This window comes from Camellia sinensis, chromosome 7 (assembly GCF_055761805.1).
Source record: "Camellia sinensis isolate YWXY chromosome 7, ASM5576180v1, whole genome shotgun sequence".
NCBI lineage: Eukaryota > Viridiplantae > Streptophyta > Magnoliopsida > Ericales > Theaceae > Camellia > Camellia sinensis.
This window is the reverse complement of record NC_138967.1, coordinates 110,857,450-110,929,538: the sequence shown is the minus strand read 5'-3', so window position 1 is coordinate 110,929,538 and position 72,089 is coordinate 110,857,450. Positions and strand designations below refer to the sequence as shown.

General features: G+C 39.3%; 1 protein-coding gene, 1 long non-coding RNA gene and 1 pseudogene across 2 annotated transcripts; 2 read left to right on the top strand and 1 right to left on the bottom strand.

The window, feature by feature from the left end:
- The first annotated feature begins 29,358 nt into the window (after window positions 1–29,358).
- On the top strand, window positions 29,359–30,282 carry LOC145788664 (syntaxin-124 pseudogene; annotated as a pseudogene).
- Window positions 30,283–32,404: 2,122 nt separating this feature from the next.
- On the top strand, window positions 32,405–33,347 carry LOC114303972 (uncharacterized). The gene is made up of 3 exons (XM_082881005.1): window positions 32,405–32,506; window positions 32,592–32,653; window positions 32,735–33,347. The coding sequence occupies exons 1-3, from the start codon at window positions 32,405–32,407 to the stop codon at window positions 33,345–33,347; spliced, it is 777 nt and encodes a 258-aa protein (XP_082737131.1).
- An 11,926-nt stretch (window positions 33,348–45,273) lies between these two features.
- LOC145795254 (uncharacterized) lies at window positions 45,274–53,220 on the bottom strand. The gene is made up of 2 exons (XR_014335861.1): window positions 53,029–53,220; window positions 45,274–45,516 (listed from the first exon to the last, which is right to left on the bottom strand). It is a non-coding gene; the product is annotated as an uncharacterized LOC145795254 (long non-coding RNA).
- Between the last annotated feature and the right edge of the window lie 18,869 nt (window positions 53,221–72,089).

Below are 72,089 nucleotides of genomic sequence, written 5' to 3'. Positions count from 1 at the left end.
ACTTTTACTGGTGGCTTACTGGTAATTTAACTTCAGAAAATTTGAACATAAGAACAGTTAACTAAACTGGAGTATTTCATTAGTATGAAAAAACTTATAATGATCTCAGTTCCGTAGAGAATTACAGCGGCAATATACTCGACAACTACTCCTACAAATGAAGTGCAGTGCAGAAACTTAAAATACAGGAATATAAAGGACAGGAAATAACACTGGAATATATAAAGTGATTCTTTAGATTTTTCTTCGTGCCTTCTCTGAGGTCCTTCCTGCTATTTATACTTTCCGAAGATAACCATCGAATCGTACTTCAAACCATCGAACTGCTCCTCCATAATTGCTGATCATGCTACCTTATAAGTAGCTCCACTACGCCTTCACTTGCAGTTAGGCTTCCCCCTTATATTCGAATTTGAATGTGAACAACCGTTGAAGCCACGTCACTGTACGTCTCTTTATTGATCCGCTACTACTCAGATCTTATCACAATCAATATTAATTGCCACGTGTATGATCAGGATCGAAGACCTACCTAGTCTCCCCATATTACCCTCACTTTGTCACGTGTCGAATTGTCACTGGCTTAGTACAAAATGTATAGCCAACATTACCCCCGCACTAATATACCCAAGACTTGGTGATATTAGTGGGTCAGAGTCCCTTTTCCCACGTCTTAGAACGTGCATGGGTTTTGCATCTTCCCAGAAATGCAACTGTCTCACACCATCTGTATTAATACTCTCGTCTTGATCCTTTAAGTACTTTCACTGTCTTATTATTCGAACAGACTGATACATTTTATGGCCAAATTAACTCTTTCCTCCAATGATGAAGCATACGAAGAGTCATATGTCAATGCCATTCCTCGTCGAAAGCATGCATTTATTAGCCACCTTTACCCACCTTTCTATATTCTGGTCATGGACGCCTTTGCAAATTACCGACCTTTGGATTACGAACACATTGTTCTTAATCCTTCGATTCAGAAGGCTACAAACAAAGACATAAGAATTTTCCCTTCTGACCTACCTTTACAGTTCGAACAATCTGCTCTCAAACCTCTGATTCGTAAAATTGCAAACATGGATTTGAGCAACTCTTCTTCGCAAATTTCTGTATGGGATAAAGCTGCAGCTGCTTCCTCTTCTGGCTCTTCTGGAGGTTCTGATTGGACAAACTGGTCAGTACCTGAGACTTCTGATTTAAAGGAGTGAATCAACCACCATTTTGTTGAGTTCACTAACCGTTTAGAGTTTCCCTCCTATGCTCGAAGTTCAGTTGTTTATCCTTATGTGCCCATTGACCATCGGCGTAGTCTGGAGGAGAATCTTCTTGTAGCATGGTACACATCTTCCATGCCTACAAAGATAGTGCACTCTGCTCCTCGCCCAGAAGAAACACAAGGGTATAACCCATCATTCTTAGCCCAGAAGGCGAAGATCTGTTCTTCTGACTGGCTTGATTATATTAATGCCTTTGTTCCTTCTGCTCCCGTATCATCCTTGAAAACAGAAGCGTCCACACCTTCTTCTTCGTCTCCCGAATTGATTCTCCCCCACCAATTCTTTCCTGGACAGAAAAATTGAAGATTGCCCTATCCACGGAGAATGCCTTTCCACCTTATAAACCTCTGCCTTCGCCTACCTCAGCTGAGCGGAAACAGGCTCAACTTCTGCTTGCAGCCTTCTCTCACTTGCCCTTTAATGTTCTTGAGGACGAAGTCCCTCTCAAGAACCTTCGATGGGCTTGTGACATCATGACCAGGGGCCATGTCCTTAATCCCCTTACTCAGGCAAAACTTCATATGTTTCTGGACCAACTTCCATTGCTTCTTCACTGGCATCGCAATTCTATGGCTACTACACAATCGTTAGACCAGCTTTCGTCTCTTCGAATTCATGCTCAATACGAAGCAGAGAACTTTATTGAAGAATTCAATGATTTCAAGAATAAAGATTCTGCCTATTGGGATGATTTAGACATTGATGAATTGGAACAAGGGTTAAGAGAAGTGGCCTTCGAAATAAAGGTTGAAGAGCTCTACTATGAAGTGAGAGCACATCAACTTATGCAGCCGATGGTAGAAAATTTAGAAGATAGAATAAGGAAAGAACAAAAGTTCATTGATCATTGTTGGACCAAATTTCATGATCTTGTTATTTATTCCATTCCTTATTTTTATGAACTCGAGTTCATACCGAGATAGGGTCAGCTGATGTAATCACTCTGATCTTAATATAAACAAAATTTGTCTTTGTTTGACTCTGTCTTCACTTGTATTTTTACTTGTGTTTTAAAAGTCAACTCAGAGCTTTGAACTTCGAACAATTTCATCCTTTAAATTTGGACTTAATTGTTTTAAATAAAACACTAAATGAGCCAATTGTAACTTTTCCAATTTGTGGAGTTGAGTTTTGGCTGATTTTCAATTGGAAACAGTGCTTCGAATCTAACAATCTTACATTCAAAACCTATTTTGACCACAGTCAACATCTAGTCATTGTCATCATTGCTTTTGATGTTTCGAACACCAAATCCCATCCTTAAAGAAACTCAAGTTTTGCTTCGAAGGACATTACCTTTGTTAAAGAAACTCAAGTTTTTGCTTTGAAGGACATTACCTTTGTTAAAGAAACTCAAGTTTTGCTTCGAAGGACATTATCTTTGTTAAGAAACTCTAAAAACAGGTCTTTAAGCCTTTTTTAAAATAAATACTCGAGTATTTTTATTTCTTGGGTAGGGCAACCCATTTCGAAGCTGGCTTCTCTGTTTTCGAAGCCGTTTGACTCGGCTTCGAAGCAAAATATCTTACTTCGAAGCTAGCCTTAACAACCGGGCTTTGTTTTTTCCCTCCAAAAGCGTCAATGTTGAAGGAAGCTTTTGTACTTGTACTTTTAATACTTAACAGCTCATGTAATATATTTTCAAATACGAGGGCTTTAAAAACCCTTTTGTTTTGTGTTCTGAAATCACCTGCTCTTCTAATCGCACAAACCCCTTTTATTACCAATTGTCGGCTTCTCTCTACTTCCTTTCCCGAAGAAAAACATACCGTCAATGGCTTCTCCTTCAGTATCAGTCGTAGAGCGTATGAGCCCATCTGTGGCCCTGAAGAGAATTATTGACGCGGAATGCGAAAAGTTCAAAGCTGGGGAGAAGAGCGCTATTGATGGACGCATCTTTGTCCCTCGTCGCCATGTGCAGTCAGACTATGTGCTCAGGCCCATATTCAAAGAAGTCCTCACTGAACTCCCAGCCTTGTACCCCCGACTGGAAAACCAATGTCTTCTCTATGAAGGTGGTCTTGACTGGAGGAACTGGAGGATGAATCGCCCCTACCGATGCTAGCCCACGGTGAGACCAGAGTGGCAAGAGTGGTATGATCGGGTTATTCCTGCGAGGACCCTGGACCTTCAAGAACTCTGCCTTCTCGATGCTCTCAAACTGTCTAGGGTAACTATTTCAGAAGACCCTTTCCTTGTTCCCGTTGCTCTATGTTTTTGGAATCCTGTCTTTAACTTTTTCCAATTTAGATGTGGGATGATGGCCCCTACTGTTCTTGATATTTGCCATTTATTGGGACTATCTCCTATTGGTACTCCTTTTGGACCAGATTATCCTGATTTAGCAGTCCCTTTCTCTCTCCCCTCCCTTAACTCATCTTATAGTGATTTCGCTAGGGCTGAGAATAAAAGACAGGACCCTGTGACTGATAGGGAATTTTTTCTTTCTTATTGTATTGGCTTTGTAAATTCCTTTTTTGCACTTCCTCTCAGAGAATTATGCCTGAATTTGCCCCTCTTGCCAAAGCCTTTGTTTTACAGAAAAAGGTGGCCTTAGCCCCACATGTTCTAGGGCAAGTATATAGAGTCTGCTCCCTTTTTTGTGAGAAACCCTTAGATGCTAATCAAGGGGGGCCATTCTGGATCCTTTAGTTTTGACTTTTCGCCTATTTTACCGAATTACAATCCAAATGCCTTAAATTTTCCGAGCCAAACCCTCATACTCATGGCATAAGGATAGCCAATGCTTCACTTTACCCTTCTACCTTTGCTTTTTACTTCTCTTTCTTTCATCACCTTCCAGCCTCCCTTCCTACTTACCGCTTTCGTCCCTTCGAACCTTCCATTGGTCCATCTTGGCTGAGGAATTTTCTAAGTGACCAATCCTGTACTTCACTTACTCACCAGGATATATGGGCTTCCATTCTGATTCCCAGAGAGCTATTTATCGGGACTTTAAACCCAAAGGCATATAAATGTATTGTTGAACCTTACTGTCCAGCTCAGTTTGCTAGACAATTTGGCCTTTCACAAGGGGTCCCAATACCCCTCTGTAGCAACACAAATCTCAGCCTCACCAGAAGGGACTTGAAAGTCCGGAAATCCAGGCTAGAAGAGGTAACTTTGAAATTTGTAGATGACTTGGCCAACTTTGAATACATCCCTTTCATTCCTCAAGGTACCGTGTTGAAGAGGTACCAAAACTGGTGGGTGACTAACATGGAGATTTATCTGGCCATTCCACCTTTAAGCCTACTAACAGTGTTAGATGTGACCAAGCCCAAAAAAACCGGGGAGGTCACTTCTTCCATTGTTCAGAATTGGCACATGCTGCTCCTGCTGCTTCAATTCCTCCTAGAGTCACTCGGGCTGCCTCGAAGAAAGGTATACCCTTGTCTCTTCTCCTTTTGTCTTTCATAATGCATTTTGCCTTATCTTTAATTCTTCTTTTGTGGAGGTGGCCAATCACAAAAGAAAAGGAGCCTCTTTGAACTCGAGAAGGGAACATCCAATATTCAAGGGGAAGAAAAGGAAGAATCAGATGAAGAGGAAGAGTTGTTTTTAAAAAGAAAGAAGAAGGCGATCGTTTTTCCATCCGACTCGGTAACTGCCAGAGAGTCAGAAGATGAATTCATTTCTCTGGAATCTAGATCGCAGCTTGAAGAACTTGAGGGAAAAATTGAGAAAGAAATTGAGAAAAAGCAGACCCTGCCAATACAGAGGAAAAGGAAAAGGAAAATGACTGTTTCTCCTTCCAATATGGTCGAAGACTCTGATTCTGAGACAATCGCCAAAGCCATAGAGAAGAGAAAAAAGGTGTCTGCTTCCGCTCCTATCTCAGTCGAAGATACCATCCATAAAGCAGCCGTCAGGACAATGGAGCAAGAACATCCTAAAGCCATGATTGTCTTTGAAAGAGCTGAGAAGAGACGGCAGCAACAGTTTCTGAGAGATGAACTTGCTGCTGCTGACATACTGCAAAGGGAAACTGTAAGAAGACAACAGACTGCCAGAGATTACACCCTTCGCAGTTCCCCCATTATCGCCGATACTTCTGGAGCAGGTAATTTTATGCTTTTGCGATTTTTCCTCTGTTAGCCTTTGGTATCAAGGTTTGACATTGCCTTACATTTCTTCCTCATGCAGCAGCAACTTCTGAACTTATCTTTCCGATGGAACCTCTCTCAGTTTCATTCGAGGCAGATCAGACGCAGGATATAGGGACTACTCAGACCATACTTCCATTTTTGGGCTTTAGATTTTCTACACTTTTCCTGAGGCCAAGCATTCCTGTACCTTTTCCTCTTGGTTTAGCTCCCTATCTTTCTTACTTGACTCTTGACTTTCCCCAATCTACTTCTTTACTGAGTCTTGCTCCTCTCTCCCCTTTCAAGGAGGCTCCAAGTGCTACCTTGTCTTTGATGAGTGCTGATAGCTCTCCAATTCGTGACTCACCATCTTTACCTAGCTCCAGCCCTCCTTCTCTTGATTCATTGGTGACCAGGACCATGGAGACCATCAAAGATGCTCCACCCATTTCTCCTGTTGCCCATCTTTACCTAGCTCCAGCCCTCCTTCTCTTGATTCATTGGTGACCAGGACCATGGAGACCATCAAAGATGCTCTACCCATTTCTCCTGTTGCTATGCAATCTTCTGTGTCTCCCAAGGCAACTCTTTCTGCTCCTCTCATGTCTACTGATGAGATTGATATTTTTGAAGCAAGATTAGCTAGTCTTTTTGACATCACTTCTACTTCTCCGACATTCGATGAGGAGACTGAGCCATTAGTTTTAGCTGATTCTTTGCTGGAAATCTTTGAGAGTTCTCCTTCCTCCAGCAGCCAACCTTCTGTGCCTTCGATAGACTTGGACACCTGTCTAGACCTGCTAATTTCTTTTTCGAGGATTCCCTTCGAGGCTCTACAAAGGCCTATAATAAAAAACGGGTTTCTTCAATGCTGCAAACTTGCTGAGCAGTCTGGTATGGATGTCTCTAACCACCTATCCCAGGCAGCAGCTACCATTGATTTTTACATCAGCATCTGTCATGCTGCCAAGGCCGCAGATGAGAAATTGGTCAGAGATCAAAGTTTTGTTTCTCAAGTGCATACTGAAGTATCAACGCTTAAGGAACAACACTCCTCTGCCTCTCACTTCCGAACTCAATTGCTGGAGAGGAAGGCTCAACTCGAAGAGGAGCTTTCTGCAGTGAATCAAGCCTTACTTCGAACTGACCTCAAACTGCAAATCACCAATCAAGGACTGGCTAATCAAAAGAAAAATATGACTGCAGCTATTCAACTGTTTGCATCATTTACCAATAGGAAATCTGTTGTACAAAAACAGCTAAAACATTGTAATGATTTTTGGGCCAACTTGTGGCACAATGTACTTGACTCTTTATAAAGTATTTCCTTGTTTATGTTCTTGTACTCACTGTTTATTTTGTCCCCTGTGTTTCCCAAATAGTTGGAAAATAATGTTTTAAATATCTGCCATTAATCTTTTTGGGATGCACATAACCACTCAGATCTTTCAAATGGTATGCCCCAAAAGGCAAAACTCTATGAATTTGATATGGTCCTTCCCAGTTAGGTGACCATTTGCCAAATCTATGACTTCTAATCCCTATTGGGAGTATTGTTTTCCACACCAAATCACCTTCATCAAAGCCAATGTGTTTGACTTTCTTGTTATAATTTTTGGCTGCTTTCTTCTTCTGAAAGAGAATGCTATTTAATGCCAAAATTCTAGCTTCATCTATATCTTCTAATTCCAAGCACATACTTTGATAGTACTGCTCAGGATCCAACTGGTCTTGGCATCTTACCCTTAAGGATTTAACATTGATCTCCACTGGTAATACTGCATCATGCCCATAAACTAAGGCATAAGGAGTGACTCCTGTGCTTGACCTTGGGGAAGTTCTATAAGCCCACAATACATCTAACAATAAGTTGTGCCAATCTCTCGGATTATCTTCCACAACTTTTTGTATTCCCTTTTTTAAGGACTTGTTAGATGACTCAGCTTGACCATTGGCGTGTGCGTAGTATGGAGTGGAATTCACAAGGCTAATCCCGAACTCAGCCACAAAAGCCTTTACCATTTTCCCATAAAAAACAGTCCCATTATCGACCGTTATCGTTTGTGGGATGCCAAATCTATGAATCAAATCTTTAATGAACCCAATAACCTCCGTCTGATCTACAGCTTTATATGGTTTGGCTTCGACCCATTTGGTGAAATAATCAGTAGCCACCAAAATAAAACAATGATGCCTCGAAGAGGGAGGGTGTATTTTCCCCATCATATCCATGGCCCATCCTCTAAATGGCCAAGGCTTTACTACTGCATGTAGATCAGTTATGGGCACATGCCTTATTGTACCATGCTTTTGACATGCCTGGCAGCCCTTTGCATATTCTATGCAATCTTTAAGGATAGTCGGCCAATAATAGGAATGTCTTCGAAGCAGCCATCTCATTTTTACACCAGGCTGATGTGCACCACAGATACCTTCGTGAACTTCAGCCATAGCTATTAATGCTTCTTTTGGCCCTAAACATTCTAACAATAGACCATCTCCCCCTCTTTTGTAGAGATCATTGTTGTATATGATATATTGCATAGATTGCAATTTAACTCTTCTGCTGGCTTTCGAGGATGGGCCAGCCAAGTATTGTATTATTGGATGTCTCCAATCCTGTTCCTACAGATCATTATAGTTGATTTCCAGGACCATGTTCCTCTTACTCAAAGGAAGTATAGGTTTTTGGTATGTCGTTTGGCTTACATCCCAATGGGTACCATCTTTACTCTTGAAATTCGAAGCTTTCTGCGCCACATCGTTAGCTCTATTATTCAAGAATCTCGGGACATAAGTTACATTTACTATTTCAAATTGAGAGAGCAAATGTAATGCGACGACATAATAAGGCAGCATACTTATACTTTGACACTTGAAAATCCCTTTTACTTGGTTAACGACCAATTGGGAATCTCCAAATATGTCAACTGCATGTACTTGTAATCCAATAAGAATTTCCAATCCTACTATCAAAGCTTCATATTCAGCTTGATTATTAGAACAAGCAGTTTCATCTATTCTGAAACCATGTGTGGTTTCAATTCCTTGTGGTGACTTGATTACTATACCAATTCCAATTAGGCCATTGGCTTTCGATCCATCGAACCACATTTGTCATGGTTCGACACTAGCCATACTGAGTTCCATTATTTCTTGACTCTCTGTTTGAGATGGATGGTCTGCCAAAAAATTGGCTAAAACTTGTCCTTTCACTGCCCTTTGGGGCACATATTCTAAGTGAAATTCTGACAAGGCTAATACCCATTTGCCAATTCTTCCCCTCAACATAGGTCTAGATAACATGTATTTAACCAAATCTGTGGTTGCAATTACCAAGACAGTTGTAGGCAAAAGGTAATATCTTAATTTCATTACAGCAAAATACAATGCAAGGCAAAGCTTTTCTACAGCTGAATATTTACATTCGCAAGAATTTAAAAACCTACTATGGTAATACACAGCTTGCTCCTTGCCTTCCTCATTGTCTTGGGCCAAAAAAGCTCCCAATGAATCTTCTGCTGCGGCTATGTACAACTTCAAAGGCTTAACGCCATTTGGTGGCATCAGTACCGGAGGGTTGGCCAAGTAGGCTTTGATTCCATCGAAAGCACTTTGATGCTCCATTGTCCACACAAATTCCTCTTCATCTTTCAGCCTTAATAAAGAAGAAAAAATTTTAGTTTTCCCTGCAGTGTTAGAAATGAATCTTCGAAGAAAATTAACCTGACCAAGGAACTTTTGTAATTCTTTCTTACTTGATGGAGGTCTGGCTTCAATGATGGCTTTGGCTTTATTCTGGTCGATCTGTATTCCTTTCTTGTGTACTACATAGCCCAAGAAGTTTCCAAAAGATACGCCAAAAGCACACTTAAGAGGATTAAGCTTCAATTTGAACCTTCTCATTCTTTCAAAGGCTGCCTCTAAGTGAAACAAATGTTCCTCCATGGATTGGGATTTAACCACAATGTCATCAATATAACATTCCAAATACCCACCAATAAGGTCATGAAAGATAGTGTTCATAGCCCTCTGATATGTGGCCCCAGCATTCTTCAGGCCAAACGGCATTTTAACCCATTCGAAGGTCCCAATATTCCCAGGGCACCTAAATGCTATCTTGTGAACATCTTCCTCCGCAATGCAGATTTGGTTATAGCCTGAGTGTCCATCCATCATTGATAAAATGTGATGTCCTGCTGAGCTATCTACCAACAAATCTACTATAGGCATAGGATATTCATCTTTTGGAGTTGCCAGATTTAAGTTTCTAAAATCAATGCATACTCTCATTTTGCCATTTTTCTTGACTACAGGTACAATATTAGATAGCCACTCAACATACCTGGCTGTTCTGATAAAGCCTGCCTTGAGTAGTCTAAGAATTTCTTCCTTGACTTTCTAGATCACCTCTGAACCCATTCTTCTTGGTTTTTGTTTGTATGGCTTGAAGTTAGGCTTCATGGGAAGCCTATGTTCCACTAATGACCTATCCAATCCTGGTAGTTCATTGTATGACCATGCAAAACAATCTTTATATCTTCTTAGAATAACCAACAACTGGTCCTTATCGGGAGAACTCAACCAAGCACTTATATAAATGGGTTGTTGTACAGAATCTTCTCCCAAATTTATTTCTTCTAAAGGGTCTCGTATCTGAGTACCTACTGGAACCCCTTCTTTGATCTTCTCTGACTCTGCAGGAATCTCCTTGCTGTGTTTTGCTTCCAGGCTCTTTGATTCCTCCTCTTTATTTTCCTCCTCATGGACAGAATCTGTCCAAAAGGATTCTTCTTCTTGTATTTCTTGGACTTTTGTTTCTATGTCCAATGCACAGTATTTATCAAGAGTTAAAATTCTGGCTTGTTGCTGCTCCCGCTTGCAGCCAATCATCATGACTTCTTCCTCCTGCTCTCGAACTTTCTAGACTATTGACTTTATATCCAATATTGAAAATTTGATTAAAGCCAAAGGCCTGGCTTCTGGTGCTTCATCTTGCTGCCTATAACCAGGCATCATTGTCATCTTTAACCTCTAATTCTTCACCAGCACTCTCCTGGACTAAATGCTTCAGGTGTGCTACTTCCTTATCAGCCGTTTCTTCGGCTGAACCATCGAATTCCATCAGTATACTGAGCGGTGCCACGCCGTCAATATACAACTTGGCTTCTGCGAAATCAGCACAGGCTACGAAAGGTTGAGGATCTGCATTAATTTCCTCCGTCCTCCCATTACCTAGAGCTATTATCATTTTTTGATGCAAAGAGGAAGGCACGCATTTATTAGTGTGGATCCAATCTCTACCAAGTAAGGCATTGTACTTCGCATTGCTATCGATGACGAAAAACGCCGTCATGCAGTCCTTGGTTCCCACACTGAGGTTGATGGGTAAAATTCCCTGGGCCATCTACTTGTCTCCGGCAAAACCAGCAATGGTTGTACTGGTTGGGATCAACCTGGGATTCCTCTTTCCTAATTTCTTCAGGGAGGATTTCGGTAATAAGTTCACCGCCGCTCCATTATCCACCAAGACTTGGTTTAGCTGAACCCCATCGAATAAGGCCTTAATGTACAAAGGCTTAACATGCTGCGTCATGGAATTCGAGGGATATTCGAATGGATACGAGAGGTTAATGCTTACCACTTCCTCGCTCTCATATTCAGCTTCCATTGGGGTAACCATTTCGAAATTATCTTGCACCATACTCGCTTGTGAATCTTCACTAGAGATCGGAATTGGATTAGCCTCCTGCCCCTCTTGATTCTCATCTCCAGCTTGGAATTCCTGTGGTAGTATGTGTACCATGTTTACTGATACCGGGGGAAATGAGCCAAACTGGATGGCTGGCTGTACCTGTTTTCCCTCTTGGTCACCTTGGTCAATTTCTTCAGAAACATCCTGCATGATGCATTCTGGTATTTCATTGCTAACGGGTCCTTTCGAATGATTTTCCTCAGCTGGCTTTCCAACAAGAAATGTTTGCTCAGCCATGAAGGCTTCGAACATTTCTTCTTCCACCATTTCTTTCTTTTGGCTTACGCCACTATCTTCTTCCGTTTCGCTGCCACTCTCCATCAGAGCTTTCTCCATCCCTGCTAGACTTTCCTTCTCTCTGGCCTTTAGTTCAGAATGAACGTTGGCCAACTGTTCTCTGCTGCAGTCCACCTCGTTTTGTATAACTGGCTTTGAATTATGGTCTGACTTTCGATTCTTCTTTTCTCCTATATGGATCATCGAAGAACTCTCTCCACTTTCTTTCAGGTCTCTCTGGTATTGGGTGTACCTACGCTGAATTTTTCTCCTTTGTGATCTGGAAATAACGGGGACCATATCTGGTTCCCTCGTTCTTGGGTGTTTCAGCAATACCCAGTTATTGGGGGCCACCAAAGGAGGCTTAACCATTCTACTTTGATTTCCAAAATTCCTTTGGAAAGGCAGTTCCCTAGGTTTGTTTTGCATCACAAACCAGTCTGGGACTCCAGGTACCCACGAACTTACTGACCCAGACGTTGAACCGCCTCTTTCTTCTTTCGAGGTCACCTTCGAGGCTGGCTGTGAAGACAATTGTTTGGCCCTGTCTCCAAGCTTTGAGCCTGATTCAGGTTCTCGGTGATGGTGATCATTTTCTGTCTTTCGTGAAGCTGGCCCAAGGGGCCAATTCCTGGCTTTGATACCAAAACCTGAACTCTTCTCCAGCCTTCTTTCATAATGACTACTCTCCAACCTGTAATAGTTAGGTGATCTGGACTCATAGAAGGGCCTCTTGCCTTTAGCATATATTCTGTTAACTGCAGGTTCAACCACTAACGGTTGCTGCCTAACATTAGCCGGATACGGCCTTTTGTTATAAGCATTGGTTGGTTTGGGACGCCTCTGCACATCCCTGTAATACTGCTTCCCATCGAGTGGAAGGCCTTTCAACCACTTATAACTCAGTCTGCACCTGGGACACATTCGTTGCATTACGGCTGCCTCTAGGGAGTCATCATCCAGTGCTTCTTCATCATAGTCTTCCCTCTGATGTGGGAAATCTCGTCCCATGGCTGGTGGACTTCTAAGGTCTTTTTTGGTTGCTGTCTGGTTGGCCACATGCATCTGTACATTGACTTCCTCCAATTCTTTCAGAGACAAGTTCTGAAAGTCTGACATAATGACATTGGCTGCCACCTTTCCAATTTCTGGAAATGGATTGCTATCGATCCCCATGGCTTTTTCAGCTTTGGCTGGGAACTTCAAACTCCCATTCCGAATTTGTTCTTGGATCCTGTCTCGAAAAACAACACAGTTTTTAGTCGAGTGAGACCAAGAATTATGCCATTTGCAATATATTTTTCCTTTAAGTTCATCAAGAGATGGAATTTTAACACCCTTTGGTAACTTAAGGAAGTTGGCCGCAAGCGAATGATCAAAAATGTCATCTGCCTTAGTTAAATCGAAAGAATATTTCCTGTGGAGATCTTTCTTTTTAAACTGCTGGTCAATTGTTGTATCTTTATGGATTAATGCTTCACAGATCATAGGCTCTTTTCCCACAATCTCTGCTGCATCAATCTCATAATTAGGATCTTTGTAATATGTCCTATATGATGCATTATTTCGATCCTGTTCCTCTTCCAGTAATGCTTCATATCTAGATACTTTATAAGTTAGTTCCACTAAATCTCTAAACTCTGTTGAATCAAACTTCTTTCGAAGCCCGAACTCTAGGCCATTTTGGGCCAATCTTACAAATTTAGTTTCTGGCAAGATTACCCTACATTTATTTCGAGCCCTCTTAAATCTGGAAATAAACTGAGTAGCCTTCTCTTCAGGCCTTTGACTCAATCTGGCCAAGTCTGCCATGGAAACTTCTGGCTCTGATTGGAAGAACTGGGCATGAAATGCCTCTTCCATTTGCTGCCAAGTCTGGATGGAGCCAGGTGGAAGGTTAATATACCATACAAATGCTCCTCCAGTTAGAGAATTTGGGAATAGTCTCAACTTTATATAGTCATGATTGGTAAATTCACCACATTGAGCGGCAAACCTAGCAATATGTTCTACTGTGGATTGGTTTCCGTTCCCATGAAAGAGGGCAAAATCTGGTATCCTGTAACCTCTTGGAAATTCATGTACCCTATCGACCCATTCTGGGTATGGTTTTCTATACACAGGGGTCTGGACCCCCCGAGCCATTGGTCCACACAACTCCCTAACTATCTCAGTGATCTGGTCCCTAGGGACCATATTTTGTGCCTGCTGAATCACCACTGGGGGAACAAACACAGGATTTAGTGGACAAACTTGTGCTTGTGGTCCTCTTGGTCCATAAGGTGGTACATTTGGGACTGGCTGTCCCTGTGGTAGAGGGTGTTGTTGGGGGTGTAGGTAACCTCTTTGAGCCTGTCCTGCGAAAGGACCCACGAAAGGTGCTGGAACAGGTATTGTATCCCTTCCACTTGTAGGAAAACCTTCCAACCCCCCGGGTATAAATTCGAATACAGGGTTATTGTACCCCCTGGTACCAGGTATGGCTTCGAATGTGGGATTTGGAATCATTCTTATGCTATTTTCTTGTACCGGGCCAGATCCACCAATCTGCATGGCTTCACTGTTGAACATTGAGGCATTCTGGCCTGCTACAGGCCTCGAAATGGGTTCGTACCAAGACTGAGGTGGTAATCTTTCGTGAATCTGATTACTAGTTTGACCATTAGAATGTCCATTAGCTTGCATAGGCTGTTTGTCTCTAGCCAATCTTTGCTGAGGGACATTCACCTCCTCTATGTGTCTTACATTCGTTGGTTGGTGGTTATTCATTCGATCCAAAAAGGATACTGCCCACCTTTCCATTGTGTTTATTAATTGCTGTCCCATGGCGTCTACCAAGCCGCCCCACGGATTGACTGGCTGAGTAGATGGGACACTGGATGGTCCAATTCCTTGGTCTCGTCCACTATTACGAACAAATGGTATTTGCTCTGAGGTATTGGTCTATTCGACCATGGGTTCCGATAGGATAGGAGTCTCCACAGGATGTGTTATCACATTATCCTCTGGGTTGGATGTCTCCACTTCTCCTTCCACGCCTTCTTCCAAACGTTCATTTTCTCCTTGTCTCCTACGTCTAGCCATTTTTGTTTTAAAATGTCCCACTGGGCGTGCCAAAAATATATGTTGGCTTTTTTGGCTTTCGAAGGTTACTTTCGTAATTATGAGCGTACCAGCAAGGATCAATCAGTCCTTACAGAATTGTAATTGCCAAACAATTATTCAGACGATTGTGTTATGGTTCTTTCGGCCTCAATAAAGAGGACTTTTACTGGTGGCTTACTGGTAATTTAACTTCAGAAAATTTGAACATAAGAACAGTTAACTAAACTGGAGTATTTCATTAGTATGAAAAAACTTACAATGATCTCAGTTCCGTAGAGAATTACAGCGGCAATATACTCGACAACTACTCCTACAAATGAAGTGCAGCGTAGAAACTTAAAATACAGGAATATAAAGGACAGGAAATAACACTGGAATATGTAAAGTGATTCTTTAGATTTTTCTTCGTGCCTTCTCTGAGGTCCTTCCTGCTATTTATACTTTCCGAAGATAACCATCGAATCGTACTTCAAACCGTCAAACTGCTCCTCCATAATTGCTGATCATGCTGCCTTATAAGTAGCTCCACTACGCCTTCACTTGCAGTTAGGCTTCCCCCTTATATTCGAATTTGAATGTGAACAACCGTTGAAGCCACGTCACTGTACGTCTCTTTATTGATCTGCTACTACTCAGATCTTATCACAACCAATATTAATTGCCACGTGTATGATCAGGATCGAAGACCTACCTGGTCTCCCCATATTACCCTCACTTTGTCACGTGTCGAATTGTCACTGGCTTAGTACAAAATGTATAGCCAACAAATAGGATTCTTGGCAGACCAACAGATCAAATAGAGATCAGCACAGATAGATAGACAAGCCAATTCAAAAAACAGCCACCAAAACAAACGGAACAAAGTAGACCAACTTAGCTTTCCCAATTTGAGAGATTTCATTTTAGTTTTTTCTTTGATTTTGGTAATTTTAATTAGGATTCAATAGATTCGGGTTTGCAATAGATTATTCTCTTCAAGTCAAGTTTTTCAGCTACATCAGCTTATTAGGTGTTGTGATCGATAAATCATTTAACTTTTTTTGGAGAAACTTTGATGGATGATCAGAAAAAGTTCCAAAATTATTAACATGTAGAATTTTTTTTTTCTCCCATTAAAGTGGCATTTTATTCCAATCTAAAAAAAAATGCGCCATAGAACTCTCCGTTTGTTTGGGTGGAGAATATTTTCTGTATTTTTTGATATTTGATACAATGAAAAACGAAAGTCGGTGAAAAATATTTTTTATGATAAATAAAAAACAAGCTAATTTGGATAGAAAATATTTTCTACTTTTAAAAAGCGGAAAATATGTTTCGAACTAAAATTTTACTAATGTCACCGCCGTTGCTGCCACCATCATTGTCGCTCTCACCGCTACCGTTGCTCCACCATCATGCCACCACCTCCACCTTAGAAAAATATTTTCCATAAAAAATATTTTCCATTAGAAAATGTTCTATAACTTAAAAATAAAATAAAAGCAGAATAAGATAATCCAAGTAGACTTTTTGACGAAGAGAAAACAAAAAAAAAAAAAACACCAACAAGGGTTGGTTCAGTTGGTAAGGCTTGTTTCCTTTGCCTATTTGGCTTAGGTTCGAGTCCCGCTGCCGGCAGTCCTTTGTTGATGGGCGATATTGGGTAACGCTTTCCCTGACCCTATAATGGGGTAGCCTCCCCTCCTCCTAAACTTTTTTTGAATCTAAAAAAAAGAAGAGAAAAAAAAAAACAACTTATTTCATAAAACAAGCCCAAATATATATATATATATATATCACATTTTAGTCCAAAAGAAAACTTTATTCCTTTTGCTCCCTGACTTAATATTTTTGGTTTGGATTTTTTTTCAAAATCTATCCTTTTTTTTTTTTGGGTAAAAAAATTAGGGTCACGTAAGTTACATAAAATTAAAAAAAAAAAAAAAAAAAAGACTTTAAAAAATAAGTTCATCAAAGAAGGAAATTAACAACAACAACAACAACACCAACAAAAAATAAAATAAAATAAAATAAAATTTCTTCCTAAATGTAAGTTATAAAAAAGTTAAAAACACTAAAAACATTATCAAACAACATGACTTATTTTAACCATTACAAAACTAAAAAATTGGAAAAAGCTGTAACTTAAAAAAAAAAAAAAAAAAGATCATCCAATCCTTGTAAATAGACTTGTCACGAAGAATGTTTTTAGAACCATAAGGTCTCAAACTACAAAAACTTTTAAAAAATATATCGTCTGTCAACCTTCAATATGTAGAACTTATGATAGCGTTTGGTTTGTGTTTAGGATTATAATTTAAGTGTGGAGTTGAATTTTAAATTTTCAATTATGATTCGAAAATAGAAAATAAAAAATTTGTTTAATTATGAGTTTTGAAAAAAAATTTGAATTGAATTTTGAATTGAGTGTTGAATTTTTGAAATGAGTGTTAAGTTTGTGAAAAGTTGTTTGGTTATGAGTTTTAAAAAGAGTTTTCAAAACTTAATTAAAAAACTTATAACTCATAACCAAACACATAACTCAAAACTTATAATCAAACTCTTTTTAAAATTCAATTCAAAAAAATAAATTTGTTTGTTTAAAAATATTTTTTTATTTTTTTAAAATTACTATGACAAATTAATTTTTATTTAATTTTTTTTTTGTTAGTTTTAAATAAGTGGCCAAATAATTTATCATTTTGATTTTAAAAAATAATTTCTATATTTAAAAAATATCAAAAAAAATATAATTTTTTTTTTCAAACAACATATGGCAATTGCAAAAAAAAAAAAAAAAATAAGTACCATTCCGGTCAACCGGCTGGACGTTCGAGAGGATGTCCGGGAGGACGATTGAGTAGACCAAAACTGCTCTTTTCCAAATTCAAATTTCAAGAACTCTCTGGAAAACTCTCTATAACCAAACATGTTTTCCAAATGTGTTTTAAAATGTGATTTGGAATCATATTTTGAAAATTATAACCAAACAAAGCCTTGGAATATGGGGGTGGAATCAAGATTCCAAACACATACCAAACACGACCTAAAATTTTCATAATAGAAATTAGGGGTGCAATTTGGGCGGGCTCAGCCTGAGCAACCCGAGCCCAGCCCGAATTTTTTTAGGGCTTAGACAAAATATTGTCAAACTCGGTACGGGTTTGGGCAAAAATTCAGAAACTCGAATTAAATTTGGGCGGGCATGGGCAAAGACGTCAAACAACCCGAGCAATCCGAAGCCCGAATTATACGAATATAGATATATAAAAATATTAAATATACATGTAAATTATTAGTCATTACATGATATTAAAGTAATTTATTTTATTAAATCATATTGAATATATAAATATACAAATAACATAAAATCTTACATTTTTTTAATTTTATTTTCACTCATAAATTGTAAGGACTACTATAGTGGCATCTCTTTTACATTATATAAATAATTTGTTTTGATGGTATTAATGATTTTCTATTAAAAAAAATTGTAAATAGAGTCAAATCTTAATAATTTAATAATGTAACTTCCAAAAAAAAAAAACTGAAATTCATTTACAATTCGGGCAATTCGGGCAACTCGGGCAATTCAGGTTTAACTGGGGTCGGGCTTGGGCAGACAATTTCGGGTTACAATTCGGGCTTGGGCGGGCTTTGGCAAGTCTTAGCACAACTTGGGCTTGGCTTGGACAACCTCTCAATCCGCTCGAACCCGCCCGAGTTGCACCCCAAATAGAAATCCTTAAATCCATTTCAAACTTACCAATAAAATTAAAAAAATAATTGTCTTATACTATTATTTGTTCGTTTTAAACTTCTTAAACTCTATCATTATAATAATTTTCAAATTTTATTTAATTATGCTCTTTTAAATAATGTTTTTAATTTCTACTAAGAATGAACACATTTCATAAAATTGTTGGTACTTTTTCATTTTCGTTCGGTAAATTACACATATTGCTTTTGTATTTTAAAAGGAAAATATCATTGAATTTTTAGGTGGGCGAAGAAAAAGCTATTAGATTTTTAGATTTTGTATTTTAAAAGGAAAATATCATTGAACTATATTGTTGATTATTAGATTTTCACAAAAACAAAATTTAAAAACACATATGGGGTGTTTGGGAAGAGTTTTTTTTTTTGTTTTTTTGGTTAGTTTTTTGCTAAAAGACAAAATAAGTTAAAAAATCAAAAAAACAAATTCAGACAAAATATCACATCAAATCTATAATTATTTTATTTTTTATCTTACAAACATCACATTCAACTACAAAAAAAATCTAACTATCTTTCCAAACACAAAAAAATTTTCCTCCAAAAATAATCAAAAACTGAAAAAATCTACTAAAATAACAACTTTCCAAACACCCACATTGATTGACGTTTAAATTTGTTTGGGCGGAGAGAGAACTAATTAATGTACCGTTCATAAATTTATGTTTATAAGAGGCAAAATGAGAAAAAAAAAAAAGTGAAAAATATATATCTTTTTTGAAAAATAATTTATTATTTTATTTCGTATATAACACGGGTCATATGTTAATTTTGATTAATTAAATGTAACGTTTATACCTTGGATAGACTACTTTTGACTAGAATCTCAAACATCATTAGGGGGTCAAAAATTCAAATCGTAACACATAATAAGCTTCTCCTCTTTCTATGGTCTCAGATGTTTTAAAACATAATAATAAATTACATTGATTTTTTTTTTTTGAAATTTAAAAAAATACAATAAGTTTTATAATTTTAACATAATTATATACGACTCCCTTGATATTTTAATTCTTGTAACACTTTGCTCTCCTTCACCAATGATTCATCATTATTAGTCATATGGATGGATAACAATGCTGCCATATCTTTTATATATTGAAATGCAAACTTTTTCTTGTTTACTTTGTATTTTCATATTATTTACATTAGTTTTAATTCTTTTATCTTTATTGAAAGAAAGCCGGGGTAATTATATTAAAACTGTCAAGTTATTTGTATTTTTTTAAAGAGATAAGTGTAATTCATCTCAAAAAAAAAAAAAAAAAGTTTCTTGTAGCACAGGACAAGAAATTTTAAAATTATGTGGTCCAATCTATTTTACATTTTATTTTTTATTAAAAAAACATATTTGCCACCATATAAACATATAAAATCATCATGTATAAATACATATAAGAGCATCTCAATGGATTGCTAAAACAGCTGCGAAAACCATAATATAGCAACTTGAAAAAAAAATGACTTTTTCAATGACATGCTATAGCAGTTGCCATTTTTGACAACTGCCCAAATCATGTGCCAAATTTGGCAGCTACTTTGGCAGCTGTCAAATTTGGCAAGTCACTCAAAGACCAACTGATTTCTCCTTCCCTCCTTCCCTTTCATTTCAGCTGGGACTTTTCCAGAATGTTTGAAATTTTTTTTTTTTAAAAAAAAAAAAAAAGAAATTCACCATTTTGTTTAAAACATAATTCACCAATTATTCAAAGTGTGTCTCAAGAAAAAAAAAAAAAAAAAAAAAAACCAACTTCACCAATTTGTGCCTTTCTCAGACAAAATTCACCAAATTTCAACAATACAAAATTTCACCAAATTCACCAAATACTCACAAACAGGAATTTCAGGAATATCATTTTTTGTCAGGAATTTCGGCAGAATTTAATAATTTAACAAAAAGTTAGAAAATTTTGGAGCAAGTTTCAAAACTGCACCTCCTTCCGCTGCTCTGATTTCAAACACAAAAGATCTGAGTGAATGAGAGACACCGTGATCTGCGATTCGAAAAATACAAACAGAAGCACAAAATGATATTCCGAAAAGGGGGTGATCTGATTTCTCTCTCTAATCTCTCTGATCTTCACTGAGAAATAGGGGTTCTTGTGGAGACGGGGAGAGAGAAGCTAAGAAACAGAAACAGTAAGAGAAACAGGGAGTTGGGAGACAGGGGTTCTTGTGGTGAGAGTGAGGGAGGCAAGAGTGCTGAAGAGAGAGATGAAAGGATGGAGACGAACAGAGATAGAGAGAGCAAATAGGGATTTGTTCAGTACTAATCAACCCCTCAGATTTAAGAGAGAGATTTTTTTCATTAAAAAATAAATAAATAAATAAATAAGTGAAACAAAGCACAACAACTATTTATTTTTTTATTTTGTAATGAAATTTCATTTTTTTTTAAATTTTTCAATAAAGTATAATGGAAAAATAAATATATTTTTTCAAATGAAGACAATAAAAAGATAAAATATATTAACTGACATTATATGAAGATAAAATACATTAAATAAAGATATGAAAAAATTAAATGAAGATTATTTTTATATGTAGTTAAAAAAAATTATTAAACATGTAGTGATATGTTTTTTGGTGGAGTAAATTATATTTATTTATTTTTCCATTTTTTCAATTTTTTTTCATTTTTTATATTTGTCTACTCGGGAATAATATAAATATAATTTTTTTTTACAAACAGTTAAAAAAATGTCACAAAAGACAAAAAAATAAACAAAAATAAAATCACAAAAAATCTATATCCAAACAATACCTACAAACTTGAAGGAAAAATTGATTGAAATTTACCAAAATAGCAAATGACCATTGAAATGCTATTGCTATAATTTAACAAAATAATAATATTTATTACTAAATTATAACAATGACAATAATATTATAACAATAATGATTAGAGATGATCTAAGACTTTCATCTTTTTTGGCATCAGACATGTGAACCAAGTCCCATATGATTGCCCTTTTCTGCTTCTATCTTCTTTTTTTTTTTTGAAATACTCCGAGCATTATGTTGATATATGTTCATAATTTTATACAATAATGTTATGTATTCAAAAATTAAAATAGAATAGGATACAAAATTGCTTGATTAGATAATACGTTACGAGATTTATCCATTTTAAGAAAATATTGTTCATCAATGTACTTTTTATTTTATTTTAATTATATATTTAGTTTTTTTTTGTATTTTTAGACCTCCTTATTTCTATATACTAGTTTTAATTAAATTTCTCTAGCTACGCTATTTTTTACAGTTAATTGTCATTGTAGGAACAATCTTCTTTGCAAAATAAAATAATATGAAACAAATCAAATAAAGAAAATAAATTACTTATCGAATTTATTTTAACGAACCGAATAAGTATTTAAAAGATCAAGTCGAGTGTGTAACACTCTGTTCTTAAAACAGATTCGCCCCGTTTCGGTGCTTTTGGACTAATGGCGTCTATCTCCCATGATATAATAATCTTCACAAATTGTAGTAGCACTCCAAACAATTTGTTCGGCGAATAAAACCTGTGTTCTAAACTCTTTGAATTTTTCCCTAAAATAATATGAAGAATAAATTATGCGAGAGAGCAAAATGGACTGCAAAATGAATTTTTCAGATTGTTTTTTGGATCCCAAAGACTACTGGAAAATGTTGTATTTATAGACAAACTAATCTGCCGAACATGTGCTGTTTTTTGAATGAACAGATGCAAAATTAAACTAAATAGATACAACACTGTTTCAAACAGATAACTGCTGGGCAGTTTATATCTGTTTGAAACTGCAGCAGTTAAAAACCTGTCTAGCAATTTTGAATCTGTTCGGGTTCCAACAAATTTGAAAAACTGTTTGGATAGTTTAATCTATTTGATAAATTGGACTCGAGTAGGTAATATTGGACAAAAAATTTAAATTCAAATTTGGAATTAAATTTCCGCAATAATTTTTGAAAAAATTCAAATGAATTTTGTCTAAAAAATTAATATTAGAACCGACCTGACCCATACCGGCACCCAGCTCGGCCGGCCGGTCGGACGACGACAGCGGTAGCACGCATGTGTGGTGGTTTGAGCCAAGGTTTCTTTGTCCATAACTCTTTTTTTCTGCAAACTTGGGGTACCCCTTGGGGCCCAACCCAAGTTAGTATACCAAGAGCTTATATACATATACAAGCTCTCTTACAATTTCAATGTGGGATAAGCCTAACAAGGAAACCCACATTTTATTTTTTAAATGTCCATTCCACGAACCTGAAAACAACGTCAACTTCTCATTCACTCATAAATGGTTTTGACAAACCGTCTTCACCGTGTGACTTGCTATGCGGCAAGGAACACGTCACCTCTTCGGGCCCACCTCAAAAGTCATTTGGGGCCCACTCAAAGTTGGCCCAAAATAAGCCTATATAAATCAAATTTTCCAACAATCCCCTACATGAATGGAATTTGACGGAGAGAAAATGCAACAACATGATCTAATTACAGAAAGTACAGAATTTGGGAATATTCTGCAAAGGATCAGTAGCTTTTAGCTTTGAACCTTCCCTTGTGAGACGTTATCGGATTTATTAGCTAACCAGTAAACATGATGTCTTGAACTGTTTAGCCGTTTGTGTAAACCAAGACAATAGAACTCACACAGTATATTACCAAACACAATTTAGTTCTCATTATTGTGTTCATTTTGGCCTTGAACAACCTATTCTTTCATGAGTGCTCTAGAGAATTTTAACCCTTCACAAATCTCATAGAACCGGCTCAGTTCACACTCATATAAGTGATTCTTATGAAGAGTATCCTGCCATACTCTATTAGGTTTACCTAGATATAAGAATCATTAAAATTTTACTTAACTTAAAATGCTGCAGACATCACTATTTCATCATAGAAATGGGTAGGAGTTTGACTCCCCAGTGATCCTTCTGAGTTATACACAACTCGATTGTCCATTTGAACCTAGATCTTGAGATCTTCAGTCAACTAGGTTGGGTTGCTGTTGTGGTAACTCTTGTTTAATAGGCTTAAGTTCTATTCCCCTTGATGGATTTTCAACTAACTCTTTTGCTAACCCTTTGGTTAGTGAATCCGCTAAGTTGTCTTTAGACTTCACATATTTAATGTAAATAATTCCATTGGAGAGTAGTTGTCTCACAATGTTATGTCGACAACGAATGTGTCGTGACTTACCGTTATACATATGACTTTGTGCTCTACCTATTGCTGATTGACTATCTCAATGTATGCATATGGCAGGCATCGGTTTTGGCCATATTAGAATATCTTCAAAGAAGTGGCGAAGCCATTCTGTTTCTTCCCCAACTTTATCTAAAGCTATGAATTTTGATTCCATAGTAGACCTAGCAATTCAAGTCTGTTTAGAAGATTTCCAAGATATAGTTGCCCCACCAAGAATAAAGACATATCCACTGGCGGATTTTGAGTCTCTAGTATCCGATATCCAATTTGCATCACAGTATCCTTCAAGTACTGCTGGATATCTAATATAATAAAGCCCAATATTACGAGTAAATCGTAGATATCTTAGAACCTTTATAATTGCTTTCCAGTGTTATACTCCAGGGTTACTCGTACATCTACTTAATTAACTTACTGCATAAGTTATATTCGGGTGAGTGCAGTTCATCAAGTACATTAAGCTTCCAATAATTTGGACATACTCTAATCGAGAAATACTTTCCTGTACATTCTTAGAAAAAAAGAAATTAACATCTACAGGTGTTCTAGCAAGATGATCATTATCTTTGTTGAATTTGTCAAATATTTTCTCAATGTAATGAGATTGTGACAAAGCATATCCTTCTGATGTTTTGGTAATTTTCATACCAAGAATTACATCAACAATGCCCCTTCATTCATGTCAAAATGTTTATTCAACATTAGTTTGGTAGTTTGAATCATTTCATTATTACTACCTATGATGATCATATCATCTACATAAAGACATACTATAACATAGCCTTTGTTTGTGTTTTAAAATAAACACATTTGTCACATTCATTAATTTTAAAACCATTTGACATCATTGTCTTGTCAAATTTCTCGTGCCATTGTTTTGGCGCTTGTTTTAAACCATATAATGATTTAGCCAATTTACACACTTTCTTTTCTTTCTTGGAACAGAAAATCCTTCTGGTTGTTACGTGTAAATTTCTTCATCTAACTCACTATTTAAGAAAGTGGTTTTCACATCCATTTGATGAATTACTAGATTGTATAAAGATGCAATGGCAATTAGTATTCTAATGGATGTTATTCTAGTAACCAGTGAGTATGTGTCAAAGTAATCAAGACATTCTTTTTGTCTAAAACCTTTTACTACAAGTCTTGCCTTGTATTTATCAATTGATCCATCCGTTTTCATTTTTCTTTTGAAAATCCATTTGTATCCAAGAGGTTTTCAACCCGGTGGCAAATCCAGCAATTCCCAAGTATGATTTTGCAAGATGGATTCAACTTCACTATTGATAGCTTCTTTCCATAAAGAAGCTTTAGGACTGGACATGGCCTATTTAAAAGTTAAATGCTCATTTTCTAACAAAAATGTTAGGAAATCTAGACCAAAAGATTGTGAGGTTCTAGCACGTTTATTACGCCTAGGTTTCTCTTCATCATTTTGATCTATCTCTTGTTCTTATTCTTGATCATGACTAGTAATAGAATCATAAGATCTTTTATTAGTACTAGTATTTTGTCCAGTTTTATTTGAAAACATATGTTCAAAGAAAAGACGCATTCCGAGATTCAATAATAGTATTTACATACATTTCGGAATATTCTGACTTATGAATCAAAAATTGATATGCATTACTATTCATGGCATAACCAATAAAAATGCAATCAACAGTTTTAGGACCTATCTTAGACTTTTTAGGACTAGGAATAGCCACTTTAGCCAAACACCTCCACACTTTTAAGTATTTGTAGGATGGTACTCTCCCATACCACAATTCATAAGGTATTTGATTTACTTTCTTTCGGGGTACTTTATTAAATATATAATTAGCAGAAGTATTGCTTTCTCCCATAAGTTCTGAGGTAATCCAGAACTTATTAACATGGCCTTTCGCAATTCCATTTTGCTTAGGTGAATAAAGAGCGGTGGTTTGATGAATTATTCCATGTCCTTTACAAAACTCATCAAAAGGTGATTCATATTCACCACTTCTATCACTTCTAAGTTTCTTAATTTTCTTACCAAGTTGATTTTCAACTTCATTCTTATATTGAATAAAAGTTTTCAAAGCTTCATCATTGGTTCGAATTAAATAAACATAACTATATCTAGTATAGTCATCTATAAAAGTGATAAAAATTTTCCCCACCTCTAGTTTGAATTGATTTAAAATCACAAATGTCACTATAAATTAATTCAAGTGGTTTCTGTACTTTTTTCAATTGAATGAAAAGGAGTTTTGGATAATTTTGCCTCTACACAAATTTCACATTTATAATTTAAATCAATGTCAAATTTAGGTAAGCATTCCATATTAATTAATCTACGCAAAGATCCATAATTAACATGTCCAAGTCTACCATGTCATAAATTTGAAGACTCAAGCAAGTAAGAAGAAGATGTATTTTTATTAATAACAGAGGGTACAGCAGTCATTCCATTCATTTTGAAAAATCCATCAGACATGTAACATTTTCTTACATACATCTCGTTTTTGGTAAGTACATCACTTTCAAAAACTAATATAAACCCATTTTTACTCAACAAAGATCTGGAAATAAGATTCTTGCGAATGTTCGGTACATGCAGCACATTGTTGAGAGTGAGTTAATTTCCAGATATCATCTTCAAAATAATCTTTCCTTGTCCTTCAACTTTAGAAGTCGAAGAGTTGCCCATAAAAAGTTGTTCACCATTGTCCACCACTGAATAAGATGTGAACATCTTTTTGTCAGCACAGATGTGGCGAGTAGCACTAGTGTCCACAAACCATTCTTTAGGATTTCCGACAAGGTTTGCCTCGGAAACAACTGCAGAAAGATTTATGTCATCTACACCATTGGAAAAATTATCCACTTCGGTCATATGGGCTTGGGCAGGCTTCTTGCTTGTTCTTCTTTTCCTTTTGCCTTTGTTATGGTAATCTTTGACCTAATGTCCCTCTTTGTCTTAGATGTACCACTTGCCATTAAACTTGTACTTTTTAGTTTCCCCTCCTTTAGAGCCTTGTGAGGAACATTCTCTAGAAAACTTCCGTTTTGTGGCTTTTGGAGCATGTTCCACCACATTTGCCTTTGATTTCATTGGATGCTTACCAGCCCGCTTCTTTGAATTGTGGTTGTCCTCCTCAATCCTCAAACGCACAATCAATTCTTTTAAAGACATTTCTTAACGCTTGTGTTTGAGGATATTTCTTGAATTCCTTCCAGCTTTGTGGTAATTTTTCAATTAAGGCTGTAACTTGGAAGGATTCACTGAGAGACATGCCTTCTACGTGAATGTCATGCAGAATGAGTTGGAGATCTTGAACTTGGCTGATCACAGTCTTAGAATCAACCATCACAAAGTCTAGGAATTTACCAACGACAAATTCCTTTGAGCTAACAACTTCTGTTTTGTACTTTTTCTTCAAAGACTACCAAAGTTCCTTTGCCATTTTGATAGGATTGTAGAAGTTGTATAATGCGTTGTCAAGTCTGTTCAAGATGTAGTTCCGGCAAAAGAAATTAGCATGTTTCCAGGCATCAACCGCAGCAACCACTTGCCAGTCAGTTTTATCCTCGTTCAGACTAGGAGCATTCTCACAAAGAAAATGAGCCAAGTTTAGAGTTGTAAGATAGAATAATATTTTATGTTGCCATCTTTTAAAATCAGTTCCTGAAAACTTCCCTAGCTTCTCACCGTGATTGACTGGCACAATCACAACAGGAGGGGTTAGAGCAATTGCAGCCACCACACTAGTACTTGTTTGAGCATTAATTTGACCAGTTTCAATAGCCATCAATTCTAAATTATAAAATAAAATTAGAATTAAAATTTTACACTACATAGAAAATTTAAACCAAAACCACATAATTAAATTTTGTAAAATAAAAGAAATAAGAATTGTAACTTTTATTTTCAATTAATTTGAAAATAAAATAAAATTTTATTTAACCAAATTAATTCCACACAGAAAATTAAATTTTTGTAACACTTCAATAATTAAAATACTGAAACAGAATTTTAATTAATGAACACTCAAAAATTATTTCTGAAAAAAAAAATTAATTTCTGACAAATTTCACAAATAAATATTCTGAATTGTTAATAACACCAGTATATTACTACTAATTGTCAAAGAAAATAGACAGTATATAAGTACTATTTGTCAAACAATATATTACTACTATTTGTTTTTCCAACCAGAATATTATTTTGTAAAACAACAGAAATTTTTTTTTGTAAGAAGTAGAAAGAGAAAAGGAAACAAATGAAAAATTCTGTATAAATAGAATAATTCAGATCTGTCTTAAGATTGTAGGAACAATCTTCTGTGTAAAATCAAATAATATGAAACAAATCAAATAAATAAAATAAATTACTTACCGAATTTATTTTACTGAATTGAATAAGTATTTAAAAGATCAAGTTGAGTGTGTGACATTCTGTCCTTAAGACAGATTCGCTCCGCTTCGTTGCTTACGGACTAATGGCGTCTATCTCCCAGGATACAATAATCTTCGCAAATTGTAGTAGCACTCCAAACAATTTGTTCGGCGCACAAAACTTGTATTCTAAACTCTCTGAATTTTTTCCTAAAATAATATGAAGAATAAATTATGCAAGAGAGCAAAATAGACTGCAAAATGAATTTTTCAGATTGTTTTTTGGATCCCAAAGACTGCTGGAAAAGGTTGTATTTATAGGCAAACCAATCTACTGAACAGGTGCTGTTTTTTGAATGAACATATGCAAAATTAAACTGAACAGATACAACACTATTTCAAACAGATAATTGCTGGGCAGTTTATATCTGTTTGAAACTACAGCAGTTAAAAACCTGTCTGGCAGTTTTGAATTTGTCCGGGGTCCAACAGATCTGAAAAACTGTTTGGACAGTTTAATTTGTTTGATAAATTGGACTGGAGGAGTTAATATTGGACAGAAAATTTAAATTTAAATTTGGAATTAAATTTCCGCAATAATTTTTGAAAAATTCAAATGAATTTTGTTCAAAAAATTAATATTAGAACCGACTCGACCCACAACCCATACCCACGGTCGGCATGACTCAGTTTGGTTGGCCGGCGACGGTAGCGCGCTTGTGTGGTGGTTTGAGCCAAGATTTCTTTGTCCATAACTCCTCCTTTCTACAAACTTGGGATACCCCTTGGGGCCCAACCCAAGTTAGTACACCAAGAGGTTATATGCATACACAAACTCTCTCAAAGTTTCAATGTGGGACAAGCTTAACAAGGAAGCCCACATTTAATTTTTTAAATGTCCATTCCTCGAACTCGAAAACGACGTAAACTTCCCATTCACTCATAAATAGTTTTGACGAACTGTCTTCACCGTGTGACTTGCCGTGCGGCAAGGAAAACGTCATCTCTTCAGACCCACCCCAAAAGTTATTTAGGGCCTACTCAAAATTAGGCTCAAAGTTGACCCAAAATAAGCTTATATAAATCAAATTTTCCAACAGTCATGACATGCAAGTAAATATGACCAAGTTAACCCAATTCCCCTATCTAAAAAAAAAATCTCAATTCAAAGGGTATTCAATGAAAGGTAAAAATATGAGTAGCCTTTGATTTCTCCTCATCTAACGATGGTCCTCAGGTTAGTTTTTTTGGCTTCAATCAAATATTCACTACAAACCTCTAATAACTCATCCAACCTTAATTTACCAAACATGAGAGCCCAATTCAATTCTTGATGAAGCCTTTGCTTTGTTCACTACCTTCTCTCCTCTCTCTCCAACATATCATGAAAACACTATCCCTTTAGAGAGAGAGGAAAGGAGGCCTCAACAAAGCTAAGCCACTTTTCTTCTTCCTTCCTCAACAAAAAGTAATCATTTGAGGTAAAGGTAAGAAGAGAACTCGTACTACTATTGTACAAGAGATTTTGGCACTATGAATGATCTCTTCTCAGGTTCATTCAAAAAGTACCAGGACCTCGCAGATTAGATTCATGTAGATGACATAGAGTCTGGTGGTGGCGGCATAATAAACGAAACAATTGATCTCGATAGGTTTTTTGAAGATGTAGTGGCGAAGTATGACATGAAAGATGTCGAGAGGTTGTACAAAAATTTGCAAGAGTCAAATGAGGAGAGCAAAACGGTGCATAATGCAAAAACCATGAAAGAATTGCGGTCCGGGATGGACGTAGACGTTGCACAAGTATTGAAAAGGGTCAAAGTCATTAAGGGAAAGCTTGAGGTATTGGAGAGGTCCAACGCCGCTCACCGAAGCAACCCTGGGTGTGGTCCAGGCTCGTCTGCTAACCGCACTTGAACTTTGGTAGTTAGTGGGTTAGGGAAGAAACTAAAGGTCATGATGGATGAGTTCCAAACATTGAGGGCTAAAATGACAACAGAGTACAAGGAGACCGTTGAGAGGAGGTACTTCACCATTACAGGGGAGAAGGCAAACGAAGAATTGATTGAGAATTTGATATCAAGTGGGGAAAGTGAGACATTTCTTCAAAAGGCTATTCAAGAACAAGGGTGTGGCCAGATCTTGGACACAATTTCAGAGATTCAAGAGAAGCATGATGCTGTCAAGGAGATTGAGAAGAACTTGATCGAGCTTCATCAAGTGTTCTTGGACATGGCGGCATTGGTGGAGGCACAGGGTCAACAATTGAATGATATAAAAAGTCATGTGGCTCATGCCAATTCCTTTGTTAGGAGAGGGATTGAGCAGCTCCAAGAAGCAAGGGAGTACCAAAAGAGCTCCAGGAAATTTACTTGCATTGCCATAGGTCTTGGTGCTTGTGACCTCATCCTTATGCTATTCCCAGTTTTGTCTTCTATTTTGGTTCATGTACTGTAGAAACACTCGACATTTTCCCGGTGATGGACAACATTTTTTCCGTGGGGTCTAGAAAAACAAAAAAAAAAAAACAAAAAGACAAAAATTTTCCTCAATCTTTTGAACATGTTTCTTTCTGGCAATCACTGGCAGAGTTAGGAAATTAAATTAGAGGGATATTTATTAATTATAATTTTTTATTAAAAAAAAAATTATGTGCAACATTAAGATAATAATAATAATTTTATGAGATAAATTTAAACATAAAAAATTACATATTCATTATTAATAAGAACAAATCAAAATTCTATAATAGTGTGGAATAGCTTGGTGTGGGATGGTGATGTAAGTTTGCAATTTTAGCACAAAAAATTATGGATCAAAATTCCTAATTTTAAAAATAAAAACACATCATTTATAGCACAAATTATTATAAAATCTATTTAATTTTTATTTGAGAAATATTAAAAAGATTACATTGCTTACAAATGATGTGTTTTAAATGAAAATTATTAAACAGTCTTAGAGTACCGTATGACGTTGCCTACGTGATGCTCAGAGCATAGAAAATCACAAATCACGCTAAGTGGTATGCCAACTATTTGAAAATAATGAGTTTATTATATCAAATCTATAATATTTTTTACTACACTATTAATTTAAACTGCTACATACACAATACCACTTAGTGCTCCCAAAGCATCAAATAACTACTTGTTGTGAACAATACAATAAACCCTTAGTCAAAGAACATGTCAAGAAAAAAAAAAAAAAAAATACATTTTATACATGACAATAACAACAACAAAAAAAAAATTTAAAACTCAGGAGAAACACGTGAACCGCATGACCCTGCTATGCCTCCGCCCCTACTTGAAATTATTTTCTTTCTACATCTCTTTCATTATCAAGACATGCATAAATATGTCCATTAAGATTTTTTTTTTTTTTTTTTTTTTTTTTTGGGTTGTGTTTCACACATATACCAATTTAGTTTGCATGTTGTGTATACAACCCTCTTGCTCCTCATGGTAAAATTAAAGGTAAATTACACTCATTTCTCTAGAAAATTTGCATAATTGACTTTATTAAGATTTCCCCCTCTTATTATGCGATCGTAGATGTCGTTTTGTTCTGCTTTCTTACTTGTCTACCTAAAATTGTCCAATGATTGCTTGAAACGCCTAATGCTTTGTTCTGATTCTCTTTCCTTCAACTCTCTGTTTTGCTTCTTTACTTCTCCGCCTAAAATTGCCTAATGACGGCTTAAAATGCCTACTATATCTTGTTTTGAGATTCCATTATATATTTTTATATTTCTAAATACTTGATTTTGGGAATTTTTAGATAATGTGATATATGTTCAGAGCCAACATGGTTAAGGCCTTTCAACATTGCATTATTTTCATTTCAATTTTATTTTATTTTATTTTATTTATTTATTTATTTTTTTGGAGAATCAAACAAAACATATAGTGGATATATTAAATAGGAAAGTGGTTTATAGAACGAGCTAAGTCATGAGCTGGTTTCACAGCTTGCCGCTGAACCTTACAAATACACAAAAAATAAAAAAAAAGCTTACTAAGCAGTTGAATGTCTTTGATAGTAGTACTAATAGACCAAACAAGACACTCCCGAATACGGAGAACATCCACCAAAAGCTGAGAATCTGTCAAGATCCAAACATGACGAAACTGTTGCTCCTGAGTCCATTGAAGTGCTTGATGACAAGCCATAACTTCCGTCGATAAGGGAGAATCAAGTTGCATTTGCTGAGCACTTTGGGCCAAAAGTCCCTATCTTCATTGTAACAAATCCAGGCTATTCTAGCACTTCCTGATAAGGAGTTGATCACAGGGTCCATAAGCTGCAGCAATAGGACTCATCCAGTATGTCCGGATCATGCTGAGAAGGATCATGTAACTGTTAGTCCAGATGTACAAGAGGTTGTTAGAGTCAGTTAATTAGTTAGACTAGTCTGTTAGAAGGCACGTGTATAATAGATATAGTCGAGAGTGTGTATAAAGTTTCTTGTATAAAATACTGTGTGGTTCTTCAGATTTGATATGAATGGAAAATATCTTTCAGTATATCATTTTCTTCATGGTATCAGAGGTACTGTAAGCTCCAACGAGCAACAATGGTGGTCTCTTCTTCATCATCACCTCTTCCACCAAATCTATCCTTACTCATCACAAATCTGAACTCATTAGTCAATGTAAAGCTTGATTCATCCAATTACGTTATTTGGAAGAATTAGATCCAGAATTTGTTTCAGGCAACAGAGTTACTTAGTTACATTGATGGATCAATTCCATGTCCATTAGCCTCAATTCTTGATTGAAGTAACAGATCAATTGAGAATCCTGATTTTCGTCAGTGGAAGATTGTAGATACACATCTCCTCAGTTGTTTAACAGCAACACTTTTTTCTTCTATTTTTTTTATCTGTTCTGCATTTGAAACAAAGTGCAGAGGTATGGCTTGCTCTTGAAAAACGATTTACTGCTTTGTCAAGATCTCATGTTCATCAACTTAAGAACAAGCTTCAAGCAATCAAAAAGAAAACACAGTCCACAGAGGCTTATCTGTATCAGTTTATAGAAATTTCAGATCAAATTGCTTTAGTTTCTCATCCTCTTAATGATGAGGATCTGGTTCTTATGATCTTGAATGGTTTGCTTGATGAATATAATTCTTTTAAAACTTCAATTAAAACTCGATCAGCTGGCATTACTCTTGAAGAATTATCTTCATTACTGAGTTCTGAAGCGATTCGTATTGAACATCAATCTCATTCATCTTCTTCAATTAACTCAACTGTTGCTTTTGTAACCACAAAAGAATCAGTTTCTTCTTCTCATACACATACTTCTCCGACTTCTTTTGGTTCTGGATTTGGTAATCGTGGTTATCAATCCAATTGTCGAGGCCGATCTTATAACTCTGGTTTTAGAGGTGGTGGAAGATTTTCTGGAAATAGAGGTTGCAGAAGAGGCAGATTTCATGTGTTTTGTCAGATTTGTGGAAAAGGAAATCATACAGCTTTGGAATGTCGCAATAGAATGAATCTTGCCTATTAGCCACCAATGTCTGGTTATTTATCTGGTGCTGGTGCTCCTTCTATTGGTTCATCTACTCTGTCAACCAGTGGTGGAGGTTACTCTACTCCTTGTCCTACTTACTCTGTTGTCATTCAGACATCTCCACCTAGTCCATGGTATCTTGATTCAGCTGCTACCACACATATCACCAATGATCTTGATAATCTTCATCTTCATCAACCTTATCATGGAACTGATCAGGTTGTTGTTGGTAATGGTAATACACTCCGAATTCATAACTCTGGGACTGGTATTTTTCTTACTCCTTCTTTTGAATTTCAACTAGCAAATCTGCTTCATGTTCTTCACATATCTTCTAATCTTGTTTCTGTTCATCAGTTAACCAAGGATAATCATTGTAGCGTATTGTTTGATAGTGATTCCTTTGTTGTTCAGGACAAAGTTTCGAAAGCTATCTTGTATAAAGGCTATTATCTGAATGGTCTTTATCAGGTTCCTTCAAGTTTTTCTCCACATGCTCACCTTAGTCAGTTTATTTCTTCTCAAACATGGCACCAATGGCTAGGGCATCCCTCTGCTGCCAAGTTTGCACCTATTGCTAAAGACTTGTCTCTAGTAACTACACATTTTCCTTTTTCTTTGTGTAAAGACTGTTGTATTGCTAAGAGTCATCGTCTGCCTTTCTCTCTTTCTAATTCAACTGTTAATAAGCCCTTATCATTAGTTCATAGTGATGTATGGGGTCCATTTACTCATGTTTCTTCTCTATTTAAGTACTATGTTTTGTTTGTGGATGATTTTAGTGGTTTTACCTGGCTATATCCACTGCATTACAAAAGTGAAGTCTATGATAAAATTCTTGTCTTTAAAGCATTTGTTGAAAAGCAGTTCAGTACCACACTTCAAATTTTTTGTAGTGATGGTGGTGGTGAGTTTTCCTCTCATAAGTTGTTTCATTTTTTTTCAAACTCATGGCATCTTACATCAGACTAGTTGCCCTCACACTCCATCTCAAATGGTGTTGCTGAGAGGAAACATAGGCATATAGTGGATACTACTATTGCTTTGCTTCAACAGTCTGGTCTATCTCTTTGTATAAGAGAGTTCAAGAAAGTTGTTGGAAAATTAGAAGATCTTCGAAGATCCTTGAAGAAAAATTCGAATTCTCTAGAAGATGATGAGAGGCTTAAATTCTTCAATAGTCTCAACTAAGAACACAAAAGAAATGAGATGATGGAGATAAGAGATTGGGTGAAAAAGAAGGCAAAATAGTTAGAGAGAGAATAATGGCATGGCTCTCCTATGGATCTCCCACTTTCACTCTCAAGGTTGATAATGGATAAGGGAAATTAGTTCTTTCCCAAGAGTTTTCTTTCCAAAAAATCCATCCCTTGTAAAGCTATGAGTGGGTGCTATTTATAGGCACCTCATGATGTAGGGTGGAGCCTATGTGCAAGGCACATGGAGAATATTCTCTCTAACCGCCTTGTCCGAGGAGGTGACCTCTTCGAGGATGAGGAAAACCCCGAAGAGGAGATCAACCTCTCGGTGAACCTTTCTTCTTAGCCACACCTAACCAATGATCCCTAATCATCCCAAAGGGTCAGTGGTAGTCCCAGAGGACGTCCTACCGTAGAAGGGTCAGGGGTAGTTCAAGAGAACACCCTGCCGCAAATATTACCAAGTCTCAAGGACCCCCTAGATCGTGCCACCTCGACCCGGGTATAGGCTAGTTTAACTGAAGAGTGAATTTATCTCCACTCACCCTCCTCGGGATCGGGTCCTTTGTTCAAACTGCATTGCACCCATCGTTTTGGTGCGTAGATCCTGGAAAGCTCCGAGCCCGCAAGTGTTCTGGGACTCATTAATGGAGCGGCTTCTAGATTGCGTTTGAATCCGTTCGAAGCCATGTGCTTCAGATCTCTAGGTTCGTGGATCCGAACCCTTTCGGGTACGAGTGCCTCGGATCTCTAGGCTTGCTCAATACCCTTTCGAGTTCGGGCCCGAGTAAGTCTCTAAGTTCGTGGATCCGAACCCTTTCGAGGCTTAGAGCGATTCAGCCCGTTTGATGGCAATAAATCTGGACTCACCAATCTTGGACTTACGATAAATTCTGGCCCACCAACCTTGAACTATTGGGCCTAATCAATTTAGTGGGCTCAAATTAGTTCCTCTTACATTTGCCCCTTGCGTGTATGAGAATTTTAGTTTTCTCGGACATGCATAATTTCACATCTTCAGCCATGCTTCGTGTTACGTCTTTGGAAATATTTAGTTTTGACAGAGTCTAAGGATAAAGATGAGGATTCATCGTAATTTACAGATATAATCGACAAGTAATATTAAATAAATAAATAAATAACTTTTTTTTTTTTACCCTTTTTTTTTTTTTTTTAAACATCTGAAAATATATATACTTTTTTTTTTCACTCCAACCAAAAATAAAACACCCATCACCATTTTTTTATTCTAGAAAATAAGGCCCATATTTTTTGGTCAAACTTGACTTTGCATTTCCTTTAACAATTTTTAAAAAATTCAAATCCAAAGATGCTCCAGAATATTCGGAGACTTATTATATATATAAATATACATCCTTAGCACACCAGGGACCATCAGAATCAAACCATTCCTTTTTGAGGCCAAATAAATTTTGTCCTTATCCTCTTTTATTATATTTATTTTAACGGAAATGCTAGGTATCATGAAAAATCTTTTATGAAAATAATCATGAAAATTTTGTGACTCTTGAATTACACTTGGAATAAAGCACCACACATTAATCAAGGTAATCCAAAGATCATAAATCTTTCATGATCATTTTTATGAAAAAAATTTTCATGATCCCTAACTTTTCTCTTTTTTCAAACCCCATTCTCAGCGTTCTCTCTCTAAAAGAGAGACCAACTCAGGCTACCTTTTTTTTTCTCAACAAATCAGAGGCCAATGCTGTGCTTTCCCTGTTCAACAAACCAGAGGCTCTACCCTACGTTGAAGACCACTGCCATTTGCATGATCTTCCAATTTTCTTTTGATTTCAAGTTCTAAAACCGTGTTTTCTTCACTGAATTTTTTTTTGACTTACTTGACGAAGACCAACCCAGGCTTTTTCTTCTTCAACAAAACAGAGACTACCACCATTTGCATGCTGGTCATCGTAGCTCTAAGCAGCGTCACCGACCTGTCCCAGCTCCAATCATTGCGGACGTCACGACCCAGATCCAGACACTTCGGAGCTCGCTGACCAGCACCAATGCCGACTCCTCAGCGACGTCACTGCCGCTCTTGGCTTTCGACTGCCAAGCTCGACCACTGTTGGCCTCTCTGCTGCAACTTCGCCATCGATCCCAACTGCCCAGAGCCGACCACACCGTTGCCCATTCAACGTGACATGTGTGGTTGTCGACTCCTCTGTGACACCACTGCTACCTCCGGCTTCAGATTGTCCGACACTGACCACACACGTTCGCCCACTCAACGCGACGTGTGTGGTCTTGCCTAGCACTACATAACTTGCCGTTGGCCTCGAGTGTGCTTGTTTCATATCTACGGTCCGTGCTTGTGCGTCTCACACTTGCGGCCTTGCCACTGCCTCTAGCCGCGGCTTGCTCCGGCTTCAGTTTGCACCATTTCTCGGTTTTCTTGTTCATTGTTGTTTTGAATCTGCTCTTACTTTCTCTGATCTGTGGGTAAAATTTTGTTTAAACCAACTTTCCTTTCTTGCTTTGATGGACCTTTGTGCTCACGAATTTAGACCTACTGGGCCTTAATGCTAATGCCTGTGATTTTAAATTCTACTGATGCTAAAATTTGTAAAGCTTGAGATCACAAGTTTGTGGGTGAATACTTAAACCCACTGTTTTGAACTCTACATCTGATATACATACATATATTGTGAATCTTAATTTGTTGATTGCTGCTCATTGCTAAAGAAAATAAGACTTGAGTGAACCCCTATTAAATGCTTGGTCACTGAGAGAAGTAAAATGCCTTGATCTTGAATTTTGCAATTTTGGCTTGAGATGGGTAATACACTGTTGAACTTGCCCTGATACACTCTGAATTTATGAACTCTGATGGTAATTTTGATTTCAGTCTTGAGGCTTGCAAACAATCTTGAACTAGTGCTCTGTTGAATCTTGATAGACTTGTTGCAATGAATCTTAATCCCTTGCGTATTGAAGACCATAGAGTTGTTGTAATTTGTTATTGTTGATGTTTGAGGAGATGAATTTGTTGAATCTTGAACTTGTGTCGATTAACTTGACATACATAGCGTATTAATGTGGCAAATGAAGGATTGGTGTTGCTACTGAAAATTTTGTTAGACTTGCTTGTCTTGAAATTTGTAGAGTAAACTCTTTTTAAGGAGGGGAGACTAAACAGACGGATCAAGAAGTTGAGGAACAAAGAGATCCCGTTAGTGAAAGTCGACTGGTAAAACCATGGTGGCGTGTATGCCACTTGGGAAAGGGAAGAGGACATGGCTAAAAGATATCCTGAACTGTTTTCTCTGAATCCTGTTTTCTTTCGAAACGAAGGTAACTCGAGTTTAGAGGACTAAACTCTTTTTAAGGAGGGGAGACTGTAACAACCCTCGTCACTGTTTACCAATTAACCACTGATTACTGCTAAACTGAGACTGATTATGATTGGTAACTGAATTGATTGAACTACTGAACTGACTGACTGAAATTCGGAACTGAATTGATTAAGTATATCTGTTTAATTGTATGTCTATCTGTTGACTGTTTGATTATCTGTTCATGCCTTTGTGTTTAAATTACGAATTGAAGGCCTTATCGGCGGCCGAATCTGAAACTGATTGATGATTTGTGTTCATTGGAATTTATATGATTTTATGGCATATTCAGTTAAAATGTGATTTGGTACGATTAAATTAGGTTAATTATTGATAAATTGCACAACTTAGACTTAATTGCAATATTGCCATCCTTAGTAGCCCCCTACCTCAACATATTGAGCCTTATACACAATTAGAAAAACTTTTCCTCAGCCTCATTTGAGCACAAAACCGATCTAGAGAGAGAGGGAGTGAGAGAATTGATGTGTTCTTGAGGGTTTTGCTTGGAATCTTGAGGATATTGTAGAAAACTTGCAACATTGAGCCTCCATACCTCTAATTCAAGACTTAGGTAAGGATTTCACCTCCTCATTGTTGAATTCGAGCTAGTCCTTGCATGGTTCATGTCTAATTGAGGAGCTAAGTCATAATTTAGTTCTAACATGTTGAATTATAGCTTAATTCATGCATGCATGTTTGAATTGTTGAGTTGTGAGTTGATTTCATGGTAAAATGTTACATGCATGTTCATATTGTGTTTAAGTCCATGATTTCATCTTGTCCTTGGAAGAATTGGCTCATTAGAGCATGAAATTGAGCTTTGAAATGGTTTAAATTCATGCATGTTATGTTTGATTTATGTTCATGAAAATTGGTTTCAAATTGAGTTGAATTGATCTTCCTTTTAGGTCTTGATTTTACAAATTGAGCTTTGAATCATGTTATTCTATGTATTTACAAATGTTTTCCGGGAAAAGGGCCCAAAGGAATTGGTTTTAATGCATTTGAACTTGGTTTGAGCTTGGAAGTTCAAATCTGGAAATTCCAGATTTTGAACTCACGCTCGAGCGGGGTGACTGGCGCTCGAGCGTGAAATTCGTGCTCCCAGTACTTTGCACTGTTTTGATGTCCGCTCGAGCGGAATAATTGACGCTCGAGCGGTTGTCGAGCGCCCAATCGAGCGTGATTTTCACCTATCCAGCACTTTTGACTGTTTTGCAGAACACTCGAGCGGGTAAGTCTACACTCGAGCAGAAACCTTTGTTTGCATGTCCGCTCGAGCGGAGTAACCTACGCTCGAGCGTGACCCCTGTTTTCTGAAAATTCTGAAAATGTTTTCTGAATGCATCTTTGCATCCTCATCCCACCCTAGGCATTCTTAGGCCTAGTTTAAGACATCTTAATGAGGATATAGATGTAGAACACACCGAGGCAAATTAGGGATTAAGTTATTATTTTTCCCGACTGTGTAGCTTAGTGTGTGTTCAATCTGTAACTGTGTAGGGTTGGCGACTGGGGACGCGTTCTAGCTTTACTGTAGCCCAGAACTCGGTGAGTAACAACTACGTAAAGATATGTTCAAAATGATTATCTTCTGAACAATTGAACTGTACTGCTTTCTGAACTGATAATGTTAATTAAATGAATGTATGTCCTATATTCTGAACTGTACTGTGGCATCCTTAGCAACTATTGTTTTACTGTTACTGTTACAGAGATCTCTGTCGGTTCCCTTGTTGGAACCACTACTGTTTACTGATTGATGGCCATCATTTACTGTTTGGTCTTTTAAGATCTACTGTTTGCTGTACTTTTATGCTAATGGATGTACCACATATGACTGAATGACTGATATACTGAATTAACGAACTGTTTTCATTATTGTAAGGACATTCATTCTTAACCTCTTTACACATTACGTTATTCACTGGGCTTTAGCTCACTGCTCATATATATATATGTAGGTGTACAGGCACCAGACCGTGGCTAGAAGCGTCGGGGTAAACTCCAGTTTTGTTGAGCCAACCTATATGCCTCACAACGAGGTTCCAAGTCTGTCAAGTTATGGCTTAGGGGTGTTTTTAATTTTCCCCGTCTGTCTCTGTATCTGTTTTGTATAACTGTATAGACTGTTACGGTACTGTTTAATAGGGATTAGGTCCCTGAACTGAATGATTGTATATATGTACATACTGTTTTGTACTGTTCGTGTATATGTGTATGAAAAGTCTTTTTGGCATACAGACTGTCACAGCTCATTGGACATTGTTTATTTACTGTTTTGGCTTCCGCCATGCCCCTGTACTTTGTTTTACTGTATTACTGTTAAGCAGGCCTTCGGTAATCTTGGATTACTGGCCGGTTATGATGCTAAACCCATAGGGGCGGGTTTGGGTCGTGACAGACACTTTTCTGTAAGGTGTCTTAGTGATTGGTGGAAAACACAATAATTAGGGCCCTCGCGATCCTTCTTCGGCAACAACTCTTCGATACGATGCAACTTCAGTTCCCCGTCTGCCACCTATTCTTTAACTAAGGCCTTCACCTCCTCAACACTACACGGAAAAAGAGTGTCATCTTCACAATTTTTCCTCTTCTGACCACTGAATTCCTCCCCCTGCGACTTTCGTGTAGAAGACGCGGAAGCCGCAGTGACAGAAGGTCCTCAGGATGACTTGAAGCTGGTTTTATAACTAGTCTCGAACCCGATCTCCGGAGATTGAGGTGCGTTGATGTTTCGAGATGCTTCAATTAGTGCCGAGAAGGTGGGTAGTTTGTGATTAATGAGAAGCATTTTGTACCCGCTCAATGCCCCTTCAACACAGATTTGGACCAAGTAGCTTTCCTCCACAGCCTCATGACAGTCCACGGCTTTGTCTTGGAACCTCTTCACATATTCAAGAATGTCTTCACTCTCTCATTGCTTTTCCTTACATAGGGTGAGTGCAGTTACCTTCTCAGCTGCTTGAAAGAATTTGGAGTGGAATTTGTTAACCATCTCCTCCCAACTTCGAACAGAGTTTGGGGCCAAATTAACATACCAACTATATGCTTGATCAGTGAAGGACTTAGAGAATTCTCTCAGCCGGAGGACGTGATTTGAACCATGAATACCCAGAGTCTCGATGAATTGCACAACATGTTCTCGAGCATTTCCTTGTTTGCCATCGAATTTGACGAACTTTGGCATTGTATACCCCTTAGGGTATGGATAGCTTAGCATTTCAATAGGGTAAGGCGGCTTGACATCCGGATCAGGCAAAGAGGGTAAAGTCCTCTTGCCGCGTTCGAGATCGAACATGGCTTGTACATCGGCGAGAGTGAGAAACTGTTGAAGGAGAGAGTTTGATGGTGGTATCCCTGGAACTTGGCTTATGGACCTGAAGACTGAGCTAGGGGCGACTTGGCCATTCTGGTGCTGCGAATTCATCATTGGTGAGGACATTTGACGATACTGGCCATCAGCGCCTATAGACAAGCCAGTTAGTGATGAGATATTGAATTGAGGCCCGTAAAGTCCACCGCACGGCGCTGCTATACCGGGTTGTGCTTGCAAATTTGTTGTCGGCACCAAAGGAGGCCCGCTTGGTGCTTGAGTAACATTTACTGGCGGCGTAACAAGATTAGGTACGGGTAGAGCTCCCTTTTGCGCCATCATGCTCCTTATATTTTCCTGAACACCAATAGTCACCGGAGCGCCATTCATTACACCAGAACCTTCCCTAGTCACCATTGGATCTTGGCTCGGCATGCCATGGAGCCTGGGCGTGGGCAAACTGCTGCCGCCTACTGCGGTTTGAACATGTGTTACTGTAGCCGTGTGGCCATGAGCCACAGGTTGACTGGGGCCTACTTCTTCTTGGATTTGATTTTGCACTCCGGCAGGAATACCTCCACCACCAGTTTGATTTCCGTTTGGCGCCGCTGCAAAATTAGAACTCATCACCAACATGGTGTGAGTGAGATTCTGAAGAGTGGTAAGAATCTCCTGTTGAGTATTTTGAAGTCCTTGAATGGCTTCAAGGATGAGAGGTGAGTCTTGAACTTGAGTCCTTTCATCACCACCATTGGAAGAGCCTTGTTGATGAGTCTCATTATCTGCCATTTTTGTCGGTGTTGTATGAGTTTCAGATCTCGTTGAGACCATTAACCAATCCACCTCCCCAGTGAAGTCGCCAAATGTATAAGAGGGTTCAAGAAAGTTGTTGGAAAATTAGAAGATCTTCGAAGATCCTTGAAGAAAAATTCGAATTCTCTAGAAGATGATGAGAGGCTTAGATTCTTCAATAGTCTCAACTAAGAACACAAAATAAATGAGATGATGGAGATAAGAGATTGGGTGAAGAAGAAGGCAAAATAGTTAGAGAGAGAATAATGGCAAGGTTCTCCCATGGATCTCCTACTTTCACTCTCAAGGTTGATAATGGAGAAGGGAAATTAGTTCTTTCCCAAGAGTTTTCTCTCCAAAAAATCCATCCCTTGTAAAGCTATGGGTGGGTGCTATTTATAGGCACCTCATGATGTAGGGTGGAGCCCATGTGCAAGGCAGAAAAATATTCTCTCTAACCACCTTGTTCGAGGAGGTGACCTCTCCTAGGATGAGTAAAACCCTGAAGAGGAGATCAACCTCTCGGCGAACCCTTCTTCTTAGCCACACCTAACCAATGATCCCCAATCATCCTAAAGGGTCAGGGGTAATCCCAGAGGACGTCCTACTGCAGAAGGGTCAGGGGTAGTTCAAGAGAACGCCCTACCGCAAATATTACCAAGTCTCAAGGACCCTCTAGATCGTGCCACCTCGACCCGGGTATAGGCTAGCTTAACCGAAGAGTGAATTTATCTCCATTCACCATCCTCGGGATCGGGTCTTTTGTTCGAACTCCATTACGCCCATGGTTCTGGTGCGTAGATCCCGGAAAGCTCCGAGCCCGCAAGTGTTCTGGGACTCATTAATGGAGCAAGCTTCTAGATTGCGTCTGAATCCGTTCGAAGCCAAGTGCTTCAGATCTCTAGGTTCGTGGATCCGAACCCTTTCGAGTCCGAGTGCCTCGGATCTCTAGGCTTGCTCAATATCCTTTCGAGTCCAGGCCCGAGTAAGTCTCTAAGTTCGTGGATCCGAACCCTTTCAAGGCTTAGAGCGATTCAACCCGTTTGATGGCGATAAATCCGGACCCACCAATCTTGAACTTGCGATAAATCCTGGCCCACCAACCTTGAACTATTGGGCCTAATCAATTTAGTGGGCTCAAATTAGCTCATCTTACACTCTTTAATACTGGTTTGATGCAGTTACTACAGCTATCTATCTTATTAATAAGCTTCCTGGAAATCGGGTCTTTCCTCTTAGTCCTTATGAAATTCTTTTTCATACTCCACCTGATTATCATTTTCTCAAAGCCTTTGGTTGTCGATGCTATCCCTGGCTCAAGCCCTACACCGTTCACAAGTTTCAGCCCAAATCTCTTCCTTGTATTTTCTAAGGCTATCATCCTACTGTCAAAAGCTATCGATCTCTTGATCCTGTTACTCACAAGATATATCTTTCTCGGCATGTTGTCTTTGATGAGACTCTTTTTCCTTTGGTTCCTGTTTCATTTTCCTCTTCTCGTCATACCTTTATGTCTGATCTGACTTCTTGCTTTTGCTCTTCTTCTATATCTCATTCTCCCTCTCCTTCTACAGCTTTATCTCCTGCTCTATCTCCTTCTGCCACTTTGTCTACTTCTCCTTCTAAAGCTCTTTCTTCTCCAATTGCTCATTCTTCTTCTTTTTTTGCTTCTCTTTCTCCAATTCTTATCTCTTCCATTTCTATTCACATTCCTTCTCTTCCTTCTACTTCTAATACACATTCTATGATTACCAGGTCTAAGTCTTCCTTACCTGCTCTTGTTTCTACTACATGTTCTTCTGATGTTACTGAGCCTTCTTCTTATAAAGATACTCTTCTTTCTAAGGACTGGTTTCATGCTATGACAGAGAAGTTTTCAGCTTTGCAGGGTCAGCGTACTTGGACTTTGGTTCCTCCTTCTTTTTCTCAGTATGTCATTGGTTGTAAATGGGTCTTTCGTATTAAAAAGCATGTTGATGGTTCCATTGCTCGGTTTAAGGCTCGTCTTGTAGCCAAAGGATATCTTCAAGAAGAGGGTGTTGATTTTCATGATACATTTAGTCCCGTGGCTAAACAACCTACTGTTCGTATTTTGTTGTGCCTTGCTCTTCACTTTTAGTGGCCTATCCATCAATTGGTTGTGTCCAATGCCTTTCTTCATGGTCATTTATCTGAGGAAGTCTATATGACTCAACCCCCTGGGTTTGAGGATTCCATTCGTCCTTCTTATGTTTGTAAGCTTAATAAAGCCCTCTATGGTCTGAAATAGGCTCCTCGCACTTGGTATAACACTTTCTCTTCTTATCTTCTTTTTCTTGGTTTTCATAATAGTGCTTCTGATACTTCTCTGTTCATTCAACATACTTCCACTTCTCTTACTTTTCTTTTAGTTTATGTTGATGATATTCTACTCACAAGTAATAACTCTTCTCATATTACCTCTTTGATTAATCAACTCAATTCTATGTTTGCTTTAAAAGATTTTGGTCCTCTTTCATACTTTCTTGGTATTTAAGTTGCTCATACTTCTTCTGGGTTGTTTTTTTCTCAACAAAAATATGCTATTGATATTCTTACTAAAGCTGGCATGCTTGACTATAAACCTTATTCCTCTCCCATGTCTCTGAAAACCTCTACTACTGTTGATTCTTCTATTTCCTTTTCTAATCATTCTTTTATAGGAGTTTGGTTGGTGCTCTGCAATACTTAACTATTACTCGACCTGATCTTGCTATTTCTGTTAATCAAGCTTGTCAGTATATGCATAATCCAACTAATGGTCATTTTTGTGCTGTTAAGAGGCTTCTTCGGTATCTTAAAGGCACTCTTTCTCATGGCTTATGCTTTACTCCTGGTTCTTTTGATCTTCAAGTTTTCTTCGATGCTGATTGGGCTAGTGATTCCTCTGATCGTTGGTCTGTTTCTGGGTATTGTGTGTTTTTTGGTCCCAATCTTATTTCTTGGGTTGCCAAGAAACAACCTACAGTTGCTCACTCCTCCACTGAAGCCGAATATCGGTCTTTAGCTCAGGCAACAGCTGAAGTTTCTTGGCTCAAAATGCATTTTGCTGACATGCGTTGTCACAACCCAAACCCGTCCCTGTAGGTTTAGCGTCATGACCGGCCAGTAATCATAGATTACCTACGACCTCTGTACAAATGAGTCTGTAATATAAGATACGGGGCTTAGCAGAAGTTTAAAAGTCAAAGAATTTTATCCATTGAGCTGTGCATATATGAGGAGAGCAAATATGTTAAGCCAAGTTTTGTTTCAAAAATACCTTTATCAAAAGTACAAGCCATGTAACACAAGTACATTTCATGTTTTACAAAATGTAACCCCAACTATATACAAATACAAAACAAATAACTACACAAAATAGGAGTCAGACAAGCATGGCTCCTCTCATGCTTGATTACTTCACTCTGAAACTCCACAAAAGGCTGACTTGGGTAGACTCGAGGCTATCTAGCTCTGATGTTCAGCTTGCCCACCTACATTTACATATATAAATAATTAGTGGGCTAATGCCCAATGGGTAATAACAGAATAAAGAGGTTTTATGAATGAAGTTTAACAATATTACGAATAACAAATTTTAACATCAATACCCATTCAAACTAACATGTATTACATTCGATAGAATAACAATGTCGTTATAGCAATAGAACCTCGAGAGTCAATCAAAATATCATATCCAATTATCCAATGGGCCATGATATTAATCTCCCCCAGGCAAGGGTCAATGGTTGAGTCATGAATACATTTTCAAAAGGGAACTTCATTCATTCATAAGAGACTAAAATTTCAATAAACCAATCATACATCGATTTCGATAAACCAATCATACATCCGTCGCTCGAGCGGTCTGCAAAGGTACTGGATACATGAAATTCTCGCTCGATGGTCGCTCGAGCGAAAGACGGGAGAAAAAGGTCCTCGCTCAAGCGCCACTTTTGTCGCTCGAGTGGATTATAAAATTTCAGAAACTTCTAGGAGCCCGAATTCCACGCTCGAGCGTGGACTTCCTCGCTCGAGTGGACAACATGAATTCTGGAATTTCCAGAACTGTGTTTGAAGTTCAAACATGGTTCTCAAAGCTTCAAATTGTGGGGTTTTGGTACAAAAACATGGAGAATCACTATGTAACATAAAAATTTGCTTCCAATTGAAATCATTTATTCAAAATCATGGCAAATTCTCAACCGTTAACTTCAATTTCAAGTTGTAAAATAATGTTTAATTCAAATTGGATGTATAACTCTTCAAAACATATTCAAAACATAATTAAGTAACATGAAAAGCATGAGGACATGAAGGATTCTCCAAAATGATGTATGATTGTGCCATGCATGAATGAATTCCATGAAATTCCAACTCATATATGCATGCATGTAAGCTATTCAACTCTATTCTTCCATTTCTTGATACTCATAGCTCATCTTCTTCAACAACATGCCAATGAGTTCAAAAATGAGAGGAATTCAACTTCTATATGCCATGCCTACATGAATTAGTGTTGAGTGCCATATCTCGTGTTGAATTTAAGTGTGGTCTTAGCTTGATTCTCCAATTCTCTAGCAATTCCCTACAATTTCTCATTCTTCTCTCTAAAGTGTTGAGTTCAACTCCCCTCTCTCTCTCAAATCTTAGCCCAAGAGTGTATATAATGAGCTCATAAGCTTAAGTTGAGCCTTATATAAGATGTAATTAGTTTAGCCTAATCAAAGTCGATTAAGGTTAATTAACTAGGCTTAATTCTATTTAATCCAATCAGTTTATTCTAATTATTTTGATCCAAATCAAATTTCAATTGAAGTCACCATAAAATTTTAAATATTCCAATTAGCCTATTGGGCTAGTCAATTTCAGCTTCTAAAGTCGTTTAGGTTCTCAATTACCGACTCTAAGCTATCAATTTAAACAGATATTTCATATGTTAATAGATAATTATAGAATTAAACATGTAATCACAAAATCAAGCACATAATCATGCAATTAAACTCATTAAAACTATATAATGTACTAGTTTGGAGGTCGGGGTCGTCACATGCGTGTTTCTTTGTCTATTCCCACTGTCTGGTGTGATAATCTCTGCCATCTTGTAATAATCCCGATCCACAATTAGCCACTAATCGGTAATAAAGGATGTTAATGAGAGGATTAAAACGAATTATGTGTTTATTATGTATTTTGCTTGATATTTGGCTTTTTATCTGTTACTTGTAGAAATATCTGTTTTGAATTCCGCTTTAATATGTAAATTGAGGACCTCATCGGCATCCGAAATCGGAATTGATTACATCAATAGGTTATTTGGAATTTTTAGAATCATATGGCAAGTTTGATTAAAAATTGATTTAGAACGATTCATTAAGTTGCGTTTGGCAAGCCTTATGTTTTAATTAATGTATTTTAGCCTCATAACTATATATGCATCACATTTAGCACATTTGAGCTCATTTCTTTCATTTCCCCTTAGTGCAAAAATTTGAGAGTTTGTTTTAGAGAGTGAGAGAGTGCAATTCTAGAGAGAGAAAGGTAGAGATTAAAGAGAAATTGAAGGCTATAGCTTGAATTGATTAAAGATTGTGCAAATATCTAGCTATTGAGGGCTCTAGGTAAGCTTACAACCTCTAGATTGTGTAACTAAGTCATTTAACATGAAATTTCTTCAAGATTAAGAGTTTGAATGTGTACATTGAGCTTAGAATAAAGATTTGAGTTGCAATTCATGCATGCATGTGCATTTTCTCACAAATTGAGCATGAACTCCAAGAATTCTCTCATGCATGTTTGAAATTCACCTTCATTTGGGGAAATCATCAAGTTTCAAGTTGTATTGTGGTGTTTGATCATGTTTTGAGAGGTTTGATACAAGAAAAATTCATGCATGTTGTGTTCATAAACATTCATTATGTTTTAAGTTGAAATTATGAGTTTTTAACAAACTCTTGGGCCATGATTTTATGAAATACTTCTTAATTCATCATGTTTTACAAGTTTACTTTGTTATCTCAAGTTTTGGGGCCCAAGAGATGCGTTTTGGATGGTGGAATTCGAGTTTTGATCTTGGGAGGTCAATCTGGATTTTCCAGAAATTTGACCCACACTCGAGCGGGGACTTTCACGCTCGAGCGTGAACTTTGAACACATGCAACACGCTCGAGCGTGGGTCGAGCGCCCGTCGAGCGTGAAAACCTTGCATCTAGTACTTTTTTGAGTTTACAGTCCGCTCGAGTGGGGAAAGCCATGCTCGAGCGGAGCCTTCATTGTCTGCATGTCTGCTCGAGCGGGGAAACCCACGCTCGAGCGTAGACCTTATTTTCAGAAAATTTGACTAAGTGTTCCAATTCATGTTTTGGCATCCTCATTGCATCTAGGGCATTCCTAAGACCTAATTAAACTTTGATAATGAGTATGGATTAGAAACACACTAAGTGTAGAATGTACTAAGTTATGAGATTCAAGAGTGTGTTTTGAGCAATGTGTTAAGCAAGAAACCTATGTATAAGAAAGTTAAGCTGTGTTGGCTACGTGAATGTGTAATAATGAGATGTGTTGTGTTATGTACCTTTGTGTTTGTAAGTCAACGTCTGAAGATTGATTAACCGTTTGCGAGAACCACTGTGAGTAACGTAATGGTAAAGATACGTTTATATGAATTATGTTCCAAATGAAATGTGATAAGTTCTGATTTCTGAAATAATATCTGTTTTCGTGAACGAATATTCCATGTTTGAAACCTATTATGGCATCCATAGATAGTCCCAAGTCATGGGGGGCGGTATGAAAATGCGGGTCCATGACATACAAGTAATTACGAGATCTCGTTAGCCACTTCATTGTGGTGATATGTGTTTAATCGGTATCCGGAACCGATTACTCTAGTCGGAAGACGTTCTGTGATGTGTTCTATGAGATGTACCATTAGTATGTTCTGATATGAGAATGATTATGCTATGATCTATTTTACATGTATGATATGTTCGGAGTTCGTTCACTTACCCATTTACCTTAATGTTATTCATTGGGCTTTAGCTCATTGTGTGTATATATATATATAGGTGAGCATTTTGGAGCCCGAGCCTGAAGGCTTTTGTCTGGATCTGTGTTCTGTTGTCAGCCAACCATTGTGCCTCACGTGGAGGTTTCCGAAGTGTCCTGTGTTTAAGATCTGTTGGTTCTGTGTATATGTATAACTTAATTTAATTCTATTGGGCTGGACTTAAGTTACTACTATGTGTGTGGGTATAATGTATGTATGACTTTTGGTTATTGCATATAAAGTTTTTAAATATTCTGTTTCATATAAATCAGCACAGCTCATTGGACAATTATATTTATGTATTTGCTTCCGCTAGCCCCTTAATCTTGTTAGGCAGGTTTGGGTCGTGACAGAGTGGTATCAGAGCACGAGTTATACCGCACACACGTGTCCATATGAGCTATACGTTGTCTTAGAAATGAAATGGGGACATTGCATTATCATGTGTAAGTATGTGAACTATTATTGAACACGTCCTTATTGAAAATGAATTGAAATGAAACCTTTGTGCATGATCAAAGAAATTAAGTGGAATAACATATAGTGTTAATTTCAATACCGAATGTGGAACCTATGTGAACACAAACGTATGAAAGTGAAGGATCATGTGACTGTATCTGAATTGAAATAAAAGTATAAACGCGTTTGATATGAAATAAAATGTGAGAACAGTGAGAACTTTTCTTATATTAATAAACACCTGTTTGTGTGTAACCAATGGAAATGACAAGGAGTATAGACGAATCTGAATCTTCTGACACTAGAATTAGCCAGTTAGAAAGAATGGTTGAAGCCTTAACCGAAAATCTGAAACAACAGCAACAAGGGCAAATACATGTGCTTGAACCAACTAATTATGATGTGATAACCCTGACACAGAAATACAATAAAATGAAACCACCAGAATTTTAGGGGGTTATTGAACCGTTGAAAGCTGAGGCTTGGGTCTTAGGAACCGAGAAAATATTTGAAGTATTTCCGTGTACTGAGGCACAGAAAGTTTTGCTGGCAGCATTCACACTCAAGGAAGAAGCTAGGAGATGGTGGATGTTAGTACGGAATGATAATGAGGGTGTGACATCTTCACTAAGCTTCTTTCTCCTGCCAGATTTCATTATTTGTAGTCCAAACTAATGGTCTTTCCTTCCCCCATCAGTTTGTAGGGGCGTGATAAGGAGTTGATCATAGGGTCCATAAGCTGCAGCAGTAGGACTCATCTAGTATGTCCAGATCATGCTGAGAAGGATTATGTAACTGTTAGTCCAGATGTACAAGAGGTTGTTAGAGTCAGTTAGTTAGTTAGACTAGTCTGTTAGAAGGCACATGTATAATAGATATAGTTAAGAGTGTGTACAAAGTTTCTTGTATAAAATACTATGTGGTTCTTCAGATTTGATATGAATGGAAAATATCTTTTAGTATATCATTTTCTTCACTTCTATCCTCCTTACACTAGGAGCCATCAATGATTACTTTATATTCCTACAAACAACCATCAAGAAAATTAGAGTTTGCGAAAACATAAGAGTGAATTTCAATTCCTGGATGGGGTTTTGTAAGCAATAATAACCCTTGAATTGAGGGCTGGTTATCCACATCCTGAACACCCTGTCATATATGTAAATATGATACCAATTCCTTTGCTAAATTAAAAGCCTAAACACTAGACACCATAATACCGGTAAACGCTATTCTATTGCGTTGTTTCCATATAACCCACAACAGTTCCATGATATGATTAATGATCTCAGGCTCAGGAGATTGTTGTCTCCAGCTGTCTAACCAAGCGGGGAAAGTCATTGGTTCTCCGTGTGAAAAATCCAAGCCCAAAGAACTATCCCTTCAAATCCGCTGTGATTCGGGACATTTGAAAAATAAATGTTCTAGAGTTTCATCTTCCTGCTTGCATCGTGGACAAAAAGCATCATCGATCATATCCCGACATTTCAAGAAATACTTGACTGGAAGAATATTATGCAAACACTTCCAAATAAACATAGACCATTTTAGAGGGATTTGAAGCTTCCATAACCATAACCAAACTGGATTATTCCGATCATCAACCAATTGTTTCTAGTGAAGTAAGATTTCCAACGCTTTCCAATAACCCGACTTGACAGAGTAAGGACCAGATTTAACACCAAAATTGTCTATCAGGATGAGACATGACAGGAATATGAATACATTGTATATGCTGAATGCAAGATATAGGAAAAAACAAACTCAATAAATTGATCCTCCAACAATGAGACGGTTTGTCAATAAAATGCGAAACAATGAGAGAGAAGAAATTTATGTCCAACCCTTGGCCAATAAGTGGGTTATCTATGGCAGGAATCCATTCTTCCTCAAAGGGATTAATTTGTTCCCCGTTCCCAACAACCTATTTAAGACCAGAAAAGAGTAGGTCTCTATCCCAAAGAATACTCCGCCAACCCCAAGAAGCGTTTGAACTTGACTTCACCTTGTCAAACCCCACATTACTACAATATTTGCCCAAAAGGACCATTGAAAGAAGAGAATCCGGATTAGATCACAATCGCCAAGCTTGTTTAGCTAGCAAGGCTTGGTTAAGACAGTGAAGGTCTCTAAATAAACCCAAGACCTCCCCAAGCCAATGGTAGACAAACCTTGTCCCATTGCCGCCAGCAAAACCCTCTGCCCTTGGTAGACTTCCAGAAAAATTTTCGAATGATACAATCTAATTTATGTAACACATACCGAGGAATTTTAAAAACAAGAAAAAGAGTATAAGGGAATGGACTGAAGGACATGTCTAACCAGCGTACTACGCCCCACCATATTAAGCAAACTGCATTTCCAGCTCTGAAGTTTGCTCTAAATTTTCTCTGTCAATGCTCTGAAGACCTTAATTTTCTTAGGTATTGTAAAATCTGATGTTGCCCCCATATACACCCTTGGCTTACTAACACAACGAATCTGAAAAATGGAGTCCGACAAATGTAATTGTGAGGGGGTAATATTCGGACTAACAAACAATTTAGATTTTGAGAAGTTAATTTTAGGGCCCGACTATTCGTAAAAAGATTTTAAAAACCATTGGAGACACCAAACTTCTTCGGCGCAAAAGTTCATAAAAATAAAAATGTCATCATCAAAGAGGAGGTGAGACATTGGAGGAGAATTCTCACTAATACAAATTCCTCGGCAAATATTGCTTTCACCCATATGGACAAAACCAGCAGTCAAAACTTGCATGACCAGAATAAATAAATATGGAGATAAAGGATCACCTTGGCGTAAACCCGATTTGGGTTCAAAAAAGTGGGACTGTTGGCCACTCACCAGAACAGAAAAGGAGACCGTTCGAACACATTGATTTATCAATAAAATCCATTTTTCCGAAACTCATTTTCCTAAGAATTTGTTTCAAAAAATCCCAATTGACCCGATCATAAGCCTTGTTCATGTCCAGTTTCATTCCAAAGAAAACTATTTTACCGTATTTCCGTTTCTTGATAAATAAAATTAGTTCATGGGCTAAAAACACATTGTCAGCAATAAGGCGACCTTTCACAAAAGCATTTTGATGTAAGGAAATTAATTCGGGCAAAACCTCACTCAAACAATTGTCCAAAACCTTAGCTCCAAGCTTATAAATTACATTACAAAGACTGATTGGTTGGTAATCATGAACTGTTAAAGGGTTTTTCTTTTTTGGGACAAGACAAATAAAAGTTTTATTAAATTCCTGTAAAAGAAAACCAGAATTTAAAAAAGTAAGAACAGCTTCAGCCACCTTGCCACCCACAATATTCCAAAATTTTTGATAAAACCCAGCAATGAAACCATCAGGGCCAAGTGCTTTGAATTTACCCATTTGAAAAAGAGCCGTGATGACTTCAGAACCAAAAAAAAGGTTTATCCAATAAGGCTTTATTATGGGCAAAAAGATGATTAATTTCAACATGCAACAAATCAAAATTAACAAAATCACCTGAATCAAGGCCGTGATTTGTAGTCGATGTTGATGCCAAATTGGTTTGGAACAAAGTGGTGAAGTGTTGAACAAAATGTTGCTGAAGTTGGTCTTGAGCTATTATGAGGGAGCCATCATCCAATTGTAAACAAGTAATTCTGTTCCGTTGTATCCTCCAAGTGACCATTCTGTGAAAAAATTTATTATCCCGGTCTACTTTTGCAAGCCAAAACTACTTTGAGCGTTGAACCCAGTAAAATTCCTGCTTTTGCAACAAGTCATCCAATCTATTCCACAATTCCCAGTCAGCTTGAACATCACTCTCCACGTGTATGTTTTGTTGAACGCTGTGAAGGTGTCTACGTAAACCTGCAATCTAACCCTCCACGCGTCTGGTCGCTAGACTACTCCAATTGCGTAAATGCTTCATCACAAATTTTTGCTTTTGGGCCACTGCATATTGACTAGATCCATGAGCTTCAGCCTGCCATGCTTTTTGACCAATCTAGCCTACATTATGCTCTAACAGCCATACCGCTTCAAAATGGTATATTCGAGGTGCAGATACCCGTTGGAACATAGTATCTAAAATGGGACTATGCTCTGACCTTTGAATAGGTAACACTGTTAGAACAACACACGGAAATGCATCAAACCAATCTGATGAGACCAAACAGCGATCTAGCCATTCATAGATAACATCTGCCCCGTTCGGTTATTGCACCAATTAAAAAAGACACCTTTGGGAGGTAAATCAATTAATTTGTGTGTAAAAATGAAATCATTAAGATCCGTAGTACCTCGCAACATGGACTTGCAAAGGCTCCATCTTTCGGAACTGGTGCAAATTTGATTAAGATCGCCAATTATTACATAAGGGCCATGTAAGTTGTGAATAACACTAGTTAGCATTTGCCAAACCGCTTTTCGCTGTGCTATTTGCGGATGTCCATAGAACAAAATAAGGAACCATACCCGCTTCCTCAGATTCGCCACTCGCAATTGAATGAATTGTTATGCTGGTGAACCACCATTATATGAAGTCCCTCCGTCCACACCACCTACAAACCTCCACTGAGTCCATTACTATCCACTCCACACCAATGTTGCATCCCAAAAGAAGCATGTAACTGTGTAAGTGCTTAACATGAAGATTTAGTTTCCATTAAGAAAAGCAAACCGGGCTTATGTAGTTGGGTCAATTGTTTAGCTGTTCGAACTGTTAGGGGGTGACCCAACCCCCTACAGTTCCAGCTTAAAAGCTTCATGGCTGTGGCGGAGGTTGTTGTGGGACAACCTCCGGTGAAACCCTTAACATGACGTCTTCAGTCGGTGCGAAAGCCAAATCCATAATTCTAGCAGTTTCCATAGCCACATAGAATCTCTCCATAGCATATTAGCATCCCAATCTGGAATGTTTGAACTGTGAATCAGCTCATGTTCTGCTGAACTATTGCCAGACAGATAACCCTAGTCCACTGCCTGAAAACCACCTGTCTGTGCTTCATGCCGACCCCGTTTTCGAGTAAGCTGTGAGGAGCGTTCACCCTCGTAAAACTACTGAGTAACCAGCATAATTCTCGACGATGAAATCTCACCCACCGACCACCATTTCCTCTATTTTTTTGTCGCCAAGTCAGAGGCTTGCGTTGGCAGTCACGACATCGCCGCGAACAAGACACATCTGAGCTGACCACCCCGTGACGAACATGACAACTAACGTGAAGACCAGTCTGACGGTGTAAATCAGAATCCGAGAACTTACAGATGCTAACCTCCCACTGTGGGTCTTTAAATTCATCTGTTGCCTCCATGGGATCTAGTCGTTGGCGTTCCAAACAACCATCTTTCAGCGTTTGGGCGGTGGTTCATCCTAATAGGCAGTGTTATGTAGAGCTTGAACTTCCAATGAAAGAAGGCTCGGTTCTGACGTTCCATTAGTCATCCCAGACTCACCCCAGCTACAGGATCAACCCATGTGGTGAAAGAAGTATTTAAAGGGGACCCAGAAACAATGGTAGGAGATAGGCCCGCTTGTTGACATGGCTCAGTAGGAAAACTGTCCTCTTGGACCTCAAATGACAATAGCCCAATTGAAATATGAGAGAGTATAGGGTCCACAGGCCCAAGCCCCGTATCCCTGCCCACGGATGAACTGGATTCTCCTGGTCGAGAGTGAACTAAAACTTGATGCAGTAAATGGCTCTCCCCCTGTGGAATGTTGAATCGGCCATCATTATAATAAGAGAAAAATTTGGGATCATGAAAATGATCATGAAAGAGTTATGATCTTTGGATTACCTTGATTAGTGTGTGGTGCTTTATTTTAAGTGTAATCCAAGGGTCACAAAACTTTCATGATTATTTTCATAAAAGATTTTTCATGATACCTAACATTGCTATTATAATAACTCCGTTGTAATCTATCTACTACTAGTTCAACCTCCTCATCACTGCTACTCAAATGTTGACTACCTGTTCTTTGTCCTTCACGCGGTAGGGAAAGCCCATCAACAATCTCTTCTTCAACCACCAACTGGCCAGCATTAATGCCCAATGCCTGCAATTCACCTTCCCACCTACTTCACACCGAGTCAAACTCAATAACTGAGTTCACGGGATCTGCCGATAACGAGTGAATAGCATGTTGAAACTCAGCTATGGACGAACCAAAAGCAGGGCCCTCCGCCTCCCCTTGCGGTTGCATGGCGTTCGAACCACCCTATGAAAGAGAATCTGCGACCAACTGACCCTCATCCATGTGTGCCTGATCCTAGCTCTGATCCCATCCTTCAACAAACCGATCCAAATGGCCCTACGCACCCATAGTCTCATCCCCATCGTTAGAGAAAGAAAGGTCTTCTGGCATGTTGTAGACACCCCATTTTTGACCGTTCTCAAGACTTGGACATCACCGTTTGAACACTAGGTGATCATCCATATTCGTGTTCGTCTTGAGTTCTCGGAGGTTTCGGTCGCGCGCCTTGCCTCAAGACCTCTCAACTTGTTTGTTTTGTACATAGCTGTACACCAAACACTTGTGTTTTTGCTTCTGAGGGCATGGAATGACTTGTTGGCCATCCCCACACCTCACCGGCCTTGGCTTAAGGCCACCGGCCCTGTTTTCTTGCTACCAGCCAAATATTTTGGTCGGTCGGCAATGTTTTTGGTCGGTCGGCCATTTTTGTTGATCAATCGGCCATATTTTCCAGCCAACCCCTTTCTATCTGCTTTTGGCAGATATTTTATGCCAGCTGTCACAGCTGGCATCCACAATACACCCCCTCCATACACGTGTATGGAGGGATTTGCTCCTTTATATTAGCTTCTCCAAGAAGCTTAGGAATTGGATTCCTATACGAGGAGGCCCTCTCCTCCCTTTCCAGAGGTTGAACAATCTGATATATATGATATATATCACTCTCTCTCTCTATCTCCCTCTCTCTCTTGATTTGTGTGTGTAAAAGTGTTCCAAAGGGGTTTTTGTTATTAGTTTTGCACTAAGACACCTAGTGTTACACCATACTTCGGTTACTGAGGTCTTGAGGGGTTAATTTCAGAGTTTTTGAGTTAGTTTTGATCAAAAAGAGGTGCTGAATTTAGTGTTCTTGAAGTGTTCTTCAAGGGTGAGAACTACCTCTTTTATTCCCCATTTTGCCTTAAGCTTTTAACCTATCTTGCATGCTGTTTTGAGCTTAGTGTATAACTAATAAAAGTTCTATATTTTCATGCTTAAGATGTTTGTTTAAGGTTTGTTTTGGGTTGGGGGTTGTTTACACCCTCTTAGGCTTTGTTTGACCTCTTTTTGTGCCTTTCTCTTTGGGCTTTGGAACCCCCTTATTTCGACCTTCTCACCACTGAAATCCAGAGGATTTTCAGTGGTGGAGAAGTGGTTTTGAAGTCATGTATAGGGGAGGGACACCCCTCTCCCTTTGTGTCTCATTTGCTTGTGTTTAAGGCTTATAAAGGTAACATGTTTGCTTAGCTTTATTTGGCTTCATTTCAGTGGGTATTTGGTATTAGTTTAGCATGTTATACCTCTATTTCATGTTGGTTTGATGGCCTATTGCATGCATCATGCACTTGCTTTGTAATCTCCTTTATTGTCATAATATGTATCATGCATTTAGACCATCATGCATGCATGTTTTAGCTTGACTTCATGAAGCTTTTAGCTATGTTGTGACATGCTTAAGTTCTGTTTTTGGTCTTTTAGGTCATGCTTGCCATGCTTTGTGTAGCCACTTTGCATTTTAGCTTGTTAGCTTTGGGTGTGTGAGTCATGAGCATGCTTTATTTGGGCTATTTCAGTGATTTAGAATCCCTTATCATGCTATTTCAGTCCATGTTCCATACTTGTATGCTTGCATTTACCATCCTTTCAATACTTTGAAGAGTTGTTGTTCTATGCTTTGAAAAGGGGTCATTGTGCATGCCTCTTTATTCAAGTCTTTGGGCTGCCATGTCAGTGGGTTTTGGGACTCATTTTGGCATATTATAGCTCTGTTTTTCATTGCCTAACCCATGCCATGTTTGGTTGAGGTAGTTGTAGTGGAATACTCTCTTTGTAGTCTTGAATGCCCTTGTTTTGGTGCCAATTTCTTAGCATGTTTTGGTCATATTCCATACATGTCCTAGCCTTATTTTGGTCTGCCCTAGGACTGATTTAAGTCATTTTGGTTCTTTGAGGCTTGGTTGGTATAACCATAGCTTGACCCCCTTTTGTTAGCCTCAAGTTTTGGCCTTCATTGCATGCCTTACTGACATGGCTTGGTTGATTTGGCATCATCCTTTACACATTTTCAGAGCTTAGCATGCATGCCATTTGTCTACATTAGTCTCTTTTTAAATGTGTTTAAAAGTTTCCCTTTCCATGCTTAAGTGATAGGCTAGTTAGCATGCATGTTTGCTTTGCATTTTGGTGCCTTCATCCATCACTTTTGGCCACCGTTTTTGGGTATGGCTGAGGTCTCCCATTTCGGTTTAAACCCACCTTTGCATATAGTCACATATTTGGCATGTTGCATCTTATTACATTACTTGCATAATTCGTATTCCATCATGTTTATATACTTAGTGTATTACATGATGATTAGCTAGTTGCATTACATAACCTTGTTATATACTTGGCATGTTCATGTTACATTGGCATTAGCTTGCATGCTTAGGTAGCATTGGGTTACATTGAGTTAACATGCTCATATTGCATTGCATTAGTTATATGCCTTGCATTGTATATGGCATACATACATTGCATTATGTTTGGTTTGGGGTGTCAAACTAAACATGAGGAATGAGGGACGTTCGTACTTGAAGTGACGAAACGTACCTCAATCCTCAGTCGCCGTCACTCTTGATCCAACATGATAGAGTGTGTGGCATCCATTTGTTTTGTGCATCCATTTTACATTGATATGCACACTTGGCTCCTTTGGCCATCATGCGTTGAAATGCGTGATTGGTGGCCCGAGGGTCGAGAGCCTGTAGACACCCCATTTTTTACCGTCCTCAAGACTTGGATGTCACCGTTTGAACACTCGGTGATCATCTTTGTTTGTGTTCGTCTTGAGTTCCCGGAGGTCTCGGCTACGCACCTTACCTCAGGATCTCTCGACTCGACTGTTTTGTGTTTGGTCTCGCACCAAACACTTGTGTTTTTGCTTTGGAGGGCAGGGAATGGCTTGTTGGCCATCCCCACACTCCACCGGCCATGGCTTGAGGCCACCGGTTGTGTTTTGTTGCCATCGGCCAAATGTTTGGCCGACCGGCACTCTAGATGGTCGACCGACCATCTATTTTGGTCAAATTGCATTTTTGGCTGACCAACCACTGTTTATCTGCTTTTGCAGATATTTTTATGCCAGCTGTGCTAGCCGGCATACACTTTGCTCCCCTCCATACACGTGTATGGAGGGATCTCCCTCTTAACTAGCTTACTTGAGAAGCTTTGCAAGAGTGAGCTCTATAAGAGGGAGCCTCTTCTCCCTCCATTAGGGTTAGAAAAAAATCCCAGGGGAGCTCTGGTTCTAGGATTAGCATAGTATATCTATTCTATCTCTATTTCTCACTCTCTTTTGCCTTGTGTGTGTGTTTAGTCTTACTATTGCACACAAACACCTAGTCCTACGCCTTCTCCTAGTTGTTGAGGGACCAGAAGGCTGTTCTTGGTGTTTTTGGGTGGTTTTGAGCTTGAAGAAGTTGCTGGAGCATCATTCTTGAAGAGGGTCAACAAGGGTAAGATTCTTGCTCTTTTTACCCCATATTTGCATAGTCTTTTAGCCTATCTTGAAACCTTTTTTAGACTCTGTGTATAACACATAAAAGTCTTGTTTTTGCCTGCTCTAAATAGTTGTTTAAGAGTGTTTTGTTGTTTGAGGTCGTTTGACCCCTCTTAGGGCTTGTTTGGCCCCATTTTGTGCTATTTTGGGTGAGCTCCGGGACCACCTTGTTTGGGCCTCCTCACCACTGAAATCTAGATTTCAGTGGTGAGGATGGTGCCTTGAGGTCCTAAGAAGGAGAGGGTCACCCCCTCTCCTTGTTGTCCTTGAAAAGGGTCATTTTTGCCTCATGTGTGAGCATCCTTTTTAAGTTCATGTTGGCCATGTCTTAAGTGTTATTTGTGCTTATTTTGCCATGATATAGCACTTTTTTTACTTGGTTTAGACACACCATGCTTGCTTTGCATACTTGTCTTGCAATGCCATGAAATTGCCTTAACATGTATCTAGCATTTAGACGACTATGCTTACTTGTTTTGGCTTAGCTTTGTGAAGATTTTATGCATGTTTTAGTGTGCTTGAGGATTGTTTTTAGTTTTTTGGGTCATCCATGATTTGCTTTGTATAGCTACCATGTAATCCCTCTTGTAGGCCTTAAGTATCGGACCCTCTAGCATGCTATCCTTGCATCATTTCAGTGGCTTAGAACCACTTATAGCATCATTTCAGTCCTCATGGCATGCTTGTATGCTTGCATTTGATGTCCCTTTAATGCTTTATAAGGTTGTCATCTTATGCTCCATGTTTGGCCTCTTTTGTATGATTGCATGTTTAGACCATTTAGATGCCATCTAGATGTGTTTTTGGCTTTGTTTTAACATGCTAAGACTCTGATTTTGGCTGTTCAAATCATGTCATGTTTGATTTTGCTAAGTGTAGTTCAACACATCTTTGGCTTGCCTTGAGTTTTGGCTTTGCTTGCATGCTTTGCTTACTTTAAATTAGTTGGTTTGGCACCTCTATTTTATGCAATTTCAGAGCCTAGCATGCTTGCTCTATGCCCATGTTTATCTCCTTTTAAGTGTGCTTAAAAGTTGTCTCTTTGTGCTTAAGTGTCGAACCATGTTTGTATGCATCATTGTATGTTTAGATACTTGGTTCATGACATGTTGTTGCATGCTTGAATAGTGTTGCGTTTGGCATGCATTTCTTGTTAAGTTGTCTAACATGTTATATGCCTTGCATGTATGCATGTTGACATTACACTTTGCATGCTTGTTAGTTGCATCCTTGCATGTTCATTTGCATGCTCATGTTGCATGTTTAGAGTGCATGCTTAGGTTGTATTTGACATGCATGCCTTGCCTCTTGAATTGAGTATGATAGAAGTTAGGCCTCATTTGTTTGTTTGGTTTGCATTACATTTGAAATCAAAATGCACAACTTGGTTCCTTGGGCCATCACGCATTGAAATGCGCAATTGGTGGTCCGAGAATCAAGTACCATGCTCCTTTGAGTCATGAATATAATAAGGAGTGTGGTTAGTGCAAACATTGCTTGAAATGCATTGCCATGCCATGTCTTGCCCTCTGCTGCTGTCAAAACAGGTTTCTGCAGACAAAGATGGCCGGTCGACTACATAGAGTGCCGATCGACCAAAAGTTTGTGGCCGAGAGCTCAATCAATGGTTGATGACCATCCTGCCATGGTCGGTGACCATTTGTCTTAGCCGGTGGTGTTCCACAGTGTCCATAGAGTGCTCCCTGGGACTTTTGCAATTTTCAGAGGAGCAGGGCAGGGAAAACAGAGGCAACTTTTGCATGGCGACGGGTTTCCGAGCAAATCCGAGCACGCATGCATCGGACCCTCTTCCCGAGGTATTTTATCGCTTTCTTTACTTAATTGATTTGTTAATTAATTGAGTGGTCTGTAATATTTAATTAGCTTGTAGGTTAGTTAAATCTGTATTATTCTTTTGGTCCCTCCGAGCGAGGGCGAATTTGTAATAAGTGTGGGTGCGTGTGTGCATGTTTTCCAACCCCCACTTCTTTCTCCCTTTTACTTACCTGCTTTGATGGTTAGTATTAGGGCATATTTAATTTAGCATACCTTATGCTATGCATGCATGTATCATTCATCAGTATTGCATGCATCGGGCTCGGCGCATCATGCTAACTGCATAAGTATTTCAAATCTAACTTGAATATGTGCATCAAATGGTTGCATTTCACATGCCATCCTAGGATTAGCCGAGCCTATCCTAATTGCATTCTGTATGCGTTACATTAGGCACTTAACATGGACTTGGATCATACATTGATTGCTAATAAGTTCTTTGTTTTGGCTTGGAGTACACTGTAAGTATTTTGTGCTTTAGCATCTCACACGAGTGTGAATGTTAACATGACAGCATGCTTACCATGTGGCTAGATGCTTATGTGATATGAACTGCCTGAATACTTGTGGGTGAAGGTTGGATTGCTTGAGTTGGAACAACTCATCAAAATCCGTGTTTTAGCCTACTCGCAAGTGGCAAATTTCAAAACATTTTCAAACAAACGGATATGCGATGCTTTGTTCCAAATTAGGCGATCTAGTCTATGCTTGTTTTGTTGTACGCATCACATAGTAATTCTAACTAATTAACCGAAATAAGAACACATAACACTTTCAAAATTGGATATCATGGTTAGTAGAGGCTGATCTTCGGATCGGGCGAGAGAGGGTGCTCATAGCTGACCTTCCCCAATCGTACCCAAGTTCCCGAGCCGAGGCAACTTTGGTAATGACGAACACGTGGCCTTAGACAAACGAGTCAGGGTTTCCTAAATTCTCCCTTTAAAAAAAAAATATTTAGGTGGCGACTCTTTATCTGGCAAAGCAGTCCATGTTTGGCACTTCTTTTCTAAAAATCTGTTTTCCAAAACGATTTACCAGATTTGGACTCTTTGGTTCAGATTAAGAACCGTGACAATTTGAGAGTCCTGAACTGTAGTGAACCCAATATGAACAGAACAGGACTCATCCTCCCGGGGTGTTCGGGGACGTTTACAGTTTCTGGCGACTCCGCTAGGGAAATTAGAGAACTTGACTCGAACTCGTGATATCTTGTTTTGACTACACTTATGTGTTTCTTTGCATTGCATTTGCATTGGTGCGCCTAGGACACCGTGTTTGCCGTATGCTATTCCTGAACGGTTTGCCGAAGGCTCGCTTTGCGAAGCGTTCCATAAAGCTGACCGGTTGCGGGCTCTGCCACGATGGGAACACAAACCCCGGTTTTACCGGGACACCCTTTTTGACCATTCGACCTAGTGCATATTCGGAATCCATAGTGACCATTCCGAACTAGGACAGGTTACTTACCCGATGTTAGGTTGTTTGAAACCGCTGCGTGCGTAGTGAAACCCTAGCTCCTGACAAAATAGGACAGGGAAACCCTACCCCAACATAGGGGTGTTTTCGTTCTCATTTACTTGCTATGTGCTTTTAGAGTATATCTCTACAGGGAATGTGCATATCAGTTTGCAAGTTTGAATACCAGGCCTGAGGGCATCAGTATCAGTGTTTTGAGGAATCAGTTATATCTGCGGGTATCAAACTCAGTTTTCGGACAGTGATTTTGGAGAACAGTGATCAGTAGTAGAGTACAGCTATGCAGTCATGTCTTGTTCCGTCTGGGCTAAACTATTGCTTGTTTTCCCTTTCAATTCAGAGATTTGGGTTCAGACACTTAGTGTTCTCCTTCGCTGAGGCAAGATAGATATCTAATTCGTCAGTCATCGTTCAGTTCAGCGGACTTATGATAACCCAAAGTTCAGAGGAAATTGTGGTTATGGCAGCCGCGTTAGACCAAGGGATCATCTTGTAGGATGAGACCAATGTCGATGTACCGCATCCAGCCAGGTCGCCTGCTGTACACCCGATCTGGACCCTCAAGTTGTATCAGGCTCGTGAGCCCACCACGTTTGAGTTAATGGGAATGATCGGCGACCTCCAGAGATCCGTGGCCGATTTGGCCTATGGAATGTCGGCTTCGCCACCAGCTGCACCGTATGCCGGGGATTTCATACCACAGGAGCCCCCGCTACTGGGGTAGATTGTGATCGAGCACAGCCAGCCAAAGGTTGCCTCCAGCTACAGCAACGATGTGTCAACAACAACCGGGTTTCGCTCTGATGTAGTAATCCAAACCCTCGATCAGGCTGAGGCTAGAGGTAAGAACAAAGTGGGAACAGATGCTGATCCTGTTAGACAACTACTGTGGGCAGTCGAGGCTTTGAAAGCTTCGGGAATGAATAAGTAGCAAGTGTTCACAATCATGACTAAAGCTATGGATGATGCTTTCCCCACTCCAACCGAAGGCAGTTCAAGCCAGGCAGAAAATCGGGATAGGCCCCGTCATGCCAAGACAGTTCCTTTCATTCCCAACCCTGCACCAGGAAAAGATCAGAAAGCCAAGGCAGTGCCTGCCGACCCTTTCGCTAGTGCGTCTAGCAAGAACCCTCAGACATCGAAGTATCTGCCTCGAGGGCGCAGAGTCTTTCACGCCCTCTACATGCCTTTGTCTAGGGCATTTCAAATCTTGGCTAAAAAGGGGCATCTTAAACCCCTCGAGCCTCAGTCTCTCCCGAAGAATCTCCCTCTTACACATGATGCTACCTTGTACTGCGCGTACCACCAACAGTCCGGTCACAGCACCGACGGTTGTTTTCGCCTTCGTCATGAAGTGCAAATCGACAATGAGGTTATCCTCCCACCCACCTCAGCAAAGTCTGTTACGACTGAGTTGTTGGACTTCGAGGATACTGCAAGTATGTGATCAAGGGTTGGACCACCTATGGACGGCGCCCGGTGTATTTCAGATGTGGCGTTTGGTACGCACTGTTGGGAGCATTTGCGAATGCAGTTTTGTAATTTCTAGCTTGGGTGTCGAGTCAGTTCTTTGTTTTGTTTTGGGGTCTGTCTCATTGTCTTGAGTCAGTCTTTTTTGCTTAAGGGTCTGTCTTGTTGTGTCGAGTCAGTCCCATTGTATAGAATGTCAGGTGATTCCAGGGTTGTTACCTTGAACATCGTTTCGTTTCGTAATTATCCTTTTGCTTTCTTTTTGAGTCTATCTCTGCTGTGAAGCCAATTGCAACCAGGAAATCTTGAACGAAACAGCTGCGGCTATCATGTTCTCGTGCTTATCGTTACTTTGAGCTAGTTGTGCCAGAGCATTTGAATGAAACGGCGGAGCATCTCACTCACTCTTCTGCACCCCAAACTCATTGCATTGACCTAAGTTTTTTCAAAACTTTTTGAACATTGTGGTGATGAAAACGAAGAGGAAGGAATTCCTCGGGTTTTGCAAAAACTTGATCAAATTGAGAGAAAGAGAGGCATGCTAAGCCCTTAATGAATGAAATCATGTTTATTAACGTGTGTACTGAGAAGGACCCTGGCTTGATCCAGATTAGTTCCGCACTATCTTTAGCGCGAGCGATTTGTCGCTTTCTTTAAAAAAAATTTCAAAAACAAAATGTTTTGCACAGTCCTGTGAAGACCTGTGTGGAATCGCTCTTGAGATTGTGCAGCTTAGGATCGCTCTCGGCCTCAAGACTTGAGCCCTTACTTTCAAACCTTGGACCTTAGTTCAGAATGTTCAACGGTCAACTACAACATGAGGCCTGCGTGGCCAAATTTGAAACAGCCCTCGAACAAGAGGCACCAAAGTCAGATCAAGAAGATCAGACCTCGCTGGAAGAAGCTTGTGAAGCTAGAACAGAAGCACCCCCCTAACTAGGGGCAAAAACGTCTGATGTGTTCGAAAAGTCGAAGATGGGTCCTTCAGCAAATCAATACAACAGTCATTTTCCTGGATACAGATGACTTTAGGATCTCAAAACCATTTGGCTTGGACTTGTTACACTTTTACCCTTTGAGAGGCTCACTGGGCTGAAAATCCGGAAGGGCGACCCAGGCAAAAGTTAGAGCAAGAGAAAATACAAAAAAAGAAAGAAAAAATACAAAAAAAAGAAAGAAAAAAAAATTAAAAGAGAAAAATGAAAAAAAAAAGAGAGAAAAGAGAAAAGAAAAGAATTAAAAAAGGAAAGAAGAACAAAGCTCGCAAGGTCGAAAACCCGCAACGGGCGCCTTGGCAAAAGTTAGAGCCTAAAAAAAAGTGAAGGTTAAAATACACGAGTGTACCTTACCCCGAACTACGTAAGGCTTGATTCCCATGTTTGGGATACGTAGCCAACTTCATTCTGAAGTCCAGCCCCCAACGCTTTCATAGCCACTAAGTCCATGTAATGGTTTTAATCATCCTTGATTCCCATGTTTGGGATACGTAGGCAGCTTCGTCTTGAAGTTCAGTACCACGCACTTTCAAAGTGATTGTGTCCATATATTGGTTTTGACCATCTTCGTCTTCTCCGTGTCCGAGAGTTCGGTCGTGATTATCACTAATGAGGACTGTTTACAAAATGCTGCGGCGTTATCCAGACAAGGGGTAACTTTCCGTTGCCATGAGTCGCTGTTCAAATCAGGGGCAACTTTCCGTTGCCGTGCAGCTCTTTTCAAGCAAGGGGCAATTTTCCATTGCCTTCGATCCGAGGTTGCGTATCTTGAGAGCAAGTTCCGTGCTCGCTAAGCATTGACTGTTTGCAAAAATAGTTTTTGAGAATTTTTACTGAGGTTGACTATTTTCTCGAAAATTATTTCATTTTCCAAAATCGGGCCATTTTCTTGGACCCAAAAAAGGAAAATTTTCAGTGCTCATAGCCTGACTTGCATGATTTTCAAATCAAAAAATTGAACAAGTATGTTAATCTAACTCTCATTTTGGTTAAAATTATTTTAGTAGAAAACCAAAACAAAAAATGGTCAAAATGATGAAATTAGGGGCACAGTTGAGTCAGGCTCCCTGCCTTTCTCCCGATTGTCAATACTTGCCAGAAGGGCACTCTATTCGCCAGAAGAAGACACAACTGAAGTTGTCCGTAAAGGGTTGAAAGCTCTCAACAACCTCCAAGCAACAAGGTATCGAGCCAAGTGCGAAGCACAAATTGGAACAGATCAAGATACTCCATTCCCTTATCTGGGGCATCACCCAAATGCCACCAGAAGAAATAGCCGCGAGCTAACCGTATCGGGTATGAACCCACAACTTTCTATTCATCCATTAAACACCCCGGGGAGGGATGAAAAAATGAGAGAATAAAGAATAGAGAGGTGTAAGTTGAGAAAAAAGTGAGCAAAAGTGTTTTTGAGAGAAAAAACCGAGCTTGAGAGCCGAGTGATGTGAGAATCACAAATAAGAAAGGGTAGGAGACAATACCCGGAGGAACTGGCTCCTCATGATTTGAGGTTTCTTTTTTTTGTAAACACGTCGGTATGTCGTGTCTTTTGTTTTGTTTGTCTCGATTCTTGCTTTGAGTCGTTCCGAGCGTGTCTTGTTGTGTTTAGGTTGTTTACCCTTTTGTTTCCGTTGTTGAGTCTTTTTCACTGAGTTCAGTTGTAGGCTCAATACCCCGGTTTGAAAAACCTTTTTTTTTTTTTTTTTTCAATCTCAAAAATTTTAATCATGTTGTGCTCAGAGTGTTGTGCCATTCTCCACATTTATGCGAAGCAAAAAGGAAAAGGAAAATTTGGGGCGTCTGAGTGTGCTTCAACTTCAGCCGATTCTACCTTTGTATTCCGTCTTGTCAGATTGGACTGTTTGTTCAGGGTTTGTCGTGTGCAGAATAAACAAAATGGCCTGTATGCAGATTAATTCCCAGCAGAGTATGGGCCAAGTGTTTAGACTAAGCAGTGGGTTGTATGAGTTGTTTTGCCGTCGGCCGGTTCGTTACCTGGTTATTACAATACAAATATTTGACTTTCAAACGGGAGATCAATTCCATTTACATTGTTATGTGATGTGATGTGATGTAATGTAATGTACCAAAATGTAACACTTTTTCAAATAAAAAGCTTTGTTTCATTTCATTATCTTTTTCAAGTACAAAGTTTTGAAAAAAACAAAACAAAACCTGTCTGCGGCAGTACAAGGTACTCTAGCTACCAGCAAAAAAAGAAAAGTACAAAAAAAAGAGAAGGAGAAGAAAAGCATAAAAAATCTGGATCAATGTCAAGCGGCCTCAGGCCTAAGGGTCTGTCCTCGTCCTTTTCCTGGACGAAGGTCCAGGAGCATCGTCATCAGCGCCGTCATCTGAGCCTGAGTCAGTGCCATCTCCAGTCTCCTCCTCAGATGACTCTGCCTCCGTCTCCGCCTCGGACTCATCGTCATCAGGGACTGGTGCCCGTGAGCTACTCCCAACATGAGTGCACCCCGCCTTGGTACGAGGGTATACTCTGCCCTCTCCATCTCCCCCTCGAACAGGAATGGATGGTCTAGCTGGAGCACCTCCTACAGTAGGAATCTGGAAGAGATGCTGAAAAGTACAAATTGCAAACGCATCAGTATGCTACAGAATGCAGTATATGAATGCAGTGTATGAATACTGTGAGCAGTGTATCAGTGCAGAATGCAGTGTATGAATGTAGTGTATGAATACAGTGTATAAATACTATGAGCAGTGTATCAGTGCAGAATGCAGTATATGAGTACAGCGTATGAATGCCGTGAGTAGTGCTGTGAACAGCCTGTGGGCTACAGTGTGTCAGATGCCGTGAGGGTCGTGTATCAAGTGTTGTGTTGTGCATCAGATTGTGTGGAACAGTTTACGGTTTGAGACCATGGTCAGAAGAACATACCGGAATACTGTAGATCGCCAGAAGGTCGAGGCTCTGCTGGAGCATCCCTATCACAGAGGCGGTCAACTCCAGGGACTGGCGAGTGTACTCGAAGGAAGCCTGCAAAAGTGTTAGAAGTCTCAGTATTCTGCGGAATATCAAGTGAAATGAAATGAAATAACGGTGCAAAATGAAAAATGCAATAGTACATACCGGAGGCAAGCCGTAGAACCCGACTAGCTCATGATCAGCCGGAGGGGGAGCAATGGAGATCTGGTAAGTCGCCTCACCCCGCCCTGTGCATGTCATCGTCACAGGCAGTGCTAGCCAACTAGCCCCCCGTCCTCTCTGAGCTCCACTCCTGCCACGGACTCGAGCCATCCTCGATGTCCCTGCTCCGACTCCAGCCGCAGGCGTCGTCGGCCTCTCTCTCTCAGCTTGACGGTCGCTGCTCAAAGGCCGCATAATGTAGGTTCGGACATACTCTGTGTAGTCGCCTATGCCTCTGAAGCGCGTCGAGTCCCAGCCGATCGTGTAGTCGGCCATCTGCTCAGGAGTGAACCTCTCGGTGTCCCTCATATGGTCAGGAGGGTGAACTGGGACTATCTGCTCCGGTAAACCCAGGGTCTGGCGTAGGAAACACTCACCCAGGTACCAAGCCCGACAGACCGGGCCCTCCAGTAGGAGCCTGAAGCGGGCAGTCTCCTCCGCACCGGCAAATCGCTCCCGAATCCCAGCTGGCAATGGAGCCCAAGGCTGCCAGGTGATCTGTGAATGGCATGTAGTTTGTTATCTACTGTTATTGAAAATACAGTGTAAAGCAAAGTTTAAATAAACTCTAAAGTTGAACATACCTCTGCGGGGGTGATGGTGTCAAAGTAGCGACGGAAGAAGATGAATGTCTCCCGTAGTCTCCGCACGCATCTCACGTCGAAGCGTCGGGAGAATGGAACGACGAGAGGGGTCTCCTCGTCAGGCACTGGCGCAAGCCTCGAAAAGTAGGCGTAGACCCACAACTGCAGAGTAAGTATCAGAATGCTTATCAGATAAAGCATAATGCAGAATAAAGAAGAAATTGCAGAACCGTGTATTGTGCAGTGTATTGTGCAGAGTGTACAGTGTGTGCAGTGTACAGTATATGACCAGCATAAAGCAGACTACAGTGTGTGCAGTGTACAGAGTACAGAAAATGTAAAGGCAGAAATGTAAAACAAAGAAAGAGATGTACCTCCCAAGCTCGCCAGTAACCTCCGAGCAACTGTCCGCTGTCACGGGAAGTCGAGCTCATGTATCCATATAAGGTGGCCAAGGCTGCTCCACCCCAGTCATAGCACAGGATCCTGGTCACGTCCACCAGAGCGCTCAGCAAGCAGAGGGGCACGGTGTTCGCCCGATCGGCGAAAATAGTCGTCCCCAGCAGAAACATAAGGAAGCCGCGTGCGTACCGCTCCACCTCCTCCTGAGTGGTAGGTGCCTGGACTCGGAAGTGGTCCTCGAACCACGAATATCTGACATACCCTACCCGAGGGGGTGGCGACTGAGTGCCAAGCAAGTGTATCTGGGCAGCGTCCCACTCATCCATGTCGGTGTCGAAAGGGATCGGATCATCCCCTACCCCGATGCCGGTGAGCATCGAGAAATCATAGAGAGTCATCGTCATGTCTCTCGCAACAGAGAGGTGGAACGAGTCGGTGGTGTCCCACCATCTCTTCACCAGAGCGGCGAGGAGAGGCCTGCTCGCAGTAAGCCGGGAGAGTCCTCTGCAGAAGGCGCCGAAGCCGGCTTGGTCTACGATGTGTCGGACCGCATCGGCCAACTCCATGTACCAATCACGGGCGGCGACATTTCCATACCCCCGGAAGGCAGGGGAATCTCCTTGTGTTCAAGCGAAACAGTTGCGAAGTAATATAAAATGTACAGTTTTGAAGAGCATTCAGAATTGGTGACAATACAGTTTGTGTTCACGTTTCAAGTTCAAACAAACATCGGGTGCCGGTGTGCTTATAGTGAACTACGACATGCGATGCGCCAGTATGTTTGGGTGGTTCAGTGACAATACAGCGTGTGTGCACGTGTTCAGATTCAAACAGATATCAAGTGCAATGTATTCACAGTCAACTACAGCATGCTGTGTACCAGTGTATCCGGGTTAAGCAGTTAAAGAACATGATCAACTTTAGTAGTTAAATGTTCTACATTACGAAAAATGAAATGGAGAAGAATATACCTCGGAAGCGCCGTACGATAGATGTGACTCTGGCTCACGCAGGAGAAGCTCTGGAGGCGCCATCCTGTCAAAGCTCCTGAACTGGCGAAGTCCGTCGGGAGGCAGTATGTGAATCGCCGGCTGGTAGGTCGTTGGATCGAACGGGCGGACGCTCAAGGGGAGGAGCTCGGCCTCTAGATCCATCTCATGCTCCGGGGGAGTCCCGCCCTGTGGAAGGTCGTCTGCCATCTCAAAGAGAGTGTGGAAATGGCCGAAAATGTGGAAACCGGGCTAGAATGCGAAAAGTCAACGGAAAGTCAACCCCGAGAGGGCGGAAAATGGCCGGAAAAGTCGGAATATGGAAAAGGCACGAAGATCAAGAGGAACTAGGGGAAAACAAATCCCAAGTGGTGAAAATCGCAAAAGAGACACCGAAACGAAGTTTCGATCGGTTCAAAACGTCCGAAACACGAAGATATTCGCGAATCAAACGTCAAAACAGGCATGAAAACCGAAGAAAACGAAGGATCGAAGGAAGGAAAATACTCTAGAGAGAGAGAGGAAGAAATTTCGAGCAAATGGAAAGTGACAAAATAGGGTTAGAGGCCCTATTTTAAAAGACCCGAGGCCAAAAGACCAAACTGTCCCGATTCAGGCACTTTTGGCCGGTCGGCCACACTGTTGGCCGATAGGCCAAATATTTGGCCGGTGGACTATTTTTGTGGCCGGTTGGCAACCGGTGACCTCGTCTGATGGCCGGTGAGCCTCCTACAACCTTGTTTGGGTCAGACGTGTGGTTTGGGGCCTTCATTGCTCAAGACAGTGCAAGAAAGTGCATTTTCGAAGCTCAATCGGTCTCCGTTTTGACCTCATACCGTGTCTTCTGCGCGTACCACTTGAATATGGGTGCGGTGTATCCTTTTGGTATCCTTTTGTCTCTTTCAAGATTCGAAAGTTGCCTCGCATGCGTTGCTTTACAATGCTTTGACGTGAACGCATGTTGAGTTATACGTCATTGTGCTCGCATTGTATGCACTCACAACGGTCTGGTGAGACCTTAAATACGCCCGGTCTAGGAGACCTTAAATCCTCTGAAGGTGCAATTCCTTCGGTATTTGTTATGCATCCCTCTCTCGCATTATTATGCACACACCTTGTACATTGCACACGTTATCATTTGTTGTTATGCATGTCTGCATGCGTTGTAGCACACATCATTCCTTGCATCGTTATGCATGTCTACACGCGTTGTAACACGCACAATTTGCATCGTCATGCATTTTTCCCAGCACTCGGTCTAGGAGACCTTAAATCCTTCGAAGGTGCGAAACCTTTGGCATCTGCATTGTCATGCATGATCATCGTCACGCGTTGCTATACGCACCTTACTTGCGTTGTTATGTATCTTCCTCACATGCATTGCCATGTATTTTAGGCAACTTGCGTTGTCACGCATTCCAGACAACATGCATCATTTGCATTTCAAAAAACAAAAACAAACAACAAACAACAGAAAATATATGCATATGTCATGCACTGTAAATAGCATGCATTATCATGCATTTGTCATGCATTTCATCATAAACACTGTATATGTCATGCATCATTGTATATATTGCATATGTCATGCATCATTGTATATATTGCATGTGTCATGCATTCCATTGTATATAATGCATATGTCATGCATTACGCTGTATAAACTGCATATGTTATGCATCCACTGTATATATTCCATTCCATTGCATATTTGTATATATTGCATTGTAGCTTGCATACGTTCATTGCATCACACCTGCCTACGGCTTGCGCCTTTCCAGGTTGAGCTTGGTCTGGTATGTGCCTGTATTTTCGCGTTGCAACACTGATCTGAGACTTTTGTGTACGCGTCTATTCCACGCTGGTACGTTGGTTTGAGGGTTGCGGCACCGTTTCTG

What these genes read in the sequence shown, in the direction of transcription:
- LOC114303972 (XM_082881005.1), top strand. Translation starts at nt 32,405, where the DNA reads ATGGTGGTCTCTTCTTCATCATCACCTCTTCCACCAAATCTATCCTTA. An exon ending in AGCTTGATTCATCCAATTAC is followed by an intron (nt 32,507 to 32,591) that starts GTTATTTGGAAG and finishes CATGTCCATTAG; the next exon opens with CCTCAATTCTTGATTGAAGT. An exon ending in ATTTTCGTCAGTGGAAGATT is followed by an intron (nt 32,654 to 32,734) that starts GTAGATACACAT and finishes TTTGAAACAAAG; the next exon opens with TGCAGAGGTATGGCTTGCTC.